General features: G+C 44.7%; 1 protein-coding gene across 2 annotated transcripts; it reads right to left on the bottom strand.

Moving 5' to 3' along the window:
* Positions 1-8439: 8439 nt before the first annotated feature.
* Positions 8440-53095, bottom strand: STX2 (syntaxin 2). Of its 2 annotated transcripts, XM_029232303.1 has the most exons (11): positions 53086-53095; positions 38867-38941; positions 33982-34081; positions 22927-23001; positions 21183-21256; positions 20414-20522; positions 18383-18456; positions 18123-18260; positions 15820-15930; positions 13715-13840; positions 8440-10562 (listed from the first exon to the last, which is right to left on the bottom strand). In XM_029232303.1, exons 2-10 carry the CDS (start codon positions 38885-38887, stop codon positions 13760-13762), a joined length of 783 nt encoding a protein of 260 aa, XP_029088136.1. In that variant the 5' UTR covers positions 38888-38941; positions 53086-53095; the 3' UTR covers positions 8440-10562; positions 13715-13759. The 2 variants fall into 2 exon arrangements, with proteins under 2 accessions (XP_029088136.1, XP_029088146.1); XM_029232313.1 differs by lacking the exon at positions 13715-13840.
* Between the last annotated feature and the right edge of the window lie 18994 nt (positions 53096-72089).

Below are 72089 nucleotides of genomic sequence, written 5' to 3' on the forward strand. Positions count from 1 at the left end.
CCGAGTTTTAGATCACCAGCCCCTCATCTCTTGAGCTCTGGTCTCCCATATTCAGCTGCCAACTTAACTCCTTGACTTCCGTGTCTAACAGGCGCCCCAAACAAGCATCACCCTTGATTATCCGCTTCCAAACACACTGGCCTCCGAGCTCTCCTCCTCGTAGCCAACGGCCTCCCCATCCACCTGCTGGCCTGGACCGAACACCTGGCTGCCATCCTTGCCTCCTCTCTCTTCTAGCCAGGGTCCCTCCAAGAAACAGATTTATGACAGATGGTTTAAATGAAGAGCGTTTACTGAAAGGGCTACTTTCAGAGAAAGGTTGGGGGAGATACATGTACGACGGATGCTAAGGAGCCCAAAGACCTGTAAGAGGATAAAAAGAATTCTCAGAGGCCAGGAAAGCTGCATCCCTTCATGGTGAGAAGCATAATCAGGAAACTGTAACTGAGCAGGAACCCTCCCACATGTCCCCCACCTCTTGTTTGTAGCCAAGCTTTAGCCTCCCAGGCCTTCCCCCAGTTCCCAAGAGCAAATTTAATCAGAGAATGAGGAAGTGCAGAAACAAACAAAAGCAATCAGGCAAGACAAAACGAAAACCGTTTAGCCATCAAACAAAATCAAGGGCCTTTAGTTCCTCCTCACGGGCTATCGATAATATGCCGAGCCGCATCCTTGAGCTATTTTACAAACACTGAAACCCCTACCAGGATAAGAGCATGCTGCCCACAAGCACGCAGACCTCAGAAAGGTTGGAACCAGAAGGCGGAGGATGTTGACTCCCGATTACCCCCCCACCAACCAATCAGAGGTATGTGCATGAGCTGATCACGTACCCTGTGACCCTCTCCCTCACGCTGTCTTTAAAAACACTTCCCTAACAGCCAAAGCCAAACTCAGAGGGTTTGGGTCCTTTGAATAGGAACTGCCCATTCTCCTTGCTTGATGCCTGCAATAAACACCACATTTTCCTTCACCACAACCTGGTGTCAGTAGACTGGCTTAACTGCACGTGGCGAGTGGACACAAGTGTGGTTCTGTAACAAAACAACAAAGCTGCTGCTAAGGTCTGAATGTTTGTGTCCCCTCAAAATGTATATGTCGACATCCTAGTGCCCCAAGTGATGGTAGAGGGGTTTGGGAGGTGCTTAGGGTCATGAGGGTGGAGATAGGTCATGAGGGTGGAGCCCTCAGGGGTGAGATTAGTGCCCTTGTACAAGACCCCAAAGAGCTTCCAAAAGACACGGCGAGAAGTCTGTGACCTGGAAGAGGGCCTCACCCAACCTTGCAGGCACCCTGATGGTAGACCTCTAGCCCCCAAAACTGAGAAATAAATTTTCGTTTGTAAGCTACCCTGTCTGTGATATTTTGTTATTGCAGCTTGAGTGGGCTAAGACAACCAAGAGAGATGTGGTTCTGAAGAAAGGTGGGAGCAGTGAAGAAATACCCTAACCTTTTCCTCCTACTAGTGCTTCGCACTGGACAAACTAGTCAGAAATCAGGGAGTCAGAGGCTGGATGATGTGGTCCCAGGGGTCAGCCTCTGGGGGGTAGAGCAGGAGGAGGGCAGAGGAGGGACAGGGGTGGCACAGATAGAGAACAGCAGGCCCTGGTACCGACCTCAGAGGGCCCAGAAAAAAACAAAAGCTGAGGCCGACTTGAGAGCAGCCTGAACCGTGAACACACTGCCTGCTCTCCTACAGATCCATCGGCAGAAGATGAAGCCCTCCTGGATCAAGGTGGTCAATTACTGGATGACCACTAACCTATGCAGACAAAGGGACAACCCTCAGGAAAGTAGGCTTAAAATAAGGACAAGAATTCAGGGAAAAAAACTGATAGCCACACACCATAGAGTGAGACCTCACAGATTCAGCCTAGGCAAGTTACTAAGCAAAGAAACAAGGAAATAAACAAACTGAGATGCAGCAGCAACAGGCCTTAAGTGGGAGATCAGGATACAGTTAACAGGTAAATAATGCAGAGACAATATATTATCTACAAGGTCCAGTTTGAGACAAAAAATGATGATATGCAAAGAAACATTAAAATGGGATTCATACTCAGGAAAAAAGCAATCAACAGACAATGTCTCTCAGTGCCCCCAGATTTTCAGTGTAGCAAAGATTTCATAGCAACCATTATAAATCTGATCAAAGAACTAAAGGAAACTATGCTTAAAGAATTAAAAGTATGACAGTAATGAGTCAACAAATAGAGAGTCTCAAATGGACAGAAACTACATTTCTAAAAAAGACCCATTTGAAAAAATTATAGAGTTGAAAAGTATGATAACTGAGATGAAGAAAAATATACTACAAGGGTTCCATAGTAGATTCAAGATGGTAGAAGAAAGAATCAGTGAACCTGAAGTTACAGCAGTAGAAATTACCCAATATGAAGAACAGAAAGAAAAAATATAGTAAGTCCCCTACATATGAACCTTCAAGCTGCGAACTTTCAAAGATGCGTATGTGCGAGCCATCAACGTCCAGCGTGAGTGCAATTGCAGGTCGCCCTCCGTCTGCTATGGCTGACGGTCCTTCAGCTCTGCCATCTCCCACCTCCTCTCCCTCCTCCAGTCAGTAACTCTTCCTGCCTGTTCACGCAATGCCAGCCCCTGTGTGCCAGCTGTTGTATGGTACTACTGTACTTTTCAAGGGACTGTGATGTAAGATCAAAAATGTTTTTATTTTTTGTGTTTGTTTGTTTTTTAATGTATTATTTGTGTGAAAAGTATTATAAGCCTATTACAGTGCAGTACTATGTAGCCGACTGTGTTAGTTGGGTACCTTGGCTGACTTTGTTGGACTTGACGAATAAATTGGACTTACGAACACGCTCTCGGAACGGAGCTCATTCACATGTAGGGGACTTACTGTGTTGAAGACAAATGAAGTGACCCTCAGAGACGTGGAGGAGAGCGTCAAGAACACCAATATACATGTAAGGGGAGTGCCAGGAGAAAAGAAGAGAAGGAGCTGGAGAAAATACTTGAAAAAATACTGGGCATAAAGCTCCCCAGAATATTCAGAGATCCATACCTGGACCCGTCATAATCAAACTCCTGAAAGACAACAAGAAAACCCTGAAAGCAGCAAGAGAAAAACGACATCTGATACAGGCGAGCATCAGTGCCATTAAAACCCAAACGATAACAGCTCAGTGAAACAACGGGGGACAGAAAGCAACGGGATGACATATTCAAAGAACTGAAATCAGGAGAGAACTGTGAACCAACAGGTCAACGTCCAGAGAATGAGCCCTTCAAAACTGAAGGTGAAATTAAGGCATTCCCAGATAAAGGAAGACTGAGAGAATCTGTTACTAGCAAACTGTCTTACAGAAATACTAAAGGAAGTCCTTTTAGCGGAAATAAAATGATTCCAGACAGTGATTTGAATCTGCAGGGAGAAATGAAAGGCACCAGAAATGTAAATATGTGTGTTAACATAAAAGGCGCTGCAAAGACAGCTTCCTCTTAACTTCTTTATGTCACAAGATTGTGTAAAACAATCATTTTACCCAGAATACACAAAGAACTCTTACAACTCAAAAATAAGACAGCCCAATTTTTAAAGTGTACAAAAGATACAACGGATCTTTCACTAAAAAAGATATATGAGTGGTTAACGAACACATGAAAGGATGTGCAGCGTCATTAAACGGTGGAGAAATACACATTAAAACCACAGTGAGACAGCACTCCACACCCACAAGCACTGCTATGACAAAAAAGATAGTCGAGACCCAATGTCAGGACGCGGAGAATCTGGAATCCTTACCCATCACTGGGGCGCATGTTAAATGGCACAGCACTGGGAAAACAGTCTGGCAGCTTCATATAAACTTCCATATGACCCAGCAATACCACACCTAGGAACCTACCCGAGAGAAATGAAAACAGATGTCCACAGATATCTGCACACAAAGGTTCACAGCAGCATTACTCGTAATAGCTAAAACGCTAAAACTGGAAATAATTCAAATGTCTGTGAACTGGGGAATGGATAAACCAAGCGTGGTCCACCATAAAAAGCAATAAAAAGGAACACACTACTGATTCAAGCTACAAAATGCATGGCCCTCCGTTACATTATGCTAAGTGAAAGGACGCAGATATCAAAGACTACGTACTGTATGATTCCAAGTATTCAATACATAAAATGTCCAGAAAAGACAAATTTATAAAGAGGAAGCATGACCAGAGGCCCCTCGTGCTGGGAGTGGGAGGCAAGGATTGGCAACAAGCGGACATTTTTGATGGAAATGTTCCGAAGCTGGAAGACGGTGATGGTCACACAAGTCTACAGATTCACTAAAAATCATAGAATTATGCAGTTATGTTGGATGAATTCATGGTAAATCATACCTCAGAAAGCACTTAAGGGGCTTCCCCGGTGGCGCCATGGGTAAGACCCTGCGCTCGCAGTGCAGGGGGCACAGGGTCGATCCCTGGTCGGGGAACTAGATCCCACATGCGCACTGCAGCTGAGGACCCCACGTGCTGCAACCTAAGACCCGGTGCAACCGAATAAATAAATAAATAAATGGCACTTTTAAAAAGATCAAGGTGTGGCAGGCAATACACTCCTATCACCCCAGGCCTTCGGCCTCTGCCCTTTAAGCAAATTGAGACCCTCCCCTCCCCCCCCACCCCCCGCCTCACTGTACCCAGGCCTCCAGCACAAGCCAGGGGCTCAGAGTTCCACGTCTGGGGAAGCACAGAAAGACACGGGTGCCGGGAGCTACGTGGACCAAGTCTTGGTCCTGCAAGACCCAGCCCTACGACCCAAGGCCACCCCAGCTTGCAGACGGGGACTTCTGGGGGGCTTTGAGCCCAGGGGGAGCAGATCCCCTCTGAGCACATGGGAAGCAGGTGGAGAGCTGTGTCCACACGCGGCCATTGTCCTCGGCCTCCCGCCTGCCTCCCTGGCCACACCCCATCACTCGTATCTTTGCTGCGGGGTGTCACGGTCCCCCATCTGGTCTACCCGTTACCTGTGCTCTGCACTTCAGGCAGCCTTTGCCGTCTGTCCGCCCCCCCCCCCCCGCCGGGTACACTGGACACTGAGACCCTCAGCTGGATCTCCGTCCACAGTCTCACCCGCTGCCTGGCCACCTGGCCTCCCGCTCGGCAGGCGGGACTGTGTCTGCAGCCGCTCCTCCAGGCTGTTTGCTATCACAGGCCTCCTTGCTGCTCCATCAACACTGAACCCAGTCATCTCAGATCGTCCCAAATCTGCCCTTGGACGACAGGGCCTGGACCTGCCCAGGAAACTCCATGACGAGCTGGAAGCACGACTGGCACGGGGACATAGCAGCAGCGCTACCGCCGTGCCAGCCGCTGTCTCCATAGGGGTTTCTGCCCAGGAGCGTTTTCCACAGTCTCCTTCCAGAAGGACCAACTTAGGTGAGGTAACCGTAAACCTCAACTACAGTCCGGGAAGGCTCTCCAGGACTCCCACCCTCCGTTCCGCAGAGGAGGGGACCGAGGTGTGGGGAAAGAATATTGCCTGCACCCTATGTTCACAGCAAAACCATTCACAACAGGCAAGACATGAAAGCAACCTAAATGTCCATCAACAGAGGAATGGATAAAGATGTGTGTGTACACACACACACACACACACACACACACACACACACACACACACACAATGGAATACTACTCAGCCATAAAAAAGAACAAAGTAATGCCATTTGTAGCAACATGGGTGCAGCTAGAGACCATCATATTAAGTGAAGTGAGTCAAATACATTTGTCATAATACTTACACGTGGTATCTAAAATATGACACAAATGAACATATCTACAAAACAGAAACAGATTCACACACATAGAGAACAGACTTGTGGTTGCCAAGGGGGAGGGGGTGGGGGAGGGAAGGATTGGGAGTTTGGAATTAGCAGAGACAAACTAGTATATATAGAATGGATCAACAACAGGGTTCTACTGTAGAGCACAGGGAACTATGTTCAATAGCCTGCTATAAACCAAACTGGAAAAGAATATTTGAAAAAGTGGACATTTATGTGTAACCGAATCACTTTGCTGCACAGCAGAAATTAACAGAACACTGTAAATCAACTAGACTCCAACTGAAAATATATACATCGCCAGCCATTTCAGTAAACAGTGAATGTTGGCCACTCTCAAGCCATCACCACTGTGGCCGCCCTGACTGGGCACCCTGAGGGGATTCAGGATGCAGAAAAGCGGCACACTGGCCCTAGACAGCTAAGGTGCACATCAAAGGTATCACTTCAATGAGCCCAGACTCTTGCATCTCCCATACACAGAAAAGCACTAAAATCATTACGCTGAGATGTGTCTGTTTTTGTGATTAGCAGCAATCTCCTGATGTTCGACTACTTTTTTGTTTTTTTGTTTTTTTCCAACAAAAACTCCTATACATCCTGGCTACTCCCCGACCTCTTTGGATCGGCCCCTCGGAGCGATCTGAGAGGCCATACCCCGGGCTTACAGCCTCAATAAAGACACCAAATAAAACATCTCCACTTTTAGGTTGTGCATTTTTCTGCAGTCGACAGAGGTCACAGGCCCGCCGGCTGAACCTGCCGACCCACTGCCCTCGCTCGCCCGGACCACGCTGCCTCTTCTGGAACTTACCCCTTTCTCACAGGCCGGCCCTTAACCGTTTTCCTGGTTTAGAAACCTGCTCGTTCAAGGAAGGCAAGACCGGAAATGACGACCGGATGTTGCCTGAGCGTCAGACGAAACGACGGCCGTCTACGGCCGTAGACGTACGTACACGGCGTCCTCTCCAGAGGCGCAGGTGCGTCTTCAGCCCGCCGGCAGCTCGGACGCAGGACGCCTCCGCAGAGCGCGCCGTCCCGTCCACACCACACCCTGCGTCCAGTCTTAAGCAAGGCGGGCCCCGGCGCTGGAGGAAGCAACAGCTGTGCGGCGTGCGCTGCGCTCTGGAAACCAGGCGGAGACGCCCCCAGGCCTTGCTCGGCTGCCCTCCAGAGGCCGGGCTTCGCCCTCGTCTCCCTCTGGAGTCCGTTCTCCCTGAGGCTCACCGCCATGGCCCAGGGAAGCGTGCTGCGTGTTAGCTGAAACAGTAGCCTCAGTTGTCACAGGGGTCCTCGCCAACCACACGAGCCACAGCCAGGAGAAGATGCAGACTGACCCCCGGCCTGCTCCCCGACCCTGACCCCTGAACCCCCCACTCTTTAAACCTGTGGAAGGATGTGGGCTTCGCTTTAGGGAAGAAATTAACAACAATTCGTTGGAAGAGGTCCCGGAAAGGACGCGACCGCTGGTTGACTCGCAAGCCGGCCCCCGCCCCATCCCCGGATGTCCGCTCCACCCTCCGGGGCCACCGTCGACAGAGCAGGTGTGGAGACCCTGGCGCGGCGTGGGTGCCTGAACCCTGGGAAGGCGTGTCTCTCTGAGCTCTGAGATACGGCCGGCGGGCGGTGACCTTGCCCCGCAGTGCCCCAGACAGAGCCTCCAAGGGAAGCTGAACGGCCACCTCCCACCCGGAGGGGCTGCTTCCCCGCCCTCTGGGTACCTTTCCACCCGGAAATGCCCAAGGGTGCGAACCCGAAAACTCCATTCAGGCGATAAGCTTCGTATTCTTGAAGAAGCATAGAAAAAGGCACTAAATTACTGAATGTGCACATCAAGACTGCAGCTTGAAAGGAAAGTCCCTGCGAAACAGAGGAAAAGGCAGTTACAGGTGACGTGTCGGGGGTCCCCCTCCATGGACTAATGTGCTCCAGGACTAGCTTTCTTTTTTTTTTTTTTTTTTTCTTTTGCGGTACATGGGCCTCTCACTGTTGTGGCCTTTCCCGTTGCAGAGCACAGGCTCCGGACGCGCAGGCTCAGCAGCCATGGCTCACGGGCCCAGCTGCTCCGCGGCACGTGGGATCCTCCCGGACCGGGGCACGAACCCGCGTCCCCTGCATCGGCAGGCGGACTCTCAACCACCGCGCCACCAGGGAAGACCCTCTTTCTTTTTTTTATATTCTGGATTTTGAACATCACTTTCCAACATGGTTAGAATTCAGTAAGGGTTATGGATTAAGGAAATTTCACCTAATAAGAAAACTGAAAGAGGATTAAGTATAGAGGCTAAATAACTCAGAATATGGGGGGAGGGGGTCGCCCTGTTAATAAATGTTCATGAGAACCTGTCAAATTGGCAGAAGCGTTCAAAGCCAAAACCCCTGGATTGGCAGTTGTTGTCAATAGCAAGAATTCAGGTGGGTTCCTTAGTATGTCCTGATGATATCTGAGACACGAACCACAGAAGCTTGTAATAATAACAACAGTAATAAATAAAACAATCAAAAATTTACCAAAAACACCTAAAATTATTAACTCACATTATATCATTACACATAATGGCCAGAGGTGATTTTCATAGTAGAATTTATTAATGGATATGCAATAAAATATCTCCCCAAAAATCTTTACAGAAATGAACACGAGGCAGAAAGTAAATATTTCTTTTTTGGTTCTCTGAGATTTTTTTTAATGTAAACATGAAATATTTGAAGAAATGATAAAAAGTAACAAATGAACCTGTATATGTATTTTTAAAAATCTGATTTCAAATAGGTACATGAGGCTTAGACATACAAAATGTGTTACCTGATGGATGACTTAAACACCTAAGTACAAATCAAAAAGCACTTCCATATCTTCAACTATAAAACACAGATTCAGTAAGTACTTCAAATCCAGAAAGAATGTCTTGAAAAAATACAGTAAGAATTATTATGAGAGGTGGGGACTAAAAAGACTTAACTTGAAGGGAAAAGTGGGACACAGGGGGAGCACAAAGTTCCTCCGCACAGGGACATAATCATACAGACAAATGTTTGGATGTACACAAGTTACATTAATACAAGCATGAGCTCTAGATATTTAAATATCCTTCAGGACAAGTCACACCTTCAACTTAAGCACAAATCAGGGAGCGTGTCCCACTGACAGGCTTTTTAAAGATTTAAGAAATATATATGCTAGAGCCAGGATACTCCTATAGGAATTCGGACTACACAGTGATGACCAGCAAGTAAAAAGAATGCATAAATACAGACTTAAGCCTAAGCTAAGCAGTTAGATGTGTAAAGTATGAATGAGTGAAATTCGTAATTGTACTGAATAAGGAACAGAGTTTCTAAACGGTCCAATATAATTCACACTTACAGTTTGCAATCAAGCGTATCTATACCAGTTTTCAAGCCAATGTTAAATACAGTCTTGTGCTTACACAATCACATACAGAAGTAACAAGAGTTAACTATATTTTGAGTATCCTTCACATATTCATTTAAAATTTTGACGAGATGCTATCTTATAGATGTCCAGTCACTAGTAAGATTTCATACATTTTACAGTCTAAAAATAAAGCACATTATACTAAAAATAATGAGTAATAAAAATGTTAATTATCAAAGATTCCTGTAAACTTTGGGAATTAACTTTTAAAGTTCAGCAGAAGAGTAGGTACTGAACAAGAACATTTAGGTGATCTGTACAACGGTTGAAATTTAAAAGAATTACGTAACGTCTAGGAATAATCCCCTTGAGTTTAAAATTTGGTTTTATCACCATCTTAAATTGAGACTTTATTAGTGTTAAACAGGGAATCACAAACCTTATTTTGTAATGAGTAAAAGAAGAGACCATTGTCTTTACAGTGCAGTAACTAATTTATTATCTTGGGTAATGACACAGCTAGAAATGGAGCTGAGTACAATAATCGAGCTTTTCCCGCAGGGTGCTGGGCGCGTTTAAACCTTATAAATCAATTTTAACAGAAGGGACTACAGAGGCTTTTGGGGGAAGCTTGCAACCAATGTCTTCTAGGCCGATGGCAAACTTTGTAAACAACTGTGCAAAAATGGCTCTAATATCATGAACCTTCCTATTTCTTTTAAAAGGCAATAGTTAATATATAAAATTGGAGTAAATTAAGATGTTAATATATTAAACAATTTATAAACATTTAAAATTATAGATATCTTACAAAACAGCTCTGTGATAATAAAAATAATTCTTGCAAACATAAACACAAATTAAACACAGTACAAAAACGTCTCAATCAGCATGTTAGCTGGGAGGGGGAAGAAAGTCTTAGACCTCACATCTAATAGCTTCATAACGTTAACACATTCCTAATTAAACTCACACACATTTTTAACGCTGAAATATAAAAAGAATTGAAAATTTCAATAATTCCTTATTTTAAGGCCATTGAAACCAGGTTCACATTGTTAATTTTTTGTGGTGTGTTATGTAGAGTCCGAGGATGCTTGGGTTAACTCATCACGTCCATTCTGCTTTTCTCACCAAACAATACGTTTTCTCCTTGAATTCACTAGCAGAAAGTCGGCACTCAATGCCACGTGTCACAATGTCTAGGATTCATTCGTGAAATGGGAGGAGGCTCATTTGCTGCAGATGTGGTCTGACTCCAAGGATAAACGGCTCTTGGGACATGGTTGCTATGACAATGTTGTTGCTAGGATAATTCCAAGGATCACAAGCAAAATAACTACGCAAATAAGAATGAACATCATTTTCTGCAAGATAAAGAAAAACATTTATTAATTTGCAAGATATCAAAGGAAAGAAATCACTAACGTCATTTCCTAACAAAATTCTCCTGGAGTTTGAGATGTTTAAAATACAAGCCCATCATCAAGAAAGAACCCCTACAGGTCATAGAAAAGGGAGGGGTGGGGAAGGAAAGTTCCAGAGGCAAAGCACTAAGTTATAGACACATGTATATTAAATGAATTTAATAACTTAAAATATGTATTATTAAGACAACAACTATTTACTCCTGGAGGTAAAAGGCAATGTCTACTTGACACCATGTGGGGTCTTCATGAACACGTTCTATTGATCACAAGAAAATCCCAAACAGTTATTTCTTGGATGCGTTGTACATCTTTTTAAAACTTTAAATGGATTTATTTCTCACTTGCTGAAAAAAATCTTATTTATACATTTTTTTACATTGAGGTATGATGCAAGGAAGAAATCAACAAGCCATTAACTCGGTCTCCTGCTGCATCCAGGGCCCAGAGCAAGGCAATATTAACAGTAACTTTTTGCTGTCTATTAACAAGCCCTCGCACAGCTGAAAAGCTAAACCACCTTTGGCTTAAGAAATCTAGCCTCTCCAGGAAGCCCGTCTGGTCTGCGGGAGAACAGGAGGAATTCACGAAGATGAAAGGCACACCACACTGTCTGACTTCCAGTTCTCTTTGTAAACAGCAGAGATTCATCATTTTAAATTACAGTTACCGAACTCATGGCACACTTTCATCTGAGAAATCACAGCTGCTCAAACTGGTCAGCTCTGCATCGGTATTAACCTGCCAAGAGCGCCATCGATTACTGCATGAAGGTGAGCACAGCCGGGCCCCTCGGTAAACCTTCACGTCCACTATGCAGAGCCCCGGGACCACTGCCTTCAGGACATCACGCCCTCAAACTTCCTGTTGCTTGTTAACGTTACGTGCATTTCCTGGAAAGCGAGGACGTGGTCCCGACCATGCTCGCATCGTCCTCACGTGTCTCTCGGGGAGCCTCTCTCAGCACCTTTCTAGACACACCTTTTTCCTTCAGCCTATCACCCCTCCTTTCCCACTGGCATCGCCCTTCAGCTCCAGAACCCGCTCCATATGCCCCTGTCAACCTCACTGCACCCAACCACCTTAGAGAACCTGGAGACTCTGACTCTCACTGCCGAGTCTCTGGGTAGCACGTATGTGCGTGCTTGCTTCCACATCTGGCTTTCAGAGGTGCTCTCCTGACTTCCACGAGAGCTGAGCTCCTGAACTCTCAATGCCATAGATTTAATGACCATTCTTGCCCAATAACCTGCTCACAACTCAAGCCAAATGCCTGGGCTTCTCCTTGGTGGCCCACGCACACCCCTGGGAGTCAAGCCACCACCTACTACACGTAAATCCTGGGCCACGTGTCCTCTTAGCAGTGTCGTTGGATAGAAAACCGGGCACCCTGGCCTCGCTGCAGGGCTCCAGGGAGTAGGAGTCCCTCCACACAGGCCTACAGGCCCCGAGGAGGGCTGTGCCGAACTACCTGCTGCAAGAATAGTTTTTCCAAAGTATAATTAAAGACACCGACCACTGCGTTTGTATTTAAAAAAAAACAAACCTGTTGGTGTGCTCTCTGATGTGCTTCTTATTAATGAGCATGGTTTTGTGTTCATTCGTGCCTAAAGGCATGAAGGTACACCACCGGGCCAGGCCCAGGGCACAGAGCAAAGCCCAAGGCTCCCAGGGAACCCTGCTGGGAGGAGCCTGCCCTCGTTCTACCGCATCACCACAGCATCCAATCTAAAATTAAGTTTATCTTTAGTGGAAGCACATCCAACTAGCCATATTATGGCCGCTAGGAAAAGCTAAGAAAATACGTAGTTCATAAAAAATTATAAAAATAGTTTTTAAATACCATCATTATTAATGAAGGGAAATCACATATACCACTTTTTCAGCAGACGTAATAGGAAAGCATGGAAGGATACATGAACATCCTGCCTGATGAAAACAGAGAGCCTTCCTTCCTTCTGCCTTCTGAAAAAGTGGATCGCTAACAAACTCAACATCCCAGAGCTTCTAACGGGAACTACCTCGAGTGCAAGGTGGTGGCTTATGTGAACGCTGGGACAGTAACTGCAAGGGCCCCTCGCCTGTGGCGGGTCCTCAGTGCACAGAGGCTCACACTGAGAAACTCCTCGTCTTCTCTTTAAGAAAGTGCCAAGTGTCTACCAAGCCAGCAGTTGCTTTCACGATAAAATAATGAATTCATCGAGGACCACTTGTCACCATCTAGATATAATTTTAATCACAATGATCACGCCAAACAAACGTTTTAAGATAAATAACTGGTACGTCCAAATTTAATACACCAGGCAGCATTCTAACTTAAGAGTTAATGCAAGAAGGATGATTCCAAATGCATAAAAAAAAAACGGAGGAAAAACACAAAATCTACTGAAGTTTGGAGAGGGGTGATACTCACGCAGAAAACAAAAATAAAGATACTCTAAATAAAGAACTGAATATCTTCTGTATTCCGAATCCTTAAGAATTAACAGGCATGCTCACTTAGCACAAGGTTTCTCTTTAATGCGGCCACATTTACAACAAACTAGACGCTGACAAATGGAAACAAGTGAGACGAAGTCTTTTAATTCCACTGAGTGTTCTTCACAGCTCTCGTTCCATTCCCTCTAATTCCACAGTAAAATGATGAGTAAATAAATAGAGTTCACAGAGCAACTTTCGGCTGTTGCACTTATTGAGGAGTTAAAACTTAAGAGATAAATTAAACATTACATTTTAGTTTTTTAATTGAGAATTAATCCTCACTGCTAAGGTTATTCCACTAATGAAGGGCTCCTTTAAGACGGGAGCATCCTCCCGGACCAAAAGCGGAAGACTGGAGAGTCAGGGGCTGCCGCCCGCGCCGTCACATTTAGTAACAGAGGCAAACCCAGCCGAGGCTTCGAAACCAACAGGGAGACGACCCTGGTTCAGAGGTGAGCGGCCGCCCGGCCTAAGCTGGCTCTCGGCACAGAAGCCAGGCAAACGCTCCGCTGGCAGCCTTTCATTGCTTTCCAGTATTTGTCAATTGGGCAAAGCACCCCTATTAGCTAATTGCGCGAGTGAATAAGCAGATTAGTCGATTAGTTACTTACTGCCGCGCCGGCAGAGAGGCACGCACGCTGACGTCAGCCGCCACATCACGTGCCAACTGATAAGCCAATAATTAGAGCAATCACAGCCACCAGAACAAGTGACACAGCAACAATTATCCACTTTTTCTGTCAAAGAAAAGCAAGCCGATTACATCGTGGTTAATTCCACACCGCCGTGTTAGAAGACATCATTCATTTAAAATCAAAGACTCTCTTGGAATTCGTTTTAAAATCTAAGTTATGGGACATCGATTAATTCTGCCTGACAACTTTCAGTTCTCATAAAGACGGGTTTTTAATTTAATGAGGTCAGACTACTTGGAGATAAACTGTTATAGAACTCGAAATATTAGGTTTCATCAATGAGAAAGCTGCATGACCACATTCTTTTAGTAAATTTCTGATGGACTGAGACATACAGCTGATTTTTTTTCACGTATACAGAGCTATGTAGCCAGGTCAGTGAACTCAGAAATCAGTTATCTATGTAATAAGCCCCTACACTCTTTTCTTTCTTGTTTGTTTGTAACTGGCCATTAAGTCCTTCACTGCCCCTGCCACACCATGTAAAACAAACCACACTCCACTAGTGCCGTCTGGTCTCTCAGGGGCTAACTCAGCTGCCCCGGGAATGGAACCAGGACACCAGGAGAGGGGAGGGATGGCCAACATCTCAACAACCACGCACCTAACAGCAGAGGGAGAAGCTGAGCAAGCTGTGTGTGGTTTCAGATGCCAGGCCTTGAGTCAGAGAGACGGTGATAATTTTTGAAACAAAACATCACGTTCTGACCAGTGGCCACTCCGGTAACGCACTGCTCCCAGCCACCTGCCAGAACGAGGCTTGCTCTGCCGGTTCAGGATAAGATGTATATCCCCCGACCACCTTTTATCTCTGTAAAACCAAGGAACTTCTCATGGAAATTTTCGTTGGACTGATGTGCTGTTTAGGTCATGGAGAAAGGAAGGGAACTGCCCTTTTTTAATGATTTTTTTAAAGTGAAAGTCCATTTTGTGCCTGGACCAGCCAAAGCACTTCACACGCGGACCTCATCACCTCACTTTACTTTAAAGGTCAATATTTCAAAAGGTGGTAACACAGAATTATGTAAGAAACCATGTCTTATGTCTCAGAGATAATTAACACTCAGATATTCCCAAGAAAAAGCAGGGTGAGATGCTTTGCAGGCTGACATTAAAGCCCAGACGTGCATCTTATTTGAGAACGTCCATGGGCCATTGTTACGGGTAAATCCGCGCTCAAAATCTGACTATGTTTCCTGAACGTTTTGAAACTAACTCTTTACAAGGAGTTTTTGAAACTCCCTTTTTTGCCCTCACATTGGAAACCTCCCCCTGACTGGCACTGAGACAGCCGTCTTCCAGCAGGTGGGAGGGTGACAGGCCCTGAAAGCACGGGTTTGGTGCTTCGTGTTGCTCCTTTCCACACTGGAGAGAAAGGGACCAAGAAGTAATGGGTGAGGTCACACAGTGAGACACACGGTTTTCCAGTCCCTGAATCAGAACTTAATTCTGTGGTTTCGCTGTTTTCTTAGAAGAGCTTTCACTCACACACGACACACGTTAAGATTCAGATAAAGATACTAAAACTCGTTTACAAAGCTTCAACGTGAGTGCTACATAACGTCTTTGGTCCACGGTCTCAAATAATTCTCTTCTTTCCTCCAAACCAAAGGATTAGCAAATAACGTAAACAAAGAATAAAGTGTTCACTGCATAAGATGTGTAACCAATGGTTTTTAGAACTTCCAGTCCCATGAGTTTTGTTATGTCCCTCCACATAATGACCCAAGACACAGAGAACTCTGGAACTGGAACCCATGCAACTGAGAAAAGCAGAGAGACTGACTTTGGCTGCAAAGGGTTTTCATTACTTAAAACCAACAGGGTTCACAGTCAACATAACTTATCTGATAAACTTCAAACGTTTTAGCAAAAAGAATTACTTCAGTTTTTAAATGAAACATTAATGTAAGAAGTTTTCATTTCTTGGAATACCTTTTAAGTGGGCTTGCATCGATGTATGCACACTCAAAACCAAATCCAGAGAAAAATGCACTTTAATTCTTAAGGACCAAACTCACCCTTCTTGCTTTGCTTTGATATTTAATAGCTTTTTTCGTTTCTTCTTTAGCATGTTCTACATAGTCTGTGGCATTCATAACGTTTTTTTCTATGTTGTTGATCATTTCACCCTTAAAACAGAAAGTTTCAAACTTAGGAGATACTTTCAAATGACTTCATTGTGTATCTTAAGACAGCCACAGAGCAGCAGTAAAGTTTCCACAGGAACATAATGTGCGTGAAATGGACACCGAATTTTTTTTCACATTTACGAAAAGATGAGACCATTATAAATGTACAATATGCAGAATAATCAAAATCCAACTTATAAAAAGAACCAAAAGGGATGGGCAACGATGCTGGTAACTGAAGGCGCATCATGTAGACTGAGATATGCTTTAACATGAGAACACTCTTTAAAGATGGGCGCCGTGAACGGGAGGCGGCTAGCTTTAGGCTAAGCGAATATTTACTATTATGCACGTACATACAGTGGACGAAGAATGACATCTTTTCTAATGGGTAGAAGACTGTTGCAATTTCTTCAAAATACAGTAAACCCAGAATAGCTTACGTTGGCCACTAAGTTGGCTAAATTAATGAGCAAAAACGTAAAGTGAGGTGCATCCAGTGAAATGTGAGGTGACAGAACACATTACCTGGTCTTCTGTCCACCAGCAGACGCAATCTGCAGCAGTGAGCGATAGAGCACTGAAGAGTGGCGCACTGTTAACTTACTCACTCACACACTAAACCTACTAGGAAGCTTTGATTAAACGCACATGTTGAATTAGACGAGCCAATATAATGCGGCACTAACAGACTTCTAAAAGGAAACAATGGAACAAAGCTAAGACACATCGATTTTTCTAATGGCGACTAATACATCCGACATCGAACAATCCTAATTAAAAGTCCAAGGCACTCTAAAATCTTTAGTAATAACAAAACTAATCACTGATTGTCTTATTGTCTAACTGGTTTCCTTCCTGAAAACAAGAAGCTGGTGGCAGCCAGACTCCCAGCTCTCCCCCTTCTGCACCGTGAGTGGCGCACCGGCCCTCCCAGCAGAAGGGGTGAGCTTGCCCCGTCCCCGCACCGTGAGTGGCACGGGCCCTCCCAGCAGAAGCGGTGAGCTTGCCCCGTCCCCGCCCTACACTGCAAATGCACCGCACCGCAGCTCTGCACACATTTTTATGACAAGGTTCCTCAAAGTAAACACTGTTCTTCAACTGTTACTGGCGATGCGGAGGATGAACTGGCACCTGGATGGACTCCCCAGTGATCCTTACATAACCCAGGCAATGAGAAATAGGCCAGTCAGACTCGAACCTTCTTAGAGGACACAAGAGATCCTGAAACCAGCCTCCGCGGGAGCGAGGACGTGAGCGTGACGTGAATCCTAAGATGACTCGGTACGAATGCTCCCCCTCCACGGGGCGGTCAGCTGAACTCAATGGCCCACTGATCAGTGAATGACCGAGGGCGAGCCTCACGCATTTGCAAAGTCACGGAGGACCTTATTCAGCATCACGAGAGGAAGCGCAAGCACAGCCACAAACCTAACTGGAACCACCGGCTTGTGCTTCACACTGAATTTTCTGTTTTCAAAAATCTGTATCAACTTCCTCAGTTCCTCACAGGGTCTCCTCACACCCCCGTCACCCCGTGCCGGTGGTACTAGCCACCGCGTAGCAAGTATAAGCTTCTAGTTACGTCACGGTGTATCCCCTTTGGGGCTTATTCTTTCATACATTTCTCCCAATTGTTACTCTAGTATATGGTCCTTACAGAAAACTTGAAAATACATATATTTTAGAGAAGAAGACTAAAATTCCCATAGTCCCACTGTTATTATACTGCTTGGTATATTTCTTTCCTTCTGTGAGTACTGTTTCATGCAGCTGAGTTCATGCCATATATACATACACACAGGAGTAGAAGGGCGTGTGTTGTATACATATTCACGTTTATACATACACGTGTAAGGTTTAGTATCTCCCTCTTATGTCAACTTGAAATTCTGGCACGTAACGTTTATATATTTCATTAAAAGTCCTCCATGAACAAAGACGATGTTGCCTATGGCTGCCTAACAGGGTGTCCTACGGACACACCACACATAACTGAAGTAAACCAGTCCCCCACTGTTGAAAGCTGAAGCTGTTTACAGCATCTCAGTCTCACATGGCAGTAACACTACAACTGCTGAATTACGAGACTGCATCCAGAATACTGGCTTTCTCAGGTATACTGGAATCAAACGTAAGATTTTACAGAAAACAGCTCTCTGTCTCGAAGAAGCAGAGACGTGTGTGACTACCTGAGTCTCAACGAGCACGGCCATGTCCACGAACAGCTCGTGCAGCTCTCGGATGCTGGTCTCCAGCCTCATAATGTCTTTATGACGTGACTCAATTTCATTGAGAGCCTGTCTAGTAATCTGTGAATCCGATATAATCTTTGAAAAACAAAAACAGAAGAGAAATACTAATGAACTTACGATTGCTCTGGAAGTTAAAGAAAAAAAATCATCTGTATGTATACAAACACACAAGGCCACAAAGCCACCTGCATACTCACATCCGACGTGAAAATGGAGGGATTCCCACTTTCCAGCATCTCTTCTAGTTCATCATCAGTGGTAGTTTTTCCAGCTAAAATATTAACAATTAAAAACTCCATTCAGAATGCAGCAATATTTAAAAATGACTTTTGCACCCATAAGTTAGCAACTAAAATCTGAGTTGTTAATATTTTCAACCAATGTTTTTCTAACCTCTCCAATGTATTTTCTTAGGCAAATATTAACGATGAGAGAAATTAACATAAGCCTAAGAAGTAGGAAGAACTGGAAAACACTCATGAAAAATCTTATAATTGGAATGACTAATAAAATCCAATTTTAGTCTGAATAAGGAACAACTATAAAAACGAAACTGGTAATACATTCTGGCGTATCAGTTTTCCTACAAGTTTAACTCTGGCTTATAGGAAAAGGGGGTAAACTAGATCCAGCATATGTTAAATGCACATAATAAAGACTGCAAAATTAGCATCAGAGGCTCTAATACTTTCTGTAGTTTGGGCGTTAATACTTTTTCCTTGAGTTAAATGTAGTAATGCTGTGTATGAAGAGGTTCACAGAATTTTGGAAAAACCCAATTGAAACATCATAATAATTAAAATATCATTTAATGTGAATATTCACAGCAGCATTATTCATAATCACCAAAAAGTGGAAACAACCCAAATGTCCATCACCTCATGGATGGATAAACAATGTTAATGTGGTCCATCCACACAATGGAACGTGATGCAGCCGTAAAAAAGGGATAAAACACTGGTGTTTGCTGGAGTATGGCTGAACCTTGAAAAAACTGTGCTAAGTGAAAGAGACCAGTCACAAGAGACCATATGTTGTACGATTCCATTCATATGGATGCCCAAAATGGGCAAAATTACAGAGACAGGAGAATAAACTGGCAGTAGTCTAGGGCTCAGGGGAGAAATGGGAAGTGCCCAACAACGGGCACCAAGTTTCCTTTTGGAGTGATTAAAACGGTCTAAAATTGATTGTGCTAATACACTAAAAACCACTGGACTGTACAATTTGAGTATCATTCACATGGTACATCAACTATATCTCAATAAAGATGTTAAAATGTCATTATTTATTTTGGGGGGCTGCGTTGGGTGTTCGTTGCTGCGTGTGGGCTTTCTCTAGTTGCAGCGAGCGGGAGCCACTCTTTATTGACGTGTGCGGGCGTCTCATCACGGTGAGAAGGCATGTGGGCTCAGTAGTTGCGGCACGCAGGCTCAGTAGTTGTGGCTCGCGGGCTCTAGAGCGCAGGCTCAGCAGTTGTGGCACACAGGCTTAGTTGCTCCGCGGCACGTGGGATCTTCCTGGACCAGGGCTCAAACCCGTGTCCCCTGCATTGGCAGGCGGATTCTTAACCACTGCACCACCAGGGAGGTCCTAAAATGTCATTTAATGAGGTTCACGTTTACGGCTGCTCCCCCCTCCCCAAGCCCGTGGGAGACGCAGAGCAGCCCCAGTGGAAGGTGCACCCACAGGGGGCTTGTGTCACAGCTGAGGAACCCTGATCTTCCATAGTGGGGAGTAAGCAAAGCTGCCTAACCTTTATTCAGCAAGCAAACTGCCTTCTGCCCAGCGGGAACCACGAGCTGCATCTTCTAAGGCTGCCTGTTACACAGACAGACACCCGCGGGAGAAAGCCTGGAGCAAAAAGGCAGCGAGTGTCTGCTCACCAGACATGCAGAACCGCGAGACCCACAGGAACTGTCCCCTGAGACGGGGCAGGAAGGGTTGGGGGACACAAAAAATACAGGAAGAGATGACAGTTGAGAGTCTTCCAGGTCTCATTAACGCTCTACAAGTAATCTAAAGTCCACTCACCTAGAACTTCCTGAAGGATTTAAATAAATAATAGGTTGGTTGATTCAATGAATAGGAAGCTATGAAAGCACTTTAGGCTTACATTATTGACCAAAACAGAGATGGAATTACTTTTTTGAAGTTACATACTTTCATGTCAGACCCTAAGGAAGAAAAATATGTTTTTAACAAAAATAGCACGTTCACTGACTCACTTATTTCTAGCTGACGCTGTATCCGGCCTTTGCTTCGCTCCCGAAATAGAGTCTGTGCTTCGTTATACTCTGTCATAACTTCCACAAACTGTCGAGATAGCACTGAATGCTTTTAACATAAAAAAAAAATAGATCAATATACATTGGTCATTTCTTCTAGTAAAAGTGATAAATAAAAACATTACATTATAGAGATTCAAACTAATATGCCACTTACTCCTTCAAATGGAAAATAAGATTAACAGCAACTTACCGTATAACAGAATCTATGCCAAGAACTTTACACGCATTATGTTATTTGACTTTCACAGTAACCTTACTATACTATTACTATCCCTCATTCTATAGAAGTGAAACCGTCATTTCAAGAAGTCAATTAGCCCATAGCTACAGGCTGACTGGGTCAGGTTGGCACCCAGGCAGACTGTCCCCAGAGCCTGAGCACATAATCCCCATTTGTCAAGTAGAGTTAAGTGGACTAAATTCCACTTTGCTGCACCATAAACCTATAAAAGGTGAGGATTTTACCATGAACACTAAAATGACTGGGATAATTCTTTGCTCTTCAGAACAGAATTCTGCTGTTGGGCTGAATACACTTTTTTTCTTCATAATCTAGAGACGGAGTCTATAAATACCATGCCTTTTTTATGCAGAAATGCTGAGAGAATTAATGTGATGGTAAAGATGAAATTATTTTGAATTTGAAAGAAGTATAAAGACCTATTCTTCAGCATCGCTTCAATCTAGACAAGGCCAATAATCAAACCTGGGTTCTGCGTATCCGAAGATCCACCGACATTCGGTTCCCACTCTCATCCTGATCAAAACTTTGTTCAATAGCTAGAAACAAACAGGAAAGAGTTTTTTGGTTTTTTTTTTTGCGGTACACGGGCCTCCCGCCGCCGCGGCCCCTCCCACTGCGGAGCACAGGCTCCAGACGCGCAGGCCCAGCGGCCATGGCCCACGGGCCCAGCCGCTCTGCGGCATGAACCTGTGTCCCCTGCATCGGCAGGTGGACTCTCAACCACTGCGCCACCAGGGAAGCCCAAGAGTTATCTTTTAAACTAAAAAATGAAAGGTTTTCAAGCCTAACCTCAAATGTATTTTCTTATCTTTTCAACTCCTAGTAAATTTATGAGTTTTGGTAATTGTCAGTTGCTGACGATATCAGAAAATAAAACCAGATGTTACAGCTTCACATTTCAAAGCAGGCAACATGAATCTGATCAAGTTTGGAGAATTTAACTGTCAATCCACAGGAAATACAGAGCACAGTGTAACCTGTTAAGTGACATTAAAGGGGTGAAATCAGCAAAACTCTGCAACATGGCAACATATCAACCAATCACAGAATACGGTCCAAATAAGGAACCCAATTCAAACAAACTATTAAAAAAATTTTTAAAGAAAACAATAAAAAGATCACTGGGGAAGTGTGAATTCTGACTGGATATTTTATAATAAATAATAGTAATTAATGTGACTTAGATATAATAGTAGTATTATAGGGCTTCCCTGGTGGCGCAGTGGTTGAGAGTCCGCCTGCCGATGCAGGGGACACGGGTTCGTGCCCCGGTCCGGGAGGATCCCACGTGCCGCGGAGCGGCTGGGCCCGTGAGCCATGGCCACTGAGCCTGCGCGTCTGGAGCCTGTGCTCCGCGACGGGAGAGGCCACAACAGTGAGAGGCCCGTGTACCGCAAAAAAAAAAAAGAAAGAAAAAAAAATAGTAGTATTATAGTTGTACTTGGGGGAGAAAAATCCTTCTCTTAGAAATACACACAGAAAACTATATGCTGCTGAAGACCCAGATGTCTGGGATTGGCTGTGAAACCAGCTGGGCTGGGTGAGGGCCGCTGGGACCTGCAGAGCTCAAGGGCGTGGACATGGGGCTTGTGGTGGTGACCCCCTCCCCCGACATACGTCTGAAATTCTCCTTAATAAAGGTTCATTCTGATCTTCAGAAATATTCTTGATTTGAATGTCATTTTGTAAAAATTAAATACAGTCTGTCTTTCTACCACACAGAGAAAACCCACGTCTGTTTCAGTCCCACAGGGAAGCTGTGGACCTCCACCCGGCACCGTCAGCCGAGATGAATGTACGAAAGGTTCAAAGGAGCTCACCGAGCACAAGGGCGTTCAAGAAGAACCCAGCGCCTCATGTCAAAGGCTAGTCGCCTTCTCAAATATCTGCCTTTAGCCCCAAATGTCATACAATAGAGCAGGTTAACAACCTATAAGCGAGTGCTAACTCCTGCTGGGCACGCATTAGTGCTTCACTCTGAAATTTAAGGGTTAACAGCCCTCAGGTTTAGCTCCTCGTTTAAGAATTCTAGAATAATGAGGAACTTAAACAAGACTTACTATTCCAAGTACATACAACTTATTTTAAAGCGGTCACAATCTTAACTTTTGAAAATGTAAAAGAATAAAAAGTTATAAAGAAGAAAATAATAATTACCCACATTCCCACCATCAATGATTACATGTAATCAAAACTTTACACTCACATTTTAACTTGGTCCGAATTTTGTTAGCAGTTTTCTTGATTTCTTTGTTCAGATCTTCAAGTTCTTCTTTTATTTCTACAAAATTAAAAAAAAAAAGACGTGAGTCATAATATCCAACATCAGTGTTCAACAAACTTAAACAGAACAATATTCTTGGTAAATAGTCGTTTGTTTGTTTCTTGAGAAAAACTACTGATCATCCCAGTGGTTCTCAAAGTGTGGGTCCTGGACCAGCAGCTTCCGTTATCAGGTGGGCATTTAGTAGAAATGAAAATTCTTGGACTCCACCCCTGACCTACTCACAGGATCTTCACTAGATGGGCCAGGACTGTGACTTAACAAGCCCTCCAGGCGGCTCTGGTGCACGCCTAAGTTTCAGGATACCTGGTTTATACCAATTAATTGATGAAACAGTTCCTTGAACCCAGTGCTGACACCTAGACCTGAAAAAGGAAAGCAGAAATTTAACCATATTCTGGGAAGAAAAAAGCCTCCACGTGTTTGACTTCTTTCCTGCTGTCCTCTCTCTCATCAAAGCGGGCTCCTGGCGGGAGCGTGGGTTCCTGCACCGGGGAAGGCTGAACTCACACCCCCAGAGGCCCCGCCTCCGCGTGCGGGGAAGGAGGGTCGGGGGGAAGGGGTCCAAGGGGAAGTGCGTGTGGAGCAGGTCTGTGCGGGGTCCACCCAGCTGAGGACACGACGCACCAGTCGGGGGACAGCCGGGGACGCTGACCAGCCGCAGACACATGACTGAGGACTGAGAGTGTGGGGGACATTCCAAGGGCTCACCTCTCTGGATAAGAAAGCCCCAGGGTTGGGGGTCACTCAGGACGGAACTACTGGACCTTCCTGCTAACACAGGTGCGCAGGGGCTCAAGCATTAATCACAGAAATACAAGAGGCGTTACGACGCTTAACCCTTCAAGCTACAGAAGCTGGCCATGAGGTTGTATTTGATAACGGCAGGATTTCAAATCTCTGAAAACAAGGGCAATATTGGGAACTAGGTCATTCCTATGAGTCTTCCTGCTGAGAACAAGCAGAAGAGCTGGACGTCATCAACCTATAAAGGCAGCAAAGAAGACTCAAAAGAAGGAAACCCAGAGAAATGAGCCCAGCGAGGGAGCTGCTTGAGCCCAGAGGCAGCCGAGGCCTTGAGAAGCCAAGAAAAAGCTGAGCTGAAGCTAAAGACCACATGCTGGAGAAAGGGGAGCCACAGGCCCAGAACGCCGGTGCACACGGCCAACCAGCAGAAACGTTTAAGAATCATCTCGTAAAAAAGAAAATACTATCGAGAGCAACAGTCAGCTCTACCCACCACCAGTCCCTCCCACCAGGAAGCTTGCCCAAGCCTCTTAGATAGCCTCATCCACCAGAGGGCAGACAGCAGAAGCAAGAAGAACTACAATCCTGCAGCCTGGGGAACAAAAACCACATTCACAGAAAGACAGACAAGATGAATAGGCAGAGGGCTATGTACCAGACGAAGGAACAAGATAAAACCCCAGAAAGACAACTAAGTGAAGTGGAGATAGGCAACCTTCCAGAGAAAGGATTCAGAATAATGATAGTGAAGATGATCCAGGACCTCGGAAAAGCAATGGAGGCAGAGATCGAGAAGATGCAAGAAATGTTTAACAAAGACCTAGAAGAATTAGAGAACAGACAAACAGAGATGAACAATACAATAACTGAAATGAAAAATACACTAGAAGGAATCAATAACAGAATAACTGAGGCAGAAGAAGGGGTAAGTGACCAGGAAGACAGAATGGTGGAATTCACTGCCGCGGAACAAAATAAAGAAAAAAGAATGAAAAGAAATGAAGACAGCCTAAGAGACCTCTGGGACAACATTAGACGCAACAACATTCACATTATAGGGGTCCCAGAAGGAGAAGAGAGAGAGAGAGGACCCCAGAAAATATGTGAAGAGATTATAGTCAAAAACTTCCCTAACATGGTAAAGGAAATAGCCACCCAATTCCAGGAAGCGAACAGAGTCCCAGGCAGGAAAAACCCAACGAGAAAGACGCTGAGACACAGAGTAATCAAATTGACAAAAATCAAAGACAAATAAAAATTATTGAAAGCAACAAGGGAAAAATGACAAATAACATACAAGGGAACTCCCATAAAGTTAACAGCTGATTTCTCAGAAGAAACTCTACAAGCCAGAAGGGAGTGGCACAATATATCTAAAGTGATGAAAGGGAAGAACGTACAACCAAGATTACTCAACCCGGCAAGGATCTCATTCAGACTCGATGAAGAAATCAAAACCTTTACAGACAAGACAAAAGCTAAGAGAATTCAGCACCATCAAACCAGCTCTACAACAAACGCTAAAGTAACTTCTCTAAGTGGGAAAAACAAGAGAAGAAAAGGACCTGCAAAAACAAACCCATAACAATTAAGAAAATGGTAATAGGAACATACATATCGATAATTACCTTCAACGTGAATGGATTAAATGCTCCAACCAAAAGACACAGGCTCGCTGAATGGATACAAAAATAAGACCCATATATATGCTGTCTACAAGAGACCCACTTCAGACCTAGGGACACATTCAGACTGAAAGTGACGGGGTGGAAAAAGGTATTCCATGCAAATGGAAATCGAAAGAAAGCTGGAGTAGCAATGCTCATATCAGATAAAGTGCACTTTAAAATAAAGAATGTTACAAGAGACAAGGAAGGACACTACATAATGATCAAGGGATCAATCCAAGGAGAAGATATAACAATTATAAATATATATGCCCCCAACACAGGAGCACCTCAATACATAAGGCAACTGCTAACAGCTATAAAAGAGGAAATCGACAGTAACACAGTAATAGTGGGGGACTTTAACACCTCACTTACACCAACGGACAGATCATCCACACAGAAAATGAATAAGGAAGGACAAGCTTTAAATGACACAACAGACCAGATAGATTTAATTAATGTTTATGGGACATTCCATCCAAAAACAGCAGATGACACTTTCTTCTCAACTGCGCACGGAACACTCTTCAGGATAGATCAAATCTTGGGTCACAAATCAAGCCTCAGTAAAGTTAAGAAAATTGAAATCATATCAAGCATCTTTTCTGACCACAATGCTATGAGATTAGAAATCAATTACAGGGAAAAAAATGTAAAAAACACGAACACATGGAGGCTAAACAATATGTTACTAAATAACCAACAGAAATACAAAGCATCTTAAGAGACTACTACAAGCAACTCTATGCCAATAAAATGGACAACCTGGAAGAAGTGGACAAATTCTTAGAAAGGTATAACCTTCCAAGACTGAACCAGGAAGAAACAGAAAATATGAACAGACCAATCACAAGTAATGAAATTGAAACTGTGATTAAAAATCTTCCAACAAACAAAAGTTCAGGACCAGAGAGCTTCACAGGTGAATTCTATCAAACATTTAGAGAAGTGTTAAAGAGAAGTGTTAAACATTTAACACCCATCCATCTCAAACTCTTCTAAAGAACTGCAGAGGAAGGAACACTCCCAAACTCATTCTATGAGGCCACCATCACCCTGATACCAAAACCAGATAAAGACACTACAAAAAAGGAAAATTACAGACCACTGTCACTGATGAATATAGATGCAAAAACCCTCAACAAAATACTAGCAAACAGAATCCAACAGCACATTAAAAGGATCATACACCATGATCAAGTGGGTTTTATCCCAGGTCAATCAATGTGATATGCCATATTAACAAACTGAAGAATAAAAACCATATGATCATCTGAATAGATGCAGAAAAAGCTTCTGACAAAATTCAACACCCATTTATGATAAAACCTCTCTAGAAAGTAGGCACAGAGGGAACCTACCTCAACCTAATAATGGCCATATACAACAAACCCACAGCAATCATCATTCTCAATGGTGAAAAACTGAAAGCATTTCCTCTAAGATCTGGAAAAAGACAAGGATGTCCACTCTCGCCACTATTATTCAACACAGTTTTGGAAGTCCTAGCCATGGCACTCAGAGAAGAAAAAGAAATAAAAGAATACAAATTGGCAAAGAAGTAAAACTGTCACTGTTTGCAGATGACATGATACTGTACATAGAGAAACGTAAAGATGCCACCAGAAAACTACTATAGCTAAGCAATGAATGTGGTAAAGTAGCAGGATGCAAAATTAATGCACAGAAATCTCCTGCATTCCTATACGCTAATGATGAAAAATCTGTTAGAGAAATTAAGGAAACACTCCCATTTACCACTGCAACAAAAAGAATAAAATACCTAGGAATAAACCTACCTAGGGAGACAAAAGACCTGTATGCAGAAAACTACAAGACACTGATGAAAGAAATTAAAGATAATATCAACAGATGGAGAGATATACCATGTTCTTGGATTGGAAGAATCAATAGTGTGAAAATGACTATACTACCCAAAGCAATCTACAGATTCAATTCAATCCCTATCAAATTACCAGTGGCATTTTTTACAGAACCAGGACAAAAAATCTTAAAATTTGTACAGAGACACAAAAGACCCCCAATAGCCAAAGCAGTCTTGAAGGAAAAAAACGGAGCTGGAGGAGTCAGACTCCCTGACTTCAGACTACACCACAAAGCTATAGTAATCAAGACAATATGGTACTGGCACAAAAACAGAAATATAGATCAATGGAACAGGATAGAAAGCCCAGAGATAAACCCACGCACCTATGGTCAACTAATCTATGACAAAGGAGGCAAGAATATATAATGGCAAAAAGACAGTCTCTTCAATAAGTGGTGCTGGGAACATGGACAGCTACATGTAAAAGAATGAAATTAGAACACTCCCAACACCATACACAAAAATAAACTCAAAATGGGTTAGAGACCTAAATGTAAGCCTGGACACTATAAAACTCTTAGAGGAAAACACAGGAAGAACACTCTTTGACATAAATCACAGCAAGATCTTTTTTGATCCACCTCCCAGAGTAATGGAAATAAAAACAAAAATAAACAAATGGGACCTAATGAAACGTAAAAGCTTTTGCAAAGCAAAGGAAACTACAAAGAAGACAAAAAGACAACCCTCAGAATGGGAGAGAATATCTGCAAACGAATCAATGGACAAAGGATTCATCTCCAAAATATGTAAACAGCTCATGCAGCTCAATATTAACAAAACAAACATCGCAATCAAAAAATGAGCAGAAGACCTAAACAGACATTTCTCCAAAGAAGACATACAGATGGCCAAGAAGCACATGAAAGGATGCTCAACATCACTAATTATTAGAGAAATGCAAATCAAAACTACAATGAGGTGCCACCTCACACCAGTTAGAATGGGAATCGTCAGAAAATCTACAAACAACAAATGCTGGAGAGGGTGTGGAGAAAAGGGAACCCTCTTGCACTGTTGGTGGGAATGTAAACTGATACAACCACTCTGGAGAACAGTATGGAGGTTCCTTAAAAAACTAAAAACAGAATAACCACATGATCCAGCAATCCTACTGGGCATATACCCAGCGAAAACCATAAAAAACCTTAAAAAACTAAAAACAGAATAACCATATGACCCAGCAATCCTACTGGGCATATACCCAGAGAAAACCATAATTCAAAAAGACACATGCACCCCAATCTTCACTGCAGCACTATTTACAATACCGAGGTCATGTAAGAAACCTAAATGCCCATCAACAGAAGGATGGATAAAGAAGATGTGGTACATATATACAGTGGAATATCAGCCATAAAAACGAACGAAATTGGGTCATTTGTAGAGATGTGGATGGATGTAGGGATTGTCATACAGAGTGAAGTAAGTCAAAAAGAGAAAAACAAATATTGTATATTAACGCATACATGTGGAACCTAGAAAAATGGTACAGATGAACCGGTTTGCAGGGCAGAAACAGAGACAAAGATGCAGAGAACAAACATATGGACACCAAGGGGGGAAGCGGGGTGGTGGTGGGATGAATTGGGTGACTGGGACTGACATGTATACACTGATGTGTATAAAATGGATGACTAATAAGAACCTGCTGTATAAAAACATAAATAAAATAAAATTCAAAAAAAAAGAAAATACTATCCCGAGACTCATACCGTGGCCACAAGCCTTCATACACCAAGCCCAGTTCTCAGTCAAAAACCAGGAGGGCTTCCCTGGTGGCGCAGTGGTTGGGAGTCCGCCTGCCAATGAGGGGACATGGGTTCGTGCCCCGGTCCGGGAAGATCCCACATGCCGCGGAGCGGCTGGGCCCGTGAGCCACGGCCGCTGAGTCTGCGCGTCCGGAGCCTGTGCTCCGCAGCGGGAGAGGCCACAACAGTGAGAGGCCCGCGTACCGCAAAAAAAAAAAACATCCCACACGGAGCAACGGAGAGCCCACGTGCCGCAACAAAGACCCAGTGCAGGCAAATAAATAAATAAATAAACAAATAAGTAAATAAAGGCATTTGTGTCTAGGCTTTATCTGCCTAGGTGTCTGGATCAGACCCTGGAAAGAGGGTAAAACAGCTATAAAGGCTACCAACGTGATGATTTTTGACTGAGAATATGGGCTGTGGATTAGACAGCGTTTTTATCAACATCAAATGTTCTGAATTAGATAATTACAAGAGAACCTCCTCCTTAGGAGATGAACACTGGCGTACTCAGGGGTGGATGGTCACAAGGCCTGCAACTCACTCTAAAATGAGTCAGCAAAAATAACATGTGTGTGTATGTATGCGTGTGTATATATACATGTGCAGTGTGTGTGTACACGCACACATATACACACACATACACACACATACACAAAGAGAAAGAAATCAAACGTGGCGAAATGTTAACAATTGGTGAATCTCAGTGAAGGGAACGTGAATTTCCACTGTACCATAATTGCAACTTTCCCATAATTAGAAAAGTTTCAAACTAAAAATATGAAAAGAACATTTAATGGGACGAGTCCCTTGATGTAGCACGATGTTCCCAGGAATGCTGGCCCGAGAGGTGAGCTGACAAGTACTCAAGGACACACAGGTAGGCGAGGATGCCCGGGGCGGAGTGGTCTGTAACCGTGAAACCCGGACGCTGGGTGGGCCCGCGGCTCCGCCTGGTGCTGCCTGCGGTTCAGGACAGCAGCGGGGACGGCAGAGCCGGCTGAGTCCCAGGGCGCTCGAGACTCTGCACTAACTGCTCACCCTCTCCAACCCCCAACATCCTCGGCTCTCGGACACACCCGAGGGGAGCACCGGCCTCGCGAGGCCAGCGCAAGGCGTGAACGGGCCTCCACCCGTCCAGCGTTCAGCCTGGTCCCTGCTGCTCTGCGCAGCAGCAAGTCTAAGGTGAGGATCACATGTGACGCCACAACGATGCGAGGTCCCAGCAATACCCGCCACACACTGGGAGCAAGCTATCTGTAAACGACGAAAGGCACACTGCCATCCGGCCCCAGGCCATTCTGCTCCCACAGAAACGGCCGACGATGACCAGCAGGCAGCCATTACAAAAAGGGTCCTGGAACGCTCTGCTCATCAGGAAAAGAGGTACACTGTACGGCCACAGGCACCGGGTGCTCCAAACCCTACACTTCTTTAAAGATGTTTTTTTTCTTTTGATGTGGACCATTTTTAAAGTCTTTACTGAATTTGTTACAATTTTGCTTCTTCTTATGTGGTTTGGTTTTTCGGCTGCGAGGCATGTGGGATCCTAGCTCCCTGACCAGGGATCGAACCCGTACCCACGACACTGGAAGGCGAAGTTCTAACCATTTTACGCCAGGAAAGTCCAGTACACTTCTTTAAAAGTGTATGTTTTATACATATTTTTTGCTAGAAAAATATTTACCGAAACGTTAACGGTGTTTATCACCACGGGACCGGTTACGAGCGTTGTTTTTTTTTTTTTCTTCCTTTCTGCTTTCTTCCAAAATGCCCACGATAAAGCACGTAATTAACTCTGATAACGTAAAACAGGTTAACTTTAAAAGATGAAGAGGATGAGGGCGGGGCGGGGGAGCCAGTCAGCAGGGCTGGACGCTAAGGAGGGAGGACAAGGGCCAGGGCTGAGGCTGCCGGCAGGACCTGCAGCGCAGCCGGGGTGAGGGGAGGCCCGCGAGACCCCTCTCGGGAAGCAACAGCCGCCGCGGGGCGAGGCAGGGCTGCGGGCAGGCATGCTTGGACGGGCAGACGGGCGGCCTTCCGGTCCAGGAGCCCGGACGGAAGTACAGCGAGAGATGGCTCAAGGCCACATACCACAGTTGCCCTTAAAAAGGAGACACACACCTCTCACGCGGAAGCAGGAGGAAGGATGGGATGGAACAAGGTGATGAGGGGGAAACACTGACGACAGTAGCAGTCGGCATTTACACGGAACGGTGCGCGATCTGTCCATGGTCAACAGTGAATTCACGGTGGAACTGGGGTTTGAACCCACCGCTCACCTGAGAAGAGGCTTTCTACACTAAGTGGTGACCACACAGTTCTCAAGCGAGTCTGAAACGTGTACTCCAGCAGAAAAGCACAAAATGCACAAAGGAGGAGGATTTAGAGACGGGAGGCAACCGGATGTAATCGTCGTAGCTCAGAGACGAGAGGCCAGCCCAGGAGCGTTACAACGCAGACGGAGAAGAAGGGCAGATAAAATGTTAGCAACAGGTTGTGACTGTTTAGGACGCCCACACCTAAAACATGGCATGAACAGAAGGGCTCTGACTCCTGACTCAGAGGAACGACAAGACGTGTTACTGTTGAGTAAAATCCCCTCCATCCTCTGATGGTGATGCCAGCCGCAACACTATCACCAGCAGACCCAGAAAGTTGAATAACACACATTTCAGGCTCCCACCAGGTGGGTCCATGTTTTGGAGGGCCTGAAACTTACACATTTTCAGTGGCCCTCTTAAAAAAAGAAAGTACAGAAATGTAAAGTCAATAAAGAAAAGTGAGAGTAACCCTTTACTAATACCCTCTATTAGCTTCTCAGGCAAATCTTTCTCTGGGATCTTGTCACTGAGATTAATGAAACAATCTGGCCGGCCAGCCAGCCCTGCCTCTGCAGCAGAAGCCAACAGGCCAGGGCCCGGCCATGGGGTGGCGCCACCCGGTGGCCACTGTGCTCTGGAACCCCTTTCTGCGGGCCCACCCAGGAGCCCAGGCAGGGAGGGCACCGGCACCGAAGAGCTGGAGCTCCACCTTGCCCCTCCCCACCCACCAGGACAAAGGGCTGGGGGGACAGCAGCCCACTGCCCACTGCCCCACCCTGGGCACTTCCTAGGGCCCAGCATTGTGGGGCAGGAGTAACCGCGTTGCTCTTTACAGAGAGCAACTCAGGGAGCAGCGAGACATCACTTCTTATGCTCTGGTTCCCACCCTGCTGTGAAACAGAGACAGGAAGCAACAGTCTTATTCAGAGCCCAAAGGGACTACTGCGAAGCGTTAAGAGCCCCAACTTCACTCCAACATTGCTGAAGCTGCTGTAACGTGGCAGCAAAAGTTTTTTGGAGGTAAACTTCTCGAAAGAAAAAAATACAGTAATATGTATTCAAATTCAGCTTCCCCGAGAATTGAGCAAGATGTTAACAGGTGTTACACAAAAAGTTCTGTGAGCAAATACATTTGTGAAACACTCCACTAAGCAAAGGTTTCTTCATTGCAGGACTTCTCAGAGCCTTTATTACTCTGCAACCTTCCAAGTGGGGATGTGGTGTGAAAAGGACTCCAAATGCATTTGGCCACAGAAGTCTTGTTTCACATACTAGCTCCTGAGATTCATGCTCCAGGAACACACTTTGGAAAATATCCTTCTAAATAGCCTTCTATCCAGGGCATCTACAGACGCCCAGAGCGTTATTTTACGAGACATGCAAAATCTTCAAAATGAGTTTTTTCAATTTAATACCAAGTTATTTTTTCAATGTAAGGCCACACCAAATAACCTAACAAAGTTGCTTTCAACTTTCCTCCAAGACTGAGAATAAGCGTGTTCCCATCACCACCTCTATTCAATGCTGTACGGAAAGTCAGTGAAATAAGTCAACTGAAAATAAAAAGCATAAGAACTGAGGGACAACTGTGATTATTCACAGGTGTCATGACTGGGTGCAGAAAAAACCTAACAGAATCCACAAACAAATTATTAAAATTAATTAAGTAATTAGGCAAGATAACGGGATACAAGGTCAACATACAAAACCCACCGTATTTCCATATATGGAAACAAGTAGAAAACAAAATTTACAGCAGATACTGTTCACATTAAAACCGAAAGCATCACCTGCCATGAAAGGTGTGTGAGACCTCTACAGAGAACCCTGCAGAGCATCACTGAGAGCAATTACAGAAGATGTAAGTAAAGGGACAGACCAGTTTCACAGATTAAAAGACTCAGTATTGTGAGGATATCAATTATCCCCCCAAATGATGTATGGATTCCAATTTGCAGTCTCTAGCTTATCCAGATCCATCTTACCTTTCAAGTTCTCAAAATTTGTCACTGTAGATCAAGGAAACACTTCCTTATAACTAACAATGCCCTGATGTCCAGTTAATGTTAAATCACTTGCTCACATGCTGCCCTCAACAGACACTACGAACAGCACACTCCATACAAAAGCCTTTGCTGAAGACTTAAGATCACTTTAGTCTGTTCTTCATCTTTAAACCTGCTCTAACAAGTACTGTTTTCCAAATCAACCTCTTATTAACTTTCATCTAAACACAAAATTCTATCACTCCTGTTTAACTGTGGACATAATACAGATCTAAGGCCCAGTCACTGACGTGACCCCAAAGTTCTGCAAGGCCACATCCATGTATGCTCGTGGATATCACAAGTCAGTGGTCCTCACCCCAGCTGAACACCAGATCTCGCAGAAGCTGTAGAAAACCACACCGATGCCTTGGTTCATCCAGACCAGAGGCATGAGAATCCCGAGGGGTGGCCCACCAGCCTCTGGCACTTTTTACAAGCTCCCAGCTCAATCTCACGTGTTTCCAGGCTAAGGCCTGTGCTGTGGACAGCAAGAGGGCCAGGCACACAGATAGACAGACACACTTCTTTTTAAAACCAGCAACTTACTTCCTTCTGGGTTTGGTGCAGAAAGAATGATGCTGTGGTTTTTCTTTACTTCTTCAACATACTGAGCTATTTTAGCTATACTGTTTCTGATCTCCTCAACCTAGGAGAGAGAGAGAGAAAGTCATCACCACTGCGGCAAATTCACATTTGCAACCACTTTCCATTACCTAAAAAGAGAAGGATAGAAGAGGAAGAAAATAAGTGAATAATTACCACATAAAGAAACAACCACCTTTTCCCATTCATTTAATTTAAAAAATAAAGGGAAATGCGCCATATTAAAATATCTACCTTTATGGCTAAGGCAATATCAGCCACCAGGAAAACCTGGCAGCCAGAGGCATCTACTACCAACGCCAGTCTCCGTGCAGTCAAGAAGGGAGCTCACCCTGCAGCAGAGGCCGACCACCATACTCTCATGTGGGGAGGTACTGACAGCTGATAAGACCAAGCCTTCCTAGTCATTATTTTTTGCCTCTGATACTCTAAAGTATTCACTACTTGTCTCAAAATGTAATGTATTCATTAGCAAGATCTGTCCAGATGGATTCATAACAAGTGTGGCAGGCTGAATACTGTCCCCCAAAATGTCCAGGTCCTGGCCCCCGGGACCTTGGATGGTTACCTTATACGGCAAAGGGAACTGCAGATGTGACGGAAACAAAGGGTCTTGAGATGGGGAGATACAATCCCGGATCCCCCGGTGGGCCCTCAGTATGACCCCAAGGGTACTTGTAAGAGGGAAGTGGATGGAGATGGGACGACAGAAGGCAGCCACGCGACACTAGTGAAGCACAATGGTCTGCTGCCGGCCTGGCAGGCGGAGGGGCGCCAGGGGTGCAGCTCGAGAGGTGGGGAAGGCAGGGCAGCGGGCTCTGCCCGGAGCTCCTGGGGCGTGCGGTCCTGCTGGCAATGTGGCTTCATCCCGGTGGGACCAGCCTGGACTTCCGGCTTCCAGAGATGAAGACAGTAAATCTGTGCTGTTTGAAGCCACTCCGTTTGTGCGGCCCTAGGAAACTAAGCACAACTTCTCTATTTGAACGATGAGGAAAACCCTAAAGCCCAGCAGCAGGGGACTTGTTAGGTTACATTACGGAACTCTAACAAAAGATATGAAAACACCTCCAGGATATATTACCAAGTTAAAAACACGCCGAAAAAAAAAAAATACCCACAAGGTGCAGAACGACACGTATACATGTTAGCAACGATGCAAGAAAGAGGCCAAGATAAGCAGAGATTAACCTGCAGACGTTAACATTTACACGAAGAAACGCTGGGGTGTCTAAATAAGAAACTAAGAAAAGGGTCACCTTCCGAGGGGACAGGTGAGGAAACCAGCAGATGAAGACAGGAGTGCGGGCGAGGCTTCTCGTGCCAGTGCATCCTCTCCCATCGCCCTGATTTCTGAGCAACGGGGACGCACATCCCAGTGGGGAGGTGAGATGCCAGCGTGAGGAGCCCTACGGACTAGAGTGGCTCTCGCGTGTTTGGTCTCAGCGCCTCTTTAATCCTGAAAGTTACGGAAGACCCCAAAGAGCTTTGGCTCACGTAGGCTGTAGCTCGCTTCGGATAATTCCCATAGTGGAGAAACAGCTTCGACACGCGTTAATTCACTGAAGACAGTTAATTACAAGACCACAACATGCCATGGTGGACGTCCACGTTCTCATCCTCAGAATGTCACCTACGGGGCAAAAGCCACCTTGCAGGTGTGATGGGTTAAGAGTCGAGATGGGAGATTACCCTGGATTATCTGGTTTGTTCCAGTGTAACCACAAGAGTCCTTATAAAACAGAAGCCAACAGGACCAAACTTAGAAAAAAGCGACGTTACAGTAGAAGCAGAGGCTGCGGTGAGGTGCCCGACGCTGGGGAAAAGGGCCCCGAGCCAAGGACGCAGGTGCCCCCAGAAGCTGGAGAAGGCAGGACGCAGCCTCTCCCCGCCGGGTCTGCAGGAGGGCGCGGCCCTGCCGGCACCTTGACAGGAGCCCCAGTGGCTCGTTTCAGCTTCGGACCTCTGCAGCTGTCAGGCTCTAAGTGTATGTTGGGTTTAGCCACTACGGTTGTGGTAATTTGTTACACCAGCAGTAGGAAATTAATACAGATGTTAATACCAATAACCTATTTTTATGGAAAAAGCAGAATTCCCTCCCCCCCAAATCAGTGAAAGTACGAGCATTGATCTACATTTTTCTGCAAATCTAATTTCTAGCTTAACGGAAGGCATCTTGATTCTGATACCTGCTTCTGTGTTTAGCCTGTTGCCGTATCACACACTTGATGTAGCCTCTGGGAAACTCCCCCATTGTCCATTCGTGACAGAGTGAGAGGAAAGAGGTAAACATCTTGGTATTTTTATGAAAATCGTTACCAGCCACACAAACTCAATGGAAAGGCCTTAGGGACCCCAGGGACACTGGGACCAAGCCCCACAGCACATTTTGAAAACCAAAGTTTTAGAGGAGAGTTGAACACAGAATTCTACTTGCATAGAGCAGTGAACGGCTATTTCATTAGGCCTGGGTGTTATTTCCATTTATTTACAGTCAATTTCTAGAGAACTTCATACACTTCACATACTTATAATTTAATTAATCATGTAAAAACAGTACACAGAATTAAAACGGAATCTTTTAAAATTTTTGCTACTTTATCATGCAGGCTTCAACACAAATAATGACTTTGGGGTTTTAGTGCACAGATCTACATTTCAACGAGGCATCATTAAAGCAGCATTTCTGAAATAAATTCAGTAGCACGCATCTGTCACAAAGTAGGAGAGACACTGTTTTACCTCTTGGAGGGTTCTGCAGTACACATGCCACCAGTATCTGTGCAGCAGAAGTCCCAGCGTGGTCCAAAAAGAAAACTGCTGGGCCACCGACTCGGGACCAGGAGGGAAGCGCCACCGTCGCTGTGGTGCCAGGTCCATTTACACCGATGCAGCACACCACGCAGGGCCCCCCCACCCCCCCGCCCCGTCAACTACAAACCACCTTCGCAGAGAGGAGATTCCTGGCCGCTCATTACAGCACTACGCTAGTCTTCAGCAAACACTGGTCACGCGCAGAATCCCACCTTTTGCAAAGTTCTATGTGATACGCAAGACCTGAATGCCATTTTCTAAGAAAGAGTTTGTATTAACAAACATCATTTGCTCCTCTATCTGTCTGTCTAAGAAGTCATTTCACAGAAATTAACTGTAAAATAAATCAACCATTTAACAAATGAAACTGGAACTTACGTTACAATCGATGGCTCTCAAACCTCCCTAACACGAGGAGTCACCCGTTTCTGTCTGCAGCTCTGAGACGCCCACAGCCGGAATGGGTTAGCGCTAAGTTACTACGGCTTAATGACTCTGAGTGATTTACATAAGTCTTCTATAAAGTACAACGACAACATTTAATGCTGGGAGATTCTTAAAATGAGAAACGTTTTTCCGGAGAACTGGTATGGAAGAATTAAGCATCTAGGTAAAGGGGGTAAAATCAGACAATTAATGATTTTACAAAGTGGGTAGGTAAGCTCAAGACAGTAAAAAGAGTCTCATTTCCAAAGTGAAAGCCGGAAATCCACCATCTTAACTCTTTTGTACCTTAAAGCAAGTTCCTGTAGCTAACGATTTAATTTCATGTTTTTTCCATTAGATAAGATTAAGAACTAACATAAATGCTTGAAACCCAATGAATAGGTTCTTACACTAGGTATTCAATAAATTCTGACTGGATCTGGAAAACTGATAACTTCTAAAGTTATCTTAGATAACTTCTAAGATATTTTTTATTAACATATTACATATTTTCAAATCCACGTATTGATAGACCGGTTTAGACTGTCAACAGATTTGAGTTAACTGAAACTTGTAGACGAGATTCAACATAATCAAAACAAGTCCTGCAAATGAAGCTTTCATCATTAAAAAATTACACTGAACCCGTTTCTTTTCTTCATATGTAACAAAGTCAAAATATTTGTTCTCTGACACAATTTCAAAAATTTTAAATTATGCAAAATTTGATCAGCTATGACTTAGGGTTAACAATTTAAACATGACGCCAGCCTAGAAACAGCCCTGGGGGGCTAAGAGGGAGAGGGAAAGGCCTCGCAGGGAAGCCCGAAGGAACGGACAGGTGTGAGGTCAGATCCAAGGGCGCGGGCCCACATGCGGACAGCCCAGAGAAAGGCCGTGCTGCCTGACAGCAATGGCAGAGCAGAGCTGCCACAATCGTATCTTTGCTTACGGATAAGACCTCTCAGGAGAGAGAAGTCCATATGACCTAGAGACCGGTATTCTGAAACGTGGAAAACTTCTCAGGAGAGGAATTTAAAATTCAATCAAAGATTTTAGGAAATACACAACGTGAGCTCTTTGATATGTGGGACTCACTGCCATTCTGCAGGAGGAAAGCAAGGGAAGCCTCGCTGTGTGTACCGTGCACACCTGACCACCAGCTGAGGGGCAGCACTGCCCCCAGGCCTTCCCCTCCCCGGGACCAAACCGCCCCGAGTCTGGAGAACACCGCTGGCCATGGGTGCAGCAGCATCTCCCCGGGGCCTTCCCGTGCTCGGAGGACGCGCTTTCCCCCAGCACGGCCCTGGAGCAGCAGCCCCGCCGGGCCAGCACCCCAGCCTGCGGGCATCAGTCTCTCTGCATGTGCCCTCCACACCCACGATCACCATTCTCAACACCCCCCCCACCAAGTCCATCACCAAGAAGAATGTTTTCCTAGCACTAAAAAGTGTAGAGAACATTTGCAATTCAAACACCAACTTTTTAAAATATTAGGGTATTATTTCAAATATGACAAGTGCACAGTTACATTAGTTTAACTATGTTTAAAGAAAACAAGTCCGTCTGGGTTTCATTAAATGGCTCTTACCTGATGGAAGAAATCATCCATAAAATGGTCCTTTTCAATAACAACGGTTGTGTCTCCATCATCATTTTTCCTACACTAAAATGGAAAAATATAAAATGTAAAATTCTGGTTTTAAAAAATTTCACATAGACACAAACAGTGAACTGAAAGACAAGAGCAGTTCGGTACCTACAGGATCCCAACTCACTAAGAGCACCAAAGTGTAACGACTCCGAAGTGTGCCAGAGGCGCACCAGGCCACAGTCAAGGCAGGCAGACCGGGCTGCACGCCCCGAGAAGCAGCCACGTCCTGGGGAAACAATGGCTAGATCTCTCAGAACTGAGAGACGTGGAATCACCCATGCTGAGTACGTCCATTTAACACAGGCCAGGTTTATCCTCAACAAGTGAAACTGCTTACATTGCACACTCTCTCTAAAGATTGAAAATACTGATACCACCAGTTCACTTTTCAAGACTATGTAATAATTTTCAAGGAACTATCACATGTTAGCTGGTGCTTATCAATCTTCCCTACGTGAGTAACTCCCAGTCACGGCCACACTCATAATCAAGGAACACTTTACTAAGGAAAGACTCAGTAGCGAAGACCTGAGTAAGTAACACGGAGGAAGAAAGCAACTGGCCGCTGGGAAGGCCCAGGATAACACCATACTTTACAAGTCATCCATAAAAGGGTCCTTTTCAGCAACAACAGTTGTGTCTCCATCATCATTTTTCCTACACTAAAATGGAAAAATATAAAACGTAAAATTCTGGTTTTAAAATTTTTCACGTAGACACAAACAGGTACCACCAGTTTAAAATAACACTGAAGAATAAAGAATGAGGAGATGTTATTCTAGACCAATGGGTCTCCAACTTGAGGGGCATCAGCTCTGCCTAGAGGGCTGGGTCTCTGACTCAGCGGGGCTGGGGTGAGGCAGTCCACGCACTCGTGACTGTCCTAGAACGTCGGGAACATCGTCACATTCTAAGTTCCAAGTGATGCTGCCGGGCTGGGTTCCCCACCCCTCGAGGGAGGCAGAACCTAACGGTGGAAAGTCTCTCTTGGGAAGAAAGCGACCTCCGTCTACAGCCACGGGGGACAGGAGACAACGTCAGAACCCAGGACCTGGTACCGGAATCACACAGTGTTTGTCAAGGACGTGTGACACAGCATCCACCAGCGAGAGCTGGGGACTCGGGAGGAAAAAGGAAATACACCTGCCAGAATACAGAGGAGGGAGCTGTTAGGTACTGTCTCCCCAAGGACACGCAGGGTGAGTCAGCTCAGCTCAAACCCTGCGAGAGCCGAGGCGGCCAGATTTCGGGGATTCTCTCAACCCTCGTGAAATCAGAGTCTTTAACCACGGAACGTCTGAAGTGTGGCTCTACTGATCTACAACCCAGAAATAACGTGGAAACAAAATTCCACTAAATTTAGCTAGGAAAACATCTACAAAATTTAATAAACTGTCAAGAAAGCACAATGCAGCCTCCCTCTGCACCCATCCAGGGCCCTCACTAAGGCAAATCGATTTGGCCTAAAAATCAACAATAATCTCTCACCACCCCAGGGAAGGTTTCGGCACCTGCCTTACCCCAGGGCCTCCTCGATGAGACAATCCAGGACGGCAAGGGAGAAGAGGCGTGCTCCTCTACGGGAGGCGCGAGTTCCCTCACACAAGGGGCTTTTACGAGAGGACTGTGAACACGGGTTATCACCAGGAGACACCTCGCGCTGGGACAGCCGTGGGGCGGTCTCGGAGGGAAAAGCAGAGACCCACCTACGCAGGACTCCGGCAGAAGCTCCCTCAGCTGCGGGCCGGAGGCCCCCGGCACCTCTCAGAGCTGGGGGACCCTGCTCTCACAGGCGCCAGCTGCGGGGAAAGATGCCTGCAGTCAGGCAGCACTGCCACTGCAAACGTCTTATGTGAGCTCCGCTAACAGGACGAGCACTATGGGTTCAACTGTGCCCCCTAAACACAGATGTTGCAAACCCCTAGGACCTCAGCCTGGGACCCGTATTTGGAAAAAGGGTCAGTGAAGATGCAGTCAGTCAAGATGAGGTCGTGCTGGAGCAGCGTGGGCCCTTAACCCAACGTGACTCGCGTCCTTATGAGAAGAGACAGAGACGCACAGGGGGAGGCGGCCCGTGATGACCGCGATGCACCTACAAGCCGAGGACCCCTGAGGACCGCTGCCCGCACGGGAAGGTGAGAGAGGCAAGGCAGGGCTTTGGCGCAGGTTCGGGGAGCGTGCGGCCCCGCGACACCCTGGCTTCTGGCCTCCAGAGCCGGGAGGGCACATCTCCCTGGGTCAGGCCCCAGTCTGCGGGCCCGCGGCACGAGAGCCCAAGGACGCGCACGCACCAGTACGGGCTGAAGCACGCTCACGCCATCCTTTCTCCAATCATGCGTGCTAACCGAGACACTCCTCTCAACTCTGCAGCCTGTGAACAGCGCTGTCCGGAGGCAAAAACCCTGTACCTACCGGGAGTCGCAGATGTGGGTTCTAACCGGCGACGAGGCGGGGACAACAGCCATCCCGTCCCCGCCCCCAGAGGCGGGGCTATGGGTTTCAGAAGGGCGTTATTTTCCCAGGGCATGCATACCCCAATAAAGGCTCTTAAAATCACTTCTGGTCCATGCTCTTAATTCCGAACAAAAAAGCACTTAAAGGCAGATCGGCAATCGGCTAACAAGCGACAGAAAGTTATGTGCAGACCCGCCCACCAACTCCACAGTGCTTTTCTCCGGGCTCCCAAGGCACCTGAAGTGAAAGACGGCTGCTACTGGGTACCGCGCGCGCCAGGGCACGGGTCGCGCGCTGTCTCACCGGTCCTCCAGCGCCGCCCGAGGCCTGCGAGCATCCCCACTTCACGCACACAGCACCCCATGGACGGCTGAGCACCCAGCCTCTTTGGGCACCAGGTGGGTTCGACCTCACAGATCCCACACTGCGCTCACTCCCCAACGGCAAGAGCTGCCCTCGCCTGGCTCAGTCACCGGGCGACGTAACTTACCTCCCACACCCGCTCGCGCGCCACTTCACGACCCGCCCTCTGCCAGGAGGGGCCGCCCTGCCCCTCTGACTCCAGCCCACGCCCTTGCTCTTGCTCTTAACCCCGCCCCCCGCCCCGCCCCCGCCCTCCTCCCGGAAGAAAGGGCTTCAGGAGGGTCCTCCAGGCGAAGCGGGCCTCCCAGCTCTCTTCCGAGCTCCGGGCCGGGCGGCCTCGCGCGGGCCTTCGACACCACGCGCTCCTCGAGTGGCCCCGCACGTCACTGCCTCCCCGCGCCCCACCCAGTCGCTTCTCAGCTGGGGCGCTCATAGGGCTCAAGGGACTGAACTGTAAGTAGCCAACTCCCTACAGATTCAACGGGGGAGGGGAGAGAGTGAAGGTGAACGTGGCCTAGCAGGGCTGGGATTCCCCGGGGCCGCACATCTCACCCCGCTGACAGCCGCTCGCGGTTCTCAGAGGCCTCGGCGTTCGGCCTGTTTCACTTTCTGCCGTGGAAAATGACAAACACGCACTAAAGTGGAAGGAATGACATACTGGGCCCTCGATGGGTCCATCGCAGGGGTTCAACGACGATCAATCCACACCTGTCTTGCTTCACCTGCACGCCCCCAGCCCCACTCCTGACCCCCGCGGCACTAGACCACCTCGAGGCGAAGCCCACACGAAGATGCCTGTTGTGTGTGCGACACGGTCGCGAACCTAAGCCGGCTACTTCACCTGCTCCGGGAGAGACACTCACTCATTTCCAGGCTCAGGAGAGACGGTTTCCAACATGACACTCTCCCTACGGGCAGTCGGTCATTTTACTCTCACATCACACACAGACCACACTCCGTGCAGGAGGCGGTGAACAAACAGTTACCAAAGAAACTCAATTCTTCCTCGCCACTGAAGCCCACGTGTCATGCGTGACCTTTATTCAGTCATTCGCTTCCTGGTAAATCATTCGTTTCTGTACCTGCAGACCAAGAGGGAGCCAATGACTTGGAATCTGTTTCCTCTAATGTCTTCTTTTTTCCTTCTCATTTTTAACCCGTTACTTATATTTCTTAGTTCTATCTGGAATTCTCAGAATTACCTGACATTAGGAAATAGACCTAGTAATACTGTCTTAGCTTTTCCATTAATGAAAAAAGAAACAAAGAAGTGACTACCAAAACAATGCTCTTTAGGGACTGCCCTGGTGGTCCAGTGGTTCAGGGCTTCTGTGCTTCCACTGCAGGGGGCCAGGGTTCGATTCCTGGTCAAGGAACTAAAATCCCACACGCCGCACGACGTGGCCAAAAAAAAAAAAAAAAAAAAAAAGAAGAAGAAGAAAACGCTGTTTAAGCTGCTGCACAATCGCCCCGTCTTCAGTGAAGCCCACGTTCAACCTTTCTAGCGGAGACGGTGTGATCCCTGTACAGTAGCTGCTGTTGACGACAGTGTACTTATCGTATATAACAAAACGATTTGTGGCAAAGCATTTACTATAAGCAGTGGGAATACCCTCCAACTTGATTTCTAAAGTGTCAAAGTGCAAGATAAACATCCAAATATCAACTTTCCGTTTCTGTTAAACTTTAAAACAATTCTCCTTAAAAGCAGCATTATATTAAAATACAATTCTCTCTGTAAAAACTGTTCTGAGGAAGAGATGTCAAGTAGCTTCCATGTTTAGAGACTATTTAACAGAGATGAATCATTTGTCACTGGAATACCGTTTAGATAATTCAGAAGCTGAATTATCACAAATTAGTAGAATCCAAAGTTGGATAAAACACTGGATCTTTCTCCAGGTTGTTCTCCAAATACACATACACTAGGGCCTTCCATGCAAATGATAATTGTGAGGAAATAATTATCTTGAAATATGTACAATGGTTGTAGTAGCTTTGCTGCTACAATACATTAATTTCAAAATTACATTACTTCAGTAAAAAACGAATACTTGTAATTAAAACTAGGTAAAAGCTGACTGTTGGCCAGGTGGTAATTGTGCCGTCGAATGTCAGTAGCATTTCCTTCCCATACATTTATGTAGTCAATTGTAGTCTCATGCCCCAGGTAGGATATGACACTGCTTCATGTTTTATATTTTTACTTCATATTTGTCTCCATTATTAATATTACATAAATACTGCAGGTACTTACACTTTACATAAATAACACTGTATCACACAAATGCTTCTGTTTTTCTCCTCTCCAAGGTATGTTTAAAGATTTCTCCTCATCTCTCATGTTTTGCTCACCACTGACAATCAAACTCACCACCTTCCTGTCCTTCACACCAACCTGTGCCCACAGCAGAGCCCTGGGGCTGGCCGTGCCTTCTGCCCAGTGCCCACCTCCCAGACCTGTGCTCGGCCGGATCCTTCTCATTCAGATCTCAGCTCAGAGACCTCCCCCGATCAGAGACCCCTGATGGCCCAGCCCAAAACAGCCACGCCCACACCCACTCCCCCTGTTTCATCTCCTCCCCAGCAGTTACCGGGAAAGGCATTTTATTGCTCATTGACTTAGCTGTTTCTTGTCCCCTCCCCCATGACACGTTTCAGGGGAGTAAGGACTTCAAGGGTCTTGTCATAAGTCACGCCTGAAACAGTGCCTGGCACGTAGCAGCCACTCAGTAGAGATCAGCTGAAGGAATGAATGAAGAGCAGAGAGATGAGACAGAGATGGGGGTGGAGCGGAGAGAAAGCACACACAGAAGGACAGAGAAACCAGGAAACAAAGACACAGACACACACAGTGAGAAGCAGCACGGCAGACGAAAGTCAAGGACAGAGGCGGGCTTGGTTGCTCGCTGGCCCTGGTTCCATCTCCTCGTGAGGTCTCACGGCACAGCCCGCCCTGAGTCTGAGGCCCCATTCTACCCTTTAATCAATCTCCCTTTTCTGTTTTAGCTAAGGGGTTTCTGTCCCTTGCAACTCAAAGAGCCTTGAAGACAACAGAGCCCACTGTCAGCTGCATCTCCCTAACCCTGTGCATTTTCAAAAGCAAACACACGACTCAATACACACCTAGCAGGTGCCTTGTGCAGAATCATGAGGCTTCAGAGCAAACCTGACAGCACACATCTGCCCTGGAAACGGTGCAGAGTCTGGGGGAGGGCGCAGGAAGAAAGCAGGACCTCGTGTGTGTTCATATGCACAGACACGAAGATCTCTGGGGACCCAAGGGGGAAGGAGGGCGGGAAGACTTCCTGGTGGTGATGTCTGAACTGAGGCCAAAAGAAGGGGTGGGCGGGGGCTTCCCTGGTGGCGCGGTGGTTGGGGGTCCGCCTGCCGATGCAGGGGACGCGGGTTCGTGCCCCAGTCCGGGAAGATCCCACATGCCGCGGAGCAGCTGGGCCCACTGAGCCTGCGCATCCGGAGCCTGTGCTCCGCAACGGGACAGGCCACAACAGTGAGAGGCCCGTGTACCACAAAGGAAAAAAAAAAAAAAAAAACCAAAAGAAGGGGTGGGGCCGGCAGAGAAAGGGGGAGAGAGACACACACTTGGAGCAGCGTGTGCAAGGGCCGGAGCGGAAGGGCACGTGGGAACAGCAGAGACTGGAACAAGGCGATCTGCGGGAGTGAGGGTGCTGGTTATCGCTTAGGTTCTCTATTCCTTACATTCAGAATGAATAGACTTGAAGTTAAAAACCAGAAGTAATTAACCTGTGGAAAGGTACAGGCTTTGCTCTTTTATTTTATATACAACCGGATATTTATTATACTTCCTGGAGAAACTATACAGATTCCAACTGTGGGAACTGTCTGTATGATGATACAGGATTTAGTAAATTATGAAATTCTAAACCATAAACATATTCAAAGTTATAGATATATTCATATATTAAATTATACATGTATTATGAAATTCTCAGTATTTTAAGTTTCAGTGAAGTACTTAGAAAAAAATGTTTTTATTTTATAAATTGGAACCTGAAACTTTACTACATAACAATTTGCACTCTGCGTGCAATCTGAGCTGCCAAAAAAGAACCTTAAAAATATCTGGGCAGTTTTTCCTGCCACTTAAAAAGTTATACTTGTGGGACTTCCCTGGTGGCGCAGTGGTTAAGAATCCACCTGCCAGCGCAGGGGACAAGGGTGTGATCCCTGGTCTGGGAAGATCACACATGCTGCAGAGCAACTAAGCCCGTGTGCCACAACTACTGAGCCTGCGTTCTAGAGCCCACGAGCCACAACTACTGAAGCCCGCATGCCTAGAGCCCACAACAAGAGAAGCCACCGCAATGAGAAGCCCCCCCTCACTGCAACTAGAGAAAAGCCTGCGCGCAGCAACGAAAACCCAGTGTAGCCAAAAATAAATACATATATACATACATACATAAATTATACTTGCAATTCATCACCATGAACTCAGGTATTAAAAATAGTAATTTTCTACCTAGAAACAAATGACAATGGAGACACGATGACCCAAAACCTATGGGATGCAGCAAAAGCAGTTCTAAGAGGGAAGTTTATAGCAATACAATCCTACCTTAAGAAACAGGAAACATCTCAAATAAGCAACCTAACTTTGCACCTAAAGCAATTAGAGAAAGAACAAAAAAAACCCAAATTTAGCAGAAGGAAAGAAATCATAAAGATCAGATCAGAAATAAATGAAAAAGAAATGAAGGAAACAATAGCAAAGATCAATAAAACTAAAAGCTGGTTCTTTGAGAAGATAAACAAAATTGATAAACCATTAGCCAGACTCATGAAGAAAAAAAGGGAAAAGATTCAAATCAATAGAATTAGAAATTAAAAAGGAGAAGTAAAAACTGACACTGCAGAAATACACAGGATCATGAGAGATTACTACAAGCAACTCTATGCCAATAAAATAGACAACCTGGAAGAAATGGACAAATTCTTAGAAATGCACAACCTGCCGAGACTGAACCAGGAAGAAACAGAAAATATGAACAGACCAATCACCAGCACTGAAGTTGAAACTGTGATTTAAAATCTTCCAACAAACAAAAGCCCAGGACCAGATGGCTTCACAGGCGAATTCTATCAAACATTTAGAGAAGAGCTAACGCCTATCCTTCTCAAAACTCTTCCAAAATATAGCAGAGAGGAACACTCCCAAACTCATTCTACGAGGCCACCATCACCCAGATACTAAAACCAGACAAAGATGTCACAAAGAAAGAAAATTACAGGCCAATATCACTGATGAACATAGATGCAAACATCCTCAACAAAATACTAGCAAACAGAATCCAACAGCACATTAAAAGGATCATACACCATGATCAAGTGGGGTTTATTCCAGGAATGCAAGGATTCTTCAATATATGCAAATCAATCAACGTGATACACCATATTAACAAATTGAAGGAGAAAAACCATATGATCATCTCAATAGATGCAGAGAAAGCTTTCGACAAAATTCAACACCCATTTATGATAAAAACCCTGCAGAAAGTAGGCATAGAGAGAACTTTCCTCAACATAATAAAGGCCACATATGACAAACCCACAGCCAACATCGTCCTCAATGGTGAAAAACTGAAACCATTTCCACTAAGATCAGGAACAAGACAAGGTTGCCCACTCTCACCACTCTTATTCAACATAGTTTTGGAAGTTCTAGCCACAGCAATCAGAGAAGAAAAAGAAATAAAAGGAATCCAAATCGGAAAAGAAGTAAAGCTGTCACTGTTTGCAGATGACATGATACTATACATAGAGAATCCTAAAGATGCTACCAGAAAACTACGAGAGCTAATCAAAGAATTTGGTAAAGTAGCAGGATACAAAATTAATGCACAGAAATCTCTGGCATTCTTTTTTTTTTTTTTTTCTGCGGTACACAGGCCTCTCACTGTTGTGGCCTCTCCCGTTGTGGAGCACAGGCTCCGGACTTGCAGGCTCAGCAGCCATGGCTCACAAGACTAGCCGCTCCGCGGCATGTGGGATCTTCCCGGACCAGGGCACGAACCCGTGTCCCCTGCATTGGCAGGCGGACTCTCAACCACTGCACCACCAGGGAAGCCCTCTGGCATTCTTATACACTAATGATGAAAAATCTGAAAGTGAAATTAAGAAAACACTCCCATTTACCACTGCAACAAAAAGAATAAAATACCTAGGAATAAACCTACCTAGGGAGACAAAAGACCTGTATGCAGAAAACTACAAGACACTGATGAAAGAAATTAAAGATAATATCAACAGATGGAGAGATATACCATGTTCTTGGATTGGAAGAATCAATAGTGTGAAAATGACTATACTACCCAAAGCAATCTACAGATTCAATGCAATCCCTATCAAACTACCACTGGCATTTTTCACAGAACTAGAACAAAAAATTTCACAATTTGTATGGAAACACAAAAGACCCCGAATAGCCAAAGCAATCTTGAGAACGAAAAATGGAGCTGGAGGAATCAGGCTCCCTGACTTCAGACTATACCACAAAGCTACAGTAATCAAGACAGTATGGTACTGGCACAAAAACAGAAATATAGATCAATGGAACAGAACAGAAAGCCCAGAGATAAATCCACGCACATATGGTCACCTTATCTTTGATAAAGGAGGCAAGAAAATACAGTGGAGAAAAGACAGCCTCTTCAATAAGTGGTGCTGGGAAAACTGGACAGGTACATGTAAAACTATAAAATTAGAACACTCCCTAATACCATAGATAAAAATACACTCAAAATGGATTAAAGACCTAAATGTAAGGCCAGACACTATCAAACTCTTAGAGGAAAACATAGGCAGAACACTTTATGACATAAATCACAGCAAGATCCTTTTAGACCCACCTCCTAGAGAAATGTAAATAAGAACAAAAATAAATAAATGGGACCTAATGAAACTTAAAAGCTTTTGCACAGCAAAGGAAACCATAAACAAGACAAAAAGACAACCCTCAGAATGGGAGAAAATATTTGCAAATGAAGCAACTGACAAAGGATTAATCTCCAAAATTTACAAGCAGCTCATGCAGCTCAATAACAAAAAAACAAACAACCCAATCCAGAAATGGGCAGAAGACCTAAATAGACATTTCTCCAAAGAAGATAAACAGATTGTCAACAAACACATGAAAGAATGCTCAACATCATTAATCATTAGAGAAATGCAAATCAAAACTACAATAAGGTATCATCTCACACCGGTCAGAATGGCCATCATCAAAAAATCTAGAAACAATAAATGCTGGAGAGGGTGTGGAGAAAAGGTAACACTCTTGCACTGTTGGTGGGAATGTAAATTGATACAGCCACTATGGAGAACAGTATGGAGGTTCCTTAAAAAACTACAAATAGAACTACCATATGACCCAGCAATCCCACTCCTGGGCATATACCCTGAGAAAACCATAATTCAAAAAGAGTCATGTACCAAAATGTTCATTGCAGCTCTATTTACAATAGCCAGGACATGGAATCAACCTAAGTGTCCATCAACAGATGAATGGATAAAGAAGATGTGGCACATATATACAATGGAATATTACTCAGCCATAAAAAGAAACGAGGGCTTCCCTGGTGGCGCAGAGGTTGAGAGCCCGCCTGCCAATGCAGGGGACACGGGTTCGTGTCCCGGTCCGGGAGGATCCCACATGCCGCGGAGCGGCTGGGCCCGTGAGCCATGGCTGCTGAGCCTGCGCGTCCGGAGCCTGTGCTCCGCAACGGGAGGGGCCACAACAGTGAGAGGCCCGCGTACCGCAAAAACAAACAAAAAAACAAACAAACAAACAAAAAAGAAACGAAATTGAGTTATTTGTAGTGAGGTGGATAGACCTAGAGTCTGTCATACAGAGTGAAGTAAGTCAGAAGGAGAAAAACAAATACCGTATGCTAACACATACATATGGAATCTAAGAAAAAAAAATGTCATGAAGAACCTAGGGGTAAGACGGGAATAAAGACACAGACCTACTAGAGAATGGACTTGAGGATATGGGGAAGGGTAAGCTGTGACAAAGTGAGAGAGTGGCATGGACATATATACACTACCAAACGTAAAATAGATAGCTAGTGGGAAGCAGCCGCATAGCACAGGGAGATCAGCTCAGTGCTTTGTGACCACCTAGAGGGATGGGATAGGGAGGGTGGGAGGGAGGGAGATGCAAGACGGTAGAGATATGGGAACATATGTATAACTGATTCACTTTGTTATAAAGCAGAAACTAATACACCATTGTAAAGTAATTATACTCCAATAAAGATGTTAAAAAAAATAGTAATTTTCTCAACAAACAACAGGGTCCTACTGTACAGCACAGGGAACTATATTCAACATCCTGTGATAAACCATAATGGAAAAGAATATATATATGTATAACTAAGTCACTTTGCTGTACAGCAGAAATTAAACACAACATTGTAAATCAACTATACTTCAATAAAATGTTTTTAAAAAGGTAATTTTCTCATACATCTACTAATGAATACCACATAGCTACTGTGTGTTTATGTTTATTACCCTGCAAATTCCCACAGCTGAAATTTGCAATTTTTCTATTTTTAACTATAATAAATATAGCCATTTGCATTTGCAAACTTTTCTTAAAGGTAATCAAAATATATTTGGGGTCATTATCTTACAGGACAGCAATTCCATTCTGATTGACTTATTTCCTAAACAGTATTTCCTTCTGCTTCTTCACTCTTCCTTCCCCGGGCTGTGCACACCCACCGCACACACGCAGTTCATTTCTGTGTCCCCTGCACCTAGCACATTACCTCGTAGAGCACTGGCACTCAAGTGCCTGCCGAATGGGTCGTCCTTTTATTTTTTTATAAACCAGAAACATCTTTCTGGATTTAGAGTTCAGGAAATCTTGGGCAAGTCACTTAATCTTTCTGCACCCAGATGAACTGGCTGCTCAAAAGGAGAATCACTGCTTAGAAGCAGCTAACTCTATATTTGACAAACTGTATTAGACAAACTAACTTTTAGGTCCTTTCTGAGTAGTTATCAGTGGGAATCTTTTTCTCAGGAGGAATCCTTAGCAGCTAATAAAGAAATCTTTAGAAGGCATCACAAATATTTTGTCAATGTGGACATCACAGGCATTTTAACTACCAAAATTAAATATTAAACTTTACCTAGGAAAAAATCACCAGCCATTTAGAAACGTGGTTGTGAAAGGACAGTCAACTTCCCCAAGAACTACTTGGAGAGGACACATTTCCTGGAAAAAAAATTATCTTTTATATCTGATAATTTTCAGACAAGCTTTTAAATATTAAAAGTTATCAAACTTTAAGTATGTCAAATTCAATTTTAACTTAATATTTTATGCCAGGGAGAAGGTTCCTTTTTAACTTCCTGAAAACATTTTTTAAAACTAATAAATATTAAGAGCACTTGTAATTACAGACCATTTTCTCTCTCCCACCTTCTCCCAGAGTGGCGCACGCAACAGATAATTTTATGTTTCACAGCTTCTTCCATGAGAGTAGACAAGAAGGATGTTACTATCCCCACTTTATATACAAGAAAAGTGAAGTTTTGAGAGGTTTAAAAATTCTCTGCCCAAGATTCGACGACTCCAGACGGAGGAACTTCTGCTCTACAGCTGCCTAGTCTACATCTACAGCAAGATGATATTGGACCAGAAGAGGTCACTTCTTGCTCTAAAATTCTAGACCAAAACATGTTCTTACCAACACTGTTGCCATGAGAGCTGAAATACACATACACTGAAGAGTAATAAATAACTGTCTTCTTTATTTTTTGCTAATCAAGCCAAGAAAAGCTTGTCACATACTCCACTGACAGATCTCTTCTACTATTCCCCAACATTCAAAAATTTGGCTATCCTCTCATGATACATTCGTCATTTCTTAACAAATATTTGAGCTTCTAATTCTAACAAGGAAAGATACTCCCTTGAGTGAGATAACAGAACAGTAATTTGCTGTTTCACACGATGCTGACCTGCAAAGTGCAGAGGTCAAAGTACCTGACCGTTAACAAAAAAAGGAAGGAAAGAAAAATCACTATGAAGAAACTTTCTGGGGATGACTGTAAAAGCATAATTTCCATAATCTTAAGAATGAATAATTCACTGCCTTTCTGAACTAAGATTCCTCATCTGGCGGACAGAACACAGATAATAATCTGACTATTCTCTCTACTTCCTAAGCCTGGGGCACAGCTAGATCCATTCTAGAAGCAAAGAAGAGAAGTTAATTCATGACATTCAATGGATGCCTTAGGGCAGTGGGCCTAGCGCAGGTCTGAGGCTGCCAGGGATTCTGTGCACTGGGAAACAAAATGCAAACGTTCAGCACAATTAGTACTTGTACTGAATATTTTTAAAGAAAAAGAATTAATTCTGTTGGCCTAAAATTTTTCAACTCTCCCACAGTATAAACATCCACTACAGTTTCAACGTCACCATCTCATTCACAGTATTGTCTGTGGAATGCATCAAACACTAGTGCAACGCCTAAGTGAACAAAACACTGTTCTCTTTCTAAAATAATCGGTAATCTGCTGTCGCTACTCGCTGAGCACCTACACGCTCCACTAGCTGGGCTTACTGGCAGTAAACAAGCACAAAGCAAACTATTTACAGGGGAAACAAAAGGCGCCGCTCCGTACCTGCCTCGCCGCTCCCTCCTAGCATCCAGCCCTGCAAGGCCCCCCCCGACGGAGGCGCGTCAGGTGCGTTCACTCCCACCGCGCGGGGTCCCGTCTTAGACCCCAGGGACAAGACAGGGGGCGAGGGGACAAGTCCTGCTCCCCAGGAGCTGACACCCACTAGGGTGGGACGGACCATAATTCAGCAAGTAATTTCTGGTCGTGCTGAGTGCTGTGCAAGGATTCAAACCAGGCGACAGGATGGAGTGACTCCAGGGAACGAATCAAGCTGAAGAAGCGGCAGAGCCCAGCTCAGAAAAGGGGTTCGAGGTCCAGTCCGGCCGCTCCCCTGAGACGCCCTTTCAAAAGCTGTTTCCCCCCCGCGCGGAAGCGAGGGCAGAACAGTGCCCGCCTCTGGGGTGTCGGGGCGTCCGGGGGACTGGGGGACGGCGACCTACGCGGGGCGCTGCGGGCTGGGGGGGCCCTGCGCCCCCGCCCCGACCCCACCCGCTAGGCCGCCCCGACGGGCCGGCGCCCCCCGACCTGGCCTCCCCTTCCCGCCCGTTCCCGTGCCCCCGCCCCCAGCCCGGCCCGCGACCCCCTCCCGCCAGGCCCCGGCCAACGCCCGCGCCCCCAGCCCTCCCGGCCCGAACCGCTATCCGCCCGCCACTCACCGCCGTCAGGTCCGGCAGCCGGTCCCGCATCCCCGCGGGCCGGGCGCCGCGCGCCGCCGCTCAGGCCTGCCCGGCGCCGCCTCCGGCCGGCCGCGAGCTCTCGGTGGCCCCGCCGCCGCCTCAGCCCGCCGGTCGCCGTCCCCTCCGCCGGCGCTGCCACGGAAACCGCGCCGGCGCGCTCTGCGTACGCCCGGCCCGCGCCGCGCCCAGGCCCACGCAGACGGCGGGAGCCTTCCTGCGGGAATGCCGCGGCCCGAGGGGCGGGGCCCGCCGGGGAGGGGAGGAGCCTTGGCGGGGTGGGCGGGGACTATCGGGGAGGGAAGGGGCCGGCCAGAGAGGGGAAAGAGGCGGGGCCTCTTAGGCCGGGACAGGGACAGGACCTGGTGGGGGAGAGGGCAGAACCTCACTGAAAGTGGAGGGGCGGGGCCTGTTGAGGAAAAGGCGGGGCTGGCCATGGAGGGGCGGGGCCCGGCCGAGCTGCGTTCTGGCGGCCTTTTAGCCTGGTCAATTAGATGCACCTTTTACCCTTCTTGATTGCTTTTGTTTTTGTGTTTTCGCATTCATTTTATTTATTTTAAAAATTCGTGGTAAATTTGGTGACAAATTTAGCAAGCCTATGGAGATGAGCTGGGTGCAGCTTTGCATATGCGTATTCTGAACATAGGCCTTCTCTTTAAGGCTTCATACCAGCATTTTGTGTGAATAAAGGACAAGAGATAAAGTAAGGCCTATAATGCTTAACGAACATTACAAAGAATATAACTTAAAATGGCATGGGATGGTGATATGCAGGGACTCAGGCCTTGGGATGCAGTTCTAGTGGAGAAATAGGATACAGAAGCAGATAAATAAGCAAAGAAAATAGGGGCATGCACTTGGAGGAGAGCTGAAAGAGGGCTGGCTACATCAGAAAGGTGGGCATAAGAGGCGCCAGAGTTTAGGCCAACAAAGTTAGAGGGAACAGTCCCCAAGACCACTCTCACTTCTGACACCAACTACAAGTTCTGGGGGTTCCCCCAACCACACTCAAGTTCAATAATTCACTGGAGGGACTCAGAATTCACTAAAAACTGCAGTGCTGACAGGGTTTATCACAGGGGAAGGATACAGATTAACATCAGCGAAGAGCAGAGGTGCATGGGGGGAGACCGGTTGCACCAAATGGGAGGCTTCTGTTGTCTTCTCCTTGGGCAGTCAGGGCACATTACTTTCAAGCATTGATGTGTGTCAATATACACGAAGTCACCAACCAGGAAATCTCACCCAAGCCACCAAATTCTGGGTTTTTATTGGGGCTCCATTGCATAGGCATGACTGTTGATTGATTACCCTCCTGGTTGATCTAAGTCTCCAGGTTGACCTGTACCCATGTAACCCAAAAGTCCCATCCTAAATCACATTGGCGCTCTCTGGCTAGTCCAAAGGCCCCCAGGCAAACAAATACTACTTCCAGGAGTGAGAGCAAAGGACAGATTTCTTTTTGGACAAGGTTAAATTCTTTACTACCTCCTTGAATAGGTGTCTTTTGTGCTATGATCTAAGGTAAAGAAAGCAGCCATAAGAAATATATTTGAGAATAGTCTAGACAGAAAAAGCAGGGAATTTTGGGTTTGGTTCTGGGCATGATTGGGTTCTTGGATTATAGTAGGGGAGCAGGGGAAGCAGAGACTAGACAGTTTAGAAACCAAAGATAGGGACTTAAACTTGGGTGGACCAGGGGCAAATTTGTCTCTTCTTAATTTATGACTTTGTTATGTTTTTCATAATTTAAATCAAAATCAATAATTTGATGGATATGGGTTGAACAAAAATCCTCCCTTTTGACTAAGCAATTAAAATGAGGTGTGAGCAGGGGGTGAGGCGGCAGTAATTGTACAGAGCTTTTCTGAGACTGGAGTTAATATAAAGGGGGTAAAACTGAGCGAGGGTAGAAAAACACCTGGTCCTGGACACAGCATTTGAGCTCCTGTGTCAAGCAGTACTTGAAACCCACATACCGCAGGACTTTCACGAACCAATGAATTTCTTTTTCAGTTTTTTCACTTAGAATGAAGACATCCTAATACATTGCTGTGAGAATTTACAGACTAAGAGGTAAGCTACTTCTGAAATGTAAGGTCCCAGGGAATAGGGGCTTTGGTCTGTTTTGTTCACTATTGTGTCTCCGATTCCTACAAAATGTCAGGCACATTGTAGGCACTCAATACACAATTTGTAAAATAAAATAATAGATGTTCAGAAACTCTAATTCAAAAAGATACATGCACCCCAATGTTCATAGCAGCACTATTCACAATAGCCAAGACATGGAAGCAACCTAAACGTCCATCAACAGAGGAATGGATAAAGAAGATGTGGTACATATGTACAGTGGAATACTACTCAGCCATTAAAAAAGAATGAAATAATGCCATTTGCAGCAACATGGTTGGACCTAGAGACTATCATACTAGGTAAAGCAAGTCAGAGAGAGAAAGACAAATACCATATGGTATCACTTCTATGTGGAATTTGAAATATGACGCAAATGAACTTATCTACGAAACAGAAACAGACTCACAGATATAGAGAAGAGACTTGTGGTTGCCAAGGGGGAGGGGTGTGGCAGAGGGATGGCTTGGGAGTTTGGGATTAGCAGATGCAAACTATTGTATATAGGATTGTATATACAATTGTATACTGTATATTGTAACAAGGACCTACAGTATAGCACAGGGAACTATATTCAATATCCTGTGATAAAGGAAAAGAATATGAAAAAGAATATATATATATGTAACTGAATCACCTTGCTGCACATCAGAAATTAACACATTGTAAATCAACTATACTTCAATAAAATTAAAAATAATAATAATAATAATAGATGTCCAGTCCTGGCTTTGAATCCCAGTTCTGCTATTTACTCTCTGTGCAACTTTGGAGTGAAAATTAATAAAGGGAAACCTCACTAAAATGGAGTCAAGAGGCCAGAGGGGGTGCTCTCACTCAGTGTCAATACAGATCCCAGCAGGAAGAGACGGTACTTCACATCCCCTATGGGAAGTGACATTACTACCGCCAGCGAGAGGAAGATTTTCTCTTGGCCTGGCAACAGCTCAGCCAGTGAGAGACCATCACACCTCAGCCAATGAAAGCCAAATTTCAAATTCCCAGTTTCTTCCAGCTGTATTTCAAATTCCCAGTTTCTTCCAACGGACTTTTTGTTCATAACAGCCCCCCCCCCAAGTTCCCCTTCTCCTCTATAAGAGTTTCCTTTCTTTTGTTTTACCAGACTTGCTTGTAGGTTGCCATAGTTGCACATCCCAAATTGAAATTCTTTGCTGCTCAGGAATAAACCCATTTTGCTGGTAAAATAACTGACTTTTATTGTTTCAGGTTAACAGGACAAAAAGACTAATTTCTCTAAGCCTCAATTTTCCTGCCTGTGAAGCGGTGAAAAGGCAGCTTTCAAGCTGAAAGGCTGTGACTTTCCCATTTTGACCCCACTATGCCTCCAGAGACTGATTCACCCTACTCATTTGCCCTCTTAATTGCAAACAATAAGTATGAATGATGTCTGTTTAATCAATTTATGCTTATTACTCTTAGAAGCAATTAACAAGTAATAGAAATCTAAACTACACATGGTAAAATGTGTTACAAATTTTAAAAACCGATTGAAAAGTTATATCTGGTTAGCAACAGCAGAAAAAATTACTCAGGAAAATTAGCCTTCGTAGAAAGAATCATTAACATAAAATTAACTTCCTAAAAATGCACACTGCAAAATTTGCTCTTTAAAAATTGATGAAAGCATCAAATCTTAACAAACCTTAGATGTGCAAAATGAAGCCTGGAGAAACTGCACTGAGTAAAAATTATTTAACTACCTGCACACACGCCAATACTTTCCAATGCCAGAAGCTGTAATAAATAAACGTTTTATACTGAAGAGCTGATTAATGAGTAAAATCTTGGCAGCGGAAAGTACGGGGTAGTGCACCGAGTAGTACATTACTCAGGTTTGAGTAGTGACTCAGACAGGCGGGTCTGATCCAGGTACTCAGACAGCCACCAGGGCTCAGCTTTCATCCCCCAGGTGACTCCTCTTTATTGGCCTCTGGCTCTGGCGGGAGCCAGATTCAGCCCCAGGGAACAGAAAAGAGCACCTTCTCTGGGTTGCAGGCTCAGATTCCCGAACTTCACTCTGATTGGATCAACTGGGGTCATTTGTCTACCCCCGAACCAATCACCAGTCAGGTGGCTCTGCATCTGTGATAGGTCAAACCCGGTCATGTGACCTCTCTGGGACCGGAAATGCCGGATCCGAATTCACTGGCAGAGGGAGGTCTAATCAACAGGGCCAAACCCTGCAGAGGGACAAGGGGTTCTGTGTGGCGGAATAACCACCCCATGCCACTCCATCCCAGGGAAGATAAACTCACTAGCAAGAAATGAAAAAGGAAGACATTGTGGTCTTTCCATTGTACTGTGTAGAACCCTAATTAAGGTCTTGAATTAGCCTAACACGGTTCCCTCTGGAAAACACTTTCTTAATGAATCCTTACTGATGTCAGAACAATTTTGACTAAATGTGTTTATCCATAAATGTTCCCTGGATTCTGAATGTGGCATCTAAACATCCAGTCTCTGTGGTATCTCACTTGAAAAAATGGAGTCCCACAGTCAAAGCAATTAAAAATGATCCCAATCTTTATTAAGTTATCCCTAAGAATATTAAAAGAGGTCTCATTTGTAACCCCCAAGATCACTCTTTAAATCCTTTCTACAGTCTTCTAGTGTTTCATGTCTTTTATACCCTATAGTTCCCAGAGTACTCTTTTTCTCACTCAGCACCCTCTAACCTTACCCACCAGGGCACTCGTACTGGGTCAGCACTTTCCATCCATCCACCACGATCGTTAATTTCTCTCCAATAAGTATTGGCCCTACCTTTTCCTCCACCTCCCCCCAACAGATTATTCGAAAGCATATAATAGGGGGTGCAGTTGGATGACGTTGAATTGTCAACCAGAACTTTCTTATCCTGCCAGGGGAAGAATGAGGGTGTGACTACTAATACATAATTTGTCAAATTTTCCTTATTACTTCCATACATAGGCAGTCAAATGTCTCTGGGGATCAAAATATTAGTCAGATCATGGTAGTGCGTTCAAAACAGCTGCTTATCAAGATTGAAAGAGGCCTGTGTTCCTAAGAAAGAGAATCTGATTACCACCCCCACGATGGATGGGGGTAGTTCTCGAAGAAAGGGGGTCATTGTGCGTTGGACTTAGACAAGGCCTGAAAAGGTATCCTCTCCTACAGTAGGCCACCTTAGAAAGGAGAGAAGGCAGAGAGAACGGGGGCGACGAGAAAGGCCATTGGTCATTGGGATAAGCATCATAATGCCCCCCTATAGATGGCCACACCCTAATCCTTAGAACCTGTGACTGTGTTACCTTATATGGCAAAAGGGGTCTTGCAGCCACTTGGACTTTCCTGGATTAGTAGGGGTGGGCCCAGTCTAGTCACCTGAGCCCTCGCAAGCAAAGAACTTTCTGCAGGTGAAAAAGATGCTGCAGAAGGGGCTGTCAGAGAAACTGCAAATGTGAGGGGTCAATGCCCCATCACTGACTCTGAAATGAAGGGTCATGTGCAGGGACCCAAGAGACTTCTAGGCACTAAGGGTGGACACCAGCTGACAACCAGCAAGGAAATGGGGCCCTCTGTCCAATATCTGTAAGGAGCTGGGTTCTACCAACGACCTGCGTGGGCTTGGGAGCCGATTCTTCCTTATACCTCCCTATAAGGGCCCGGGCATTGACGCTTTCATTTCAGCCTTATGAAACCCAAGCAGAGGACACAGCTGAGCCACCCAGACTCCTGACCTACGGAACTGTGAGCTAATAGATATGTATTGTCTGAAGCTGCTGAGTTTTCGATAACTTGTTATGTCAATAATAGAAAACTAATATAGTCATTTACTAAAATTAGGAATGTAGCTCCTGGAAGATAGGGCATATTTCTTAATATTATGTGTCCCTTTTCAAGGAGTGTTACAAATAAATGAATGAAAGAATGAATAGGGCAAGGATGGTGACACACTGATCCTTCTATCCGTCCTCCCCACATAGCTGTGTTTTGGGTTGACACGAACTGAATAAATAAATCATACATTTAGGTGCCACAGAGTGAGAAGGGCCTACACAGAGCTAGAAGAGAACTGAATGCCTCCTGAAATCACGGTGGGAATCATGGACAATTCATAGGGCAGAGACTCACAGTTAAGGGTGATGTACACCCCAACACATTGGCTCCAGCCTTCTCTTATTCAGCCTAGAATTTTCATCTAGACCATTGGTTTTATTTTTCCCACCTGATTCATCCATCAGAAATGGTTGATTCTTCAGTACACTGAAGTTGAAGCCAACACTCTGGAGGTTACAGCACACTGATAACATGATGTGCAGATTGATGGGACCATTTATAAACCATATATATATAAAGTATTACTCACTCAGAGTAAAAACTAAAGTCCTTTAACAGTGGCCTGCAAGGTCCTGCCCAATCTGATCATCCTCCAAGACCTCCAGAGCCTTGTTTCCCTCTGCACTTCCCTCCACTGACTCCCAGCCAGCCATGTGCCACCTCAGGGCCTTTGCACTGGCTGTTCTTGTCTGAATGCTCTTCCCCCAGATACCCGTGTAGCTTGGTCCCTTACTTCCTTTAAGACTTTGGTCCAGTGACACCTTTTCTGCAAGGCCTGTCCTGCCGCACCCTGTTAAGAATTGCCATTTCTTCTTCACACCCTGAAACCTCTTACCTTGTTCTTTTTTCTCCTTAACACCTACACCCTCCGACCAACTATGTCCTATGTCCTCTGACCACTTATTTTGTATGCTGCTTATTATTTGTCTTTCTCCTCCGAAATGTCAACTCCATGTAGGGCAGGGACTTTTGTCCACTTTGCTCAGCAATTCTCGCCTACACCTGGAATGGGGCCCAGCACATAGGAGGTGTGTAATAAATATTTGTTGAACAACTTATGCTGCAAAATTTGCTTAATACATGTATTCATTCAAAAGTAAACTTTATTACCGTGGTGGGAAACTTAACGGCAAATTACAGGTTTGTGAATTTCTGGCCAGCTGCAGAGTTTGAATTTGAACCTAGGAAAGTTCCTGCCTATTTTAAAATTTGTGACTCTAATATATTTATTTATTTTTAAAAATATCTTTAATGGAGTATAATTGCTTTACAATGGTGTGTTAGTTTCTGCTGTATAAGAAAGTGAATCAGCTATATGTATACATATATGCCCATATCCCCTCCCTCTTGCGTCTCCCTCCCACCCTCCCTATCCCACCCCTCTAGGTGGTCACAAAGCACCGAGCTGGTCTCCCTGTGCTATGCGGCTGCTTCCCACTAGCTATCAATTTTACATTTGGTAGTGTATATATGTCCATGCCACTCTCTCACTTCGTCCCAGCTTACCCTTCCCCCTCCCCATGTCCTCAAGTCCATTCTCTACGTCTGCATCTTTAGTCCGGTCTTGCCCCTAGGTTATCAGAACATTTTTTTTTTTTTTTTAGATTCCATATATATGTGTTAGTATACGGTATTTGTTTTTCTCTTTCTGACTTACTTCACTCTGTATGACAGACTCTAGGTCCATCCACCTCACTACAAATAACTCAATTTCGTTTCTTTTCATGGCTGAGTAATATTCTATTGTATATATGTGCCACATCTTCTTTATCCATTCATCTGTTGATGGACACTTAGGTTGCTTCCATGTCCTGGACACTTAGGTTGCTTCCATGTCCTGGCTATTGTAAAGGGTGCTGCAATAAACATTGTGGTACATGACTTTCTTTGAATTATGGTTTTCTCAGGATATATGACCAGTAGTGGGATTGCTGGGTTGTATGGTAGTTCTATTCTTAGTTTTTTAAGGCACCTCCATACTGTTCTCCATAGTGGCTGTATCAATTTACATTCCCACCAACAGTGTAGGAGGGTTCCCTGTTCTCCACACCCTCTCCAGCATTTATTGTTTGTAGATTTTTTTCATGATGGCCATTCTGACCGGTGTGAGGTGATACCTCATTGTAGTTTTGATTTGCATTTCTCTAATGATTAGTGATGTTGAGCATCTTTTCATGTGTTTGTTGACAATCTGTATATCTTCTTTGGAGAAATGTCTATTTAGGTCTTCTGCCCATTTCTGGATTGGGTTGTTTGTTTTTTTGATATTGAGCTGTATGAGCTGCTTGTATATTTTGGAGATTAATCCTTTGTCAGTTGCTTCATTTGCAAATATTTTCTCCCATTCTGAGTGTTGTCTTTTGGTCTTGTTTATGGTTCCCTTTGCTGTGCAAAAGCTTTTAAGTTTCATTAGGTCCCATTTATTTATTTTTGTTTTTATTTCCCTTACTCTAGGAGGTGGGTCACAAAGGATCTTGCTGTGATTTATGTCATAGAGTGTTCTGCCTATGTTTTCCTCTAAGAGTTTGATAGTGTCTGGCCTTACATTTAGGTCTTTAATCCATTTTGAGTTTATTTTTGTGTATGGTGTTAGGGAATGTTCTAATTTCATTCTTTACATGTAGCTGTCCAGTTTTCCCAGCACCACTTATTGAAGAGGCTGTCTTTTTGCATTTGTATATTCTTGCCTCCTTTATCAAAGATAAGGTGACCATATGTGCATGGGTTTATCTCTGGGCTTTCTATCCTGTTCCATTGATCTATATTTCTCTTTTTGCACCAGTACCATATTGTCCTGATTACTGTAGCTTTGTAGTATAGTCTGAAGTCAGGGAGCCTGATTCCTCCAGCTCCATTTTACTTTCTCAAGATTGTTTTTGCTATTCGGGGTCTTTTTTGATTCCATACAAATTGTGAAATTTTTTGTTCTAGTTCTGTGAAAAATGCCATTGGTAGTTTGATAGGGATTGCATTGAATCTGTAGATTGCTTTTGGTAGTAGAGTCATTTTCACAATGTTGATTCTTCCAATCCAAGAACATGGTATATCTCTCCACCTGTTTGTATCATCTTTAATTTCTTTCATCAGTGTCTTATGATTTTCTCCATACAGGTCTTTTGTCTCCTTAGGTAGGCTTATTCCTAAGTATTTTATTCTTTTTGTTGCAGTGGTAAATGGGAGTGTTTCCTTAATTTCTCTTTCAGACTTTTCATTAGTGTAAAAGAATGCAAGAGATTTCTGTGCATTAATTTTGTATCCTGCTACTTTACCAAATTAATTGATTAGCTCTAGTAGTTTTCTGGTAGCATCTTTAGGATTCTCTATTTACAGCATCATGTCATCTGCAAACAGTGACAGCTTTACTTCTTCTTTTCCGATTTGGATTCCTTTTATTTATTTATTTTTTTCTTCTCTGATTGCTGTGGCTAAAACTTCCAAAACTATGTTGAATAAAAGTGGTGAGAGTGGGCAACCTTGTCTTGTTTCTGATCTTAGGGGAAATGGTTTCAGTTTTTCACCATTGAGAATGATGTTGGCTGTGGTTTTGTCATACATGGCCTTTATTATGTTAAGGTAAGTTCCCTCTATGCCTACTTTCTTTTTAACATAAATGGGTGTTGAATTTTGTCAAAAGCTTTTTCTGCATCTATTGAGATGATCATATGGTTTTTCTCCTTCAATTTGTTAATATGGTTTATCACACTGATTGATTTGCGTATATTGAAGAATTCTTGCATCCCTGGGATAAACCCCACTTTATCATGGTGTATGATCTTTTAATGTGCTGTTGGATTCTGTTTGCTAGTAGTTTGTTGAGGATTTTTGCCTCTATGTTCATCAGTGATATTGGCCTGTAATTTTCTTTCTTTGTGACATCTTTGTCTAGTTTTGGTATCTGGGTAATGGTGGCCTCGTAGAATGAGTTTGAGAGTGTTCCTCCTTCTGCCATATTTTGGAAGAGTTTGAGAAGGATAGGCGTTAGCTCTTCTCTAAATGTTTGATAGAATTCGCCTGTGAAGCCATCTGGTCCTGGGCTTTTGTTGTTGGAAGATTTTTAACCACAGTTTCAATTTCAGTGCTTGTAATTGGTTTGTTTACATTTTCTATTTCTTCCTGGTTCAGTCTTGGAAGGTTGTGCTTTTCTAAGAATTTGTCCATTTCTTCCAGGTTGTCCATTTTATTGGCATATAGTTGGTTGTAGTAATCTCTCATGATCCTGTGTATTTCTGCAGTGTCAGTTTTTACTTCTCCTTTTTCACTTCTAATTCTATTGATTTGAATCTTTTCCCTTTTTTTCTTCATGAGTCTGGCTAATGGTTTATCAATTTTGTTTATCTTTTCAAAGAACTAGCTTTTAATTTTATTGATCTTTGCTATCGTTTCCTTCACTTCTTTTTCATTTATTTCTGATCTAATCTTTATGATTTCTTTCCTTCTGCTAATTTTGGGTTTTTTTTTTTTAACATCTTTATTGGATACTTTGGGGTTTTTTTGTTCTTCTTTCTCTAATTGCTTTAGGTGTAAGGTTAGGTTGTTTACTTGAGATTTTTCCTGTTTCTTGAGGTAGGCTTGTGTTGCTATAAACTTCCCTCTTAGAACTGCTTTTGCTGCATCCCATAGGTTTTGGGTTGTCGTGTTTTCATTGTCATTTGTTTCCAGGTATTTTTTGATTTCCTCTTTTATATCTTCAGTGATCTCTTGGTTATTTAGTAGTGTATTGTTTAGCCTCCATGTGTTTGTATTTTTTACAGATTTTTTTCCCTGTAATTGATATCTACTCTTATAGCATTTTGGTTGGAAAAGACACCTGATATGATGTCAATTTTCTTAAATTTACCAAGGCTTGATTTGTGACCCAAGATATGATCTATCCTGAAGAATGTTCCACGAGCACTTGAGAAGAAAGTGTATTCTGTTATTTTTGGATGGAATGTCCTATAAATATCAATTAAGTCCATCTTGTCTAAAGTCTCATTTGAAGATTGTGTTTCCTTATTTATTTTCATTTTGGATGACCTGTCAATTGGTGAAAGTGGGGTGTTAAAGTCCCCTACTATTATTGTGTTACTGTCGATTTCCCCTTTTATGGCTGTTAGCATTTGCCTTATGTATTGAGGTGCTCCTATGTTGGGTGCATAAATATCTTTAACTGTTGTATCTTCTTCTTGGATTGATTCCTTGATCATTATGTAGTGTCCTTTGTCTCTTGTAATATTCTTTATTTTAAAGTCTATTTCATCTGATATGAGAATTGCTACTCCAGCTTTCTTTTGATTTCCATTTGCATGGAATATCTTTTTCCATTCCTTCACTTTCTGTCTGTATGTGTCCCTAGGTCTGAAGTGCGTCTCTTGTAGACAGCATATATATGGGTCTTGTTTTCATATCCATTCAGTCAGTCTATGTCTTTTGGTTGGAGCATTTAATCCATTTACATTTAAGGTAATTATTGATATGTACGTTTCTATTACCATTTTCTTAATTGTTTAGGGTTTGCTTTTGTAGGTCTTTTCCTTCTCTCATGTTTCCTGCCTAGAGAAGTTCCTTTAGCATTTGTTGTAAAGCTGTTTTGGTGGTGCTGAACTCTCTTAGCTTTTGCTTGTTTGTAAAGGTTTTAATTTCTCCATCGAACCTGAATGAGAGCCTTGCTGGGTAGAGTAATCTTGGTTATGGTCTTTTCCCTTTCATCACTTTAAGTATGTCCTGCCACTCCCTTCTGGCTTGCAGAGCTTCTGCTGAAAGATCAGCTGTTAAACTTATGGGGATTCCCTTGTAGGTTAATTGTTGCTTTTCCCTTGCTACTTTTAATATTTTTTCTTTGTATTTAATTTTTGATAGGTTGATTAATATGTGTCTTGGTGTGTTTCTCCTTGGATTTATCCTGTATGGGACTCTCTGTGCTTCCTGGACTTGATTGACTATTTCCTTTCTCATATTAGGGAAGTTTTCAACTATAATCTCTTCAAATATCTTCTCAGTCCCTTTCTTTTTCTCTTCTTTTTCTGGGGCCCCTATAATTCAAATGTTGTTGTGTTTAATGTTGTCCCAGAGGTCTCTGAGACTGTCCTCAATTCTTTTTACTCTTTTTTTCTTTATTCTGCTCTGCGGTAGTTATTTCCACTATTTTATCTTCCAGGTCACTTATCCGTTCTTCTGCCTCAGTTATTCTGCTATTGATTCCTTCTAGAGAGCTTTTAATTTCATTTATTGTGTAATTCATCATTGTTTGTTTGCTCTTTAGTTCTTCTAAGTCCTTGTTAAACGTTTCTTGTATTTTCTCCATTCTAATTCCAAGATTTTTATCATCTTTACTATCATTACTCTGAATTCTTTTTCAGGTAGACTGCCTATTTCCTCTTCATTTGTTAGGTCTGGTGGGTTTTTACTTTGCTACTTCATCTGCTACATGTTTCTCTGGCTTCCCATTTTGCTTAACTTACTGTGTTTGGGGTCTCCTTTTTGCAGGTTGCAGGTTCGTAGTTCCCGTTGTTTTTGGTGTCTGCCCCCAGTGGGTAAGGTTGGTTCAGTGGGCTGTGTAGGCTTCCTGGTGGAGGGGACTGGTGCCTGTGTTCTGGTGGATGAGGCTGGATCCTGTCTTTCTGGTGGGCAGGTCCACATCTGGTGGTGTGTTTTGGGGTGTCTGTGACCTTATTTAGATTTTAGGCAGTCTCTCTGCTAATGGGTGGGGTTGTGTTCCTGTCTTGCCAGTTGCTTGGCATGGGGTGTCCAACACTGGAGCTTGCTGGTCATTGAGTGGAGCTGGGTCTTAGTGTTGAGACGGAGATCTCTGGGAGAGCTTTCACCGTTTGATATTTCGTGGGGCCGGGAGGTCTCTGGTGGTCCAATGTCGTGAACTTGGCTCTACCGCCTCCGAGGCTCAGGCCTGATTCTCGGCCGGAGCACCAAGACCTTGTTGAACACATGGCTTTTTGCCTCTTCGACTCTTCTCCCACCTTTTGGGGTCCACTCTTGCTCAGCTGTTCATGGCCCAGGCGGCGGGAATAGGGGGTGCTGGCAGAACCATCTCTGTCAGCCTGAGTCTCTTTTAAAAGGGAAAGATAGCAGCTGGAGCATGGCAGACAGTCCTCCACGGCTCCCCGCACCCCAGTCTTGTACAGTATCCGTAGCAGCAGCCGCCATAACCACCACCTCCTAAGCCGAGAAACAATCAGTTAACTTATTTTTATTTGACTTAAGGAAATACTAGGGGACATTTTAAAAATCCATTCAAATTCAGACCTCTAAAAAATGATTGTCGGTCTTCCCTGGTGGCGCCGTGGTTAAGAATCTGCCTGCCAGTGCAGGGGACACGGGTTCGAGCCCTGGTCTGGGAAGATCCTACATGCCACAGAGCAACTAAGCCCATGCGTCACAACTACTGAGCCTGAGCTCTAGAGCCTGCAAGCCACAGCTACTGAGCCCGTGTGCCACAACTACTGAGCCCGCGAGCTACAACTAGTGATCCCGCGCACCTAGAGCCCGTGCTCCACACAAGAGAAGCCCCTGCAATGAGAAGCCTGCGCACCACAACAAAGAGTAGCCCCCGCTCGCCACAACTAGAGAAAGCCCGCATGCAGCAACAAAGACCCAACGCAGCCAAAAATAAATAAATAAACTTATATTAAAAAAAAAAAAAAGACTGTCAGTTGACCACAGGATTGTTTGCTCTGACTGTCAGTTGAAGACTGTGTTAGAATTCACTTTGTCTTCTCCTGACCCAGATACAGAATGTACATTTAAATGAGGATGAATCTTTTAAGGTATTTGGAAATGCAATAGCCTTGTTTAATTTATCATTATGCAAAGTTTAGAAACAGGCTACCCTTTTTTTTTTTTTTTGCGGTACGCGGGCCTCTCACTGCTGTGGCCTCTCCCGTTGCGGAGCACAGGCTCCAGACGCGCAGGCTCGGCGGCCATGGCTCACGGGCCCAGCCGCTCCACGGCACGTGGGAGCTTCCCGGACCGGGGCACGAACCCGCGTCCCCTGCATCAGCAGGCGGACTCTCAACCACTGCGCCACCTGGGAAGCCCCTAGGCTACCCTTTTAAAGATGGGACTGAATACATTAGCTGGAAACAGGCTTATGATGTCACATATTGTCTTAATCTTCTACTGCTGCTATAATTACCACTATATTAGTGGCTTAAAACAACAAAAATTTATTATCTTACAGTCATAGGGGCCAGATGTCTCACTGAGCTAAAATCAGCCTTTTCTGGAGGCTCTTCCCTTTTCCAGCTCCTAGAGGTACCCATGCTCCTTGACTCCCGGCCCCTTGCTTCATCTTCAAAGCCAGCAGTGTAGCATCGGTCTGACCTTTCTTCCATTATCGCATGTTTTACTCTGAACACAGCCTGTGCTCCACTTTGTAGGACTCCTGTGATCAGACGAGGCCCACCTGGATGGCCTCTGCACTCAAGGTCCTTACCATTAATCATACCTGCCAAGTCCCATCTGCCATGGAAGATAACATAGTCACAACAGGCTCCTGGGACTAGAGCATGGACATCTCTGGGGGCCATTTTTCTGCCTACGACACATACTCTTGGCTTATGTTTCAGAGAATTATTTAATGTATTCGCTTATGTGAGTGGAAAGGAAACAGGATGACATACTCCACAGATCCTGACTCATGACTTCTGTTTTAGCATTGATATTATCCAAAAGAAAAAAAAATACTTGAAATGCTATCATCAGATCACTCCTGAGGAGACACTCTTTGAGCTACGAGGCTGAAATGGCACATGGGGACCAAAGAGATACACATATCCCTGATAATCAGGAAAAGCAAATCAAAACTACAATTCAACACTATTTTCCCAACTTCTAGGGAAAATAGAAAATAGACATCCCTTTGACCTAGCAATTCCTCTTGATGAATCTAAATTTCCATGACTGGCATCCCCTGGTGGTCCAGCAGTTAGGACTCTGTGCTTTCACTGCTGGGGGCCCGGGTTCGATCCTTAGTCAGGGAAATATGATCCTGCAAGCCACGAGCGTGGCCTTAATTAATTAATCAATTAAAATTCCATAACAACAATAGCCCCGGGATGTAAATAGATATGTTTAAGGATATTAACTGCTGCATTGTTTTAGTGAGAAAAAAGCTTCAAAACAAATGACTCTTGGTAGTGTAAGATCTGAACAACTTGGGATTCACCAGTGTAGTGACTATTATGTAAGAAGACACAGAGTCCTGCTGCTTCACCGGCCTCCATCTAAGTGAGGTGTATACATCCAGGCAGTCCTGACACGTGCTGTCAGCACTGGCAGAAGAAAGCAGTCATCACACTGCCTTAAGCTTGAACCCCAGGTCTGATCCATTCTACCAAAGCATACTGTGAATTCATATATTTCGTAAACCCTGTGCTACGGGTTGAATTGTGTCTGCCCCAGAAAGATACACCTAACCCCTGTACCTGTGAATATGACCTTATTTGAAAATTGGGTTTTTGCAGATGTAATCAAGTTAAGAGGAGGCCGAGGACGGGTCCTCATCTTATAAGAAGAGGAGATTAGGACACAGACACACACGGAGGCAGGGACACAGGAAGAATGCTATGTGATGTCAGAGGAAGCATTGCAGTTTTCTCTGCAAACTGAGGGGCCCCAAAGATGCCAGCAGACCTGCAGCCAAGAGAAGGGCCTGGAAAAGATTCTCCCCGAGAGGCTCCAGAGATCATGGCCCTGCCGTGAAGACCTTAATTTCAGACTTCCAGAACTGTGAGAGACTAAAGCTATGTTATTTTAAGGCACCCAGTTGGTGGTAGTTTGTTATAGCAGCCCTAGGAAACCAGTACACCCTGGAATTATCTTATAAATAGCACAGGGATGCTATATTAGTGATTACTCTGTCTTATAAGAGTTAGTTTGTGCAAAGGAAGTATCCAAAATGTACCACAATTTTTTGAGTTATTTGTAGTGAGATGGACGGACCTAGAGTCTGTCATAGAGGGTGAAGTAAGTCAGAAAGAGAAAAACAAGTACCATATGCTAACACATATATATGGAATCTAAAAAAACAGTACAGATGAACCTAGTGGCAGGGCAGAAATAAAGACGCAGACGTAGAGAATGGACTTGAGGACACAGAGGGGAAAGGGGAAGCTGGGATGAAGTGAGAGAGTGGCATGGACATATACACACTACCAAATGCAAAATAGGTAGGTAGTGGGAAGCAGCCGCATAGCACAGGGAGACCAGCTCGGTGCTTTGTGACCACCTAGAGGGGTGGGATAGGGAGGGTGGGAGGGAGACGCAAGAGGGAGGGGATATGGGGATATATGTATTCATATAGCTGATTCACTTTGTTATACAGCAGAAAGTAACACACCATTGTAAAGCGATTATACTCCAATAAAGATATTTTTTAAAAGTACCACAATTTTTGAAACCCTGAAAAAATATACATATTGAAATTTTAGATATATATTCGATTAAATACATACTCGAAAACAAATATAGTGGAATTTTTCATACACACTTAAAATTATACACCTATATATCCACATGTATAAATATCTATCTATAGATACAGATACTGTACAGATACTATACTATGTATATATATATTACAGTTGACCCTTGAACAATGCAGAGGTTAGGAGTGCCCACCCTCCACGAAGGCAAAAATCCACGTATAACTTACATAATCCTCTGTGTCCGTGGTTCCTCCTAATCTGTGGATTGAACCAACTACGGATCATGTAGTACTGCATTTTTTTTTTATTAATTTATCTATCTTTGGCTGCGTTGGGTCTTTGTTGCTGCGCGCGAGCTTTCTCTAGTTGCAGCGAGCGAGGCTACTCTTCATTGCGCTGCCAGGGCTTCTCATTGCGGTGGCTTCTCTTGTTGCGGAGCACGGACTCTAGGCGCGTGGGCTTCAGTAGTTGTGGCTCGTGGGCTCAGTAGTTGTGGCTCGTGGGCTCTAGAGTGCAGGCTCAGTAGTTGTGGTTCACGGGCTTAGTTGCTCCACGGCGTGTGGGACCTTCCCGGACCAGGGCTCGAACCCTTGTCCCCTGCATTGGCAGGTGGATTCTTGATTTGCAATGTTGCGTTATGTCTACTGTACAGCAAAGTGATTCAGTTATACATGTACTGAATACTGAATGTATATATATATACACATTCTTTTCCATATCCTTTTCCAATCTGGCTTATCACAGGATATTGACTATAGTTCCATGTGTTATACAGTAGGACCTTGTGGTTTATCTATTTTATGTATAATAGTTTGCATCTGCTAACCCCAGACTCCCAATCCACCCCTCCCCCTCCCACTCCCCCTTGGCAACCACAAATGTGTTCTCTAGGTCTGTGAGTCTGTTTCTGTTTGGTAGATATGTTCACGTGTGTCGTACTTTAGATTCCACGTATAAGTGATATCATATGGTTGCAATTTTTACTGTTGAAAAAAATTTGTGTATGAGTGGACCCATGCAGCTCAAACCCCTGTTGTCCAAGGGTCAACTGTATATAGCTACTAGGTGTCTCTCTACCTATATCTGGAAGTAAATATAAATACTAGAGATCTAGATAGATACACAGACAGATGGACAGATAGATAGATAGGTAGATAGGCCTAAAATGTCCAGGCCTGTCTCAACCTCTGAGAAGCCCTGTTATACCCTACTATATAATTCTGTTTTCTTATGGCATTTCCTAGCCTCTTTCCACAGACTACACCCTCCTAAAGTGACCTGGGACACAGAATAAAAGCCTCTTTCACAGAGAGGGCTCTGTCCTACTGTGGACTGCCAACAGGCAGCTTTTAAAGTCCTTCTTGCTAAAAAGAAACAACCGTTGTTCCTGACACAAGAGGCCCCTTGCACTCCTGTGGAGACCCTGAGTTTACACAGAAATACAGCCAAGTGTGAGCCCCTCCTGTGCTCTCTGAGCTGGTGCCCTCCAGCTGCACGTCTCCTGGCAGCCTCGGCCTCAGTGCCTCTGCCCTGCCCTCCCCACCACCACCCCCAGCCCCGAATTCTCTTCCCTCCCACACCTCTGTGGCTCCTTCCCTCACCTGCAGGTCTCTGCTCAAATGTCACCATCTTAGGGGAGGTCTGTTGGTCACCCTGCCTCACTGTCGCCCCCTGCCTCTGGCATTTGTATCTTCTTTACTTGCTGCATTTCTCCCCTGAGCAATGATCACTGTGTCACTCATCTCCCTTACATGGCCAGTCCATGTCTTGTTCTTCCTTCTAGGACGAAAGATCCGTAAGCCCAGGACCCTGTGGGTCTGCTTTGTTCGCTGCCCCCGTCCTCAGGGAGTGCCTGGTCCCTCGAGGTGCTCTGTAAACATCAACTGAATGAATTAATGAATCTGTATTTTTTCGTCACTGTGTCTCAGACTCACTCAACGAGAGGTTGTGAATTCAGACATCTCAGGGTGCAGGCAGGTCAGTGAGTAGAGCAGGCTGGGTGTCAGATGACAAGTGACCAATAGCAAATGACACCAGGTCTCAAGTTGGAGACATGATGGGGAATGTTGGGGTCCGAGGCAAATGGCAGTGTCTGCCCCAGTCGTGGGGGGCAGCGGTATTTACCTCCAGACAGCGTGGCAATGCAAGAAATCAGGCCCAGTGCTTTCCCGTCTAGATGTTCAACAGAAACCAGGTATCTGGATTTTTACAGGAAATATCCTCACTTTTTGTGTTAGTTATCTATCACTGCAGAGCAAATTACCCTAGAAGTTAATAGCTTGAAGCAACAATGCACAGTATTATCTCACACAGTTTCCAGCAATTCAGGAGTGGTTTAACTGTGGGGTTCTGACTCAGGGCTCAAGAAATTGCAGGTAAGACATAGGCCTGAGTGGGGCTGGCAGATCCACTTCCCTGATGTTCCCCCACAGGCCAGCAAGCTCCTACTGGCTCTTTGCAGGGGGCCTCAGCTCCTTGTTCCATGAATCTGTCCATAGGGCTGTGCCTGTCCTCACCGTATGGTGACTGGCTTCCAGAATGAGTGACCTCAGAGAGCAAGGTGGAAGCCGCAGAGCCTCAATGACTTAGATTCAGAAGTCACACTGTCCA

Source organism: Monodon monoceros, unplaced genomic scaffold (genome assembly GCF_005190385.1).
Source record: "Monodon monoceros isolate NGI ecotype Baffin Bay Population unplaced genomic scaffold, NGI_Narwhal_1 Super_Scaffold_1, whole genome shotgun sequence".
Lineage (NCBI taxonomy): Eukaryota > Metazoa > Chordata > Mammalia > Artiodactyla > Monodontidae > Monodon > Monodon monoceros.

What these genes read in the sequence shown, in the direction of transcription:
- STX2 (XM_029232303.1), bottom strand. Translation starts at nt 38,887, where the DNA reads ATGGATGATTTCTTCCATCAG. An exon ending in TGGATGATTTCTTCCATCAG is followed by an intron (nt 34,082 to 38,866) that starts GTAAGAGCCATT and finishes TCTCTCTCCTAG; the next exon opens with GTTGAGGAGATCAGAAACAG. An exon ending in AATTCGGACCAAGTTAAAAT is followed by an intron (nt 21,257 to 22,926) that starts GTGAGTGTAAAG and finishes GTTTGTTTCTAG; the next exon opens with CTATTGAACAAAGTTTTGAT.